The sequence below is a fragment of the Ylistrum balloti genome, unplaced genomic scaffold, assembly GCF_031769215.1.
Source record: "Ylistrum balloti isolate Yb309-2 unplaced genomic scaffold, AGI_CSIRO_Ybal_v1 Utg370518, whole genome shotgun sequence".
Taxonomy (NCBI): domain Eukaryota; kingdom Metazoa; phylum Mollusca; class Bivalvia; order Pectinida; family Pectinidae; genus Ylistrum; species Ylistrum balloti.
Genome location: NW_026782332.1, coordinates 244,674 through 316,762, shown reverse-complemented (window position 1 = coordinate 316,762; position 72,089 = coordinate 244,674). Strand labels below are relative to the sequence as shown.

General features: G+C 33.8%; 1 protein-coding gene across 1 annotated transcript; it reads left to right on the top strand.

The window, feature by feature from the left end:
* The first annotated feature begins 12,344 nt into the window (after positions 1-12,344).
* LOC132555824 (disintegrin and metalloproteinase domain-containing protein 10-like) lies at positions 12,345-71,490 on the top strand. The gene is made up of 18 exons (XM_060220184.1): positions 12,345-12,454; positions 29,464-29,602; positions 31,157-31,278; positions 37,299-37,473; positions 38,185-38,290; positions 40,331-40,513; positions 42,566-42,727; positions 43,387-43,582; positions 44,023-44,195; positions 45,842-46,037; positions 46,417-46,588; positions 47,046-47,150; positions 47,747-47,834; positions 48,352-48,472; positions 56,987-57,109; positions 59,806-59,945; positions 60,808-61,044; positions 69,109-71,490. The coding sequence occupies exons 1-18, from the start codon at positions 12,397-12,399 to the stop codon at positions 69,223-69,225; spliced, it is 2,613 nt and encodes an 870-aa protein (XP_060076167.1). The 5' UTR covers positions 12,345-12,396; the 3' UTR covers positions 69,226-71,490.
* Positions 71,491-72,089: the final 599 nt, after the last annotated feature.

The window sequence follows — 72,089 nt, the reverse complement described above, 5'->3', positions numbered from 1 at the left end:
TTTTCTCCCTCAGCCTCCAAAATTGAAATAAATGAGAGCCAAGTTACCACAGTAACCATTAATGTTACCAAGGCCTATAGTTAAAAAGGGAGGTAAATAACGCTAAACATTGTTGTATTTCAATATTTAAATTTCTTGAGAAAATTGTGCAGACTTGGTGAAGATCAGAGAGTATTTGTAGATTAGAAAATTACTGAAGGCAACCTGCTCACATTGTTGTTTGTTTCTTGTGAAAATAATTTTTTTTATTATTCATTTTTTGCTTTCTACGACAGGAACGAGCTTATCCCGGTGAAATCATGCTCAGATATTACTGTTACCAAGTACAATGTGACTTGTTTTGCCAACGATGTTTACAAATATGTAGAGTTTACATTTTGTGTTTTATATATGTATATATATTGAGATATTTAGGGTATTACCTGATAGAGTTTCTCGTTTGCTTCTAATGTTGTTGAATTGTGTAAAACATCTCCTGCTTTTCACCAAGTAGGTTTATTATTCGTGCCCTTTTCATTAATTTCATAAGATTCTGTTTTTCATAAAAGCTGAAAGAAAACATAATGTGTAAAGAGCTCCATGCAACTACATGCAATAATTTTTTGAAAAATCAATTTTCAGATATTGATGTTCAGGTGGACTGGTTTCAAACAAAGAGATTATCAAGTTTGTTCAATGAATGACCTTGACCCACTTGCCTGGCAATAGGGTAGAAATACAATAGAATTTCTAGAATAAGGGAAACAGGATCTTTGAAAAACAATTTAGAATACAACAATGTTTGACGTTGGGTACAAGACCTTTGTTTCTTGACATTTTCTAAGGGCAGCTCACTCAAAAGAGGCAGAAAATTTACAAACTATTTCACAAATTATTACCATAGCAACTGCCTCCATGTAGTAACTATGAAATTGATGGATGTTGTGCATTTTAGATCATTAAACCAATAGTTCTACCCAAATCCCTGTACCTCCTAAAAAACTAAAAAAAAAAAAAAAAAGAGAGAGAGAGAAAAATTAGCTTCCTCCCCACATGGAGAACAACAGTTAAGAAGGTTCCCTGATGATCAATCTCCAATAACCAAAAATGAAATGAATAACAATTTTTTTTAAATGAGAAACTTTCAGGGAAAGTTTTGATATTTGAATCTCTATAGTGATTCAGAAATTAAAATTTGTGTGACAAACCTAAAAATTAATTTTTTTGATGGAAAGAAAATGTCTTTAGTCTGTAATTTTTGTGAGGAGGGAGTAAGATGCTTGTTATAGTATCTAATGATGGATTATTCACTCGGTGACCAGAAAAACACCACTCATTATAAATACACCATGCAGTAGACAACTCTTGTAGTTAGATATAATGTTATCTGTTTGGTCCTATGTATCGTTTTTGTGTGATATTTTTTACTGCAATACTTTTCAATACAGGTGTTGATTTCCATAGTGTTCATGACCATATTTGGTAAATTTGATATTTACACCCAAACAATACCGTACTACCTTCAAATTGAAATCTTTTTAATTGGAACTAGAATATTTGTAACAGGTTTCCATGAAAAATTTCATTAGTGTCGAATGGCATTTTCTTTCATTTTTTTTCCCCCAGAAACATCAACAATTTTTATGAATAGTTTGGTGAATTTTACGTTGATGAATTAATTCAAACCAGATTTTCATTAACAGACCAAAATTAAAGATCGTAAATGAAGTGTTATACCAGTATATTTCATAGGTCAAGTAAAGAACTATTTCTAAGTTCCTTGCTGCACTAAGTGGATGGTTTGCCTACTAGATAGAAAAAGTGTGGCTTTATTCTTTTTTTCTTCTTTTCTACCGAACTCTATACATGAGGAAAAACGTCATAGGTTAAATGATGAACATGTTTTGTGATATTGGCATGTAAAGGTTTGATACTGGAATATTTTTCTGACAACTACCGTAGCCACAGGAACTTGCCATAATTAGGTCACACTATCTGGTTTTAATCAACATTAATGTTTATTTGTGTTTTAGATTAATCATGAGAAATTTTCCAAAACAAATTTTAACTTGAGAAAGATTTTAATTGTAATTTGGACAAAGTTTTTTAACCTTTGACCTTGTTTACAAGAAAAAGTCATCTGACAAAACTTTTTAACCTTTGACCTTGTTTACAAGGAGAGGTCATCTGACAAAACTTTTTAACCTTTGACCTTGTTTACAAGGAAATTTTGATTTTATCTATTTAGATTCTACAGAAATATTCTACTGTTGTATGAATGGTTCTTCCTTGTGGAGAAAATTAGTTTTGAATGTCGAACTGTTTCTTTAAATTACCTTTTTAGCCTGTTGGAAATAATGGCCTAACCCAGTCATTAGCCGCTATTGTGTGGATTGTTTCAAAATTATAAGGATTGGTATGAAGATCTATCAACCCTGTGGAAATTGATGGACTGATCCATTCATTATGACACAATTTGTTTGGAATGTTTCAAAATTATTTGAGAGGAATTAAAGAGTTACAATAGAGAAAATATCTAAGACAGGAAAAAGTCAGCAAAGGACAAATTAGATGTGCATTATATTGCAATGAAAATTTCAGCCATTACAAATTATCTTTACCTTCTGAATACAGCATTGTTTCCATATAACACAATTGAAAATTTTTAACAAATTTGATACTGTTTCGCAAATTCTCTGATATTTTGAAATCAAAATTTCTCAGATTTTGTCAGCGCATTTTTTAACACTCTTTCCTAAAACACCTTGGTGTATACTTGAAAATATCACTGATATTATTCATAAGGTTAGAACCTATGGGGGGGGGGGGGGTAACATGTCTGTTAATTTGGGGACGCGGACTGCCGTTCGACTGTGTGCAGCTCTTTCATATTACTGGTAACATGTATAAGGCATATTACACAAATATTTGTCATCTTTCTCTACATTGAACATTTTTTCATCGTCTAATACTTGAAAATACATCCTGTAAGTGGGTTAGCTCTAAGTTCTTGGCAAAGACTGCAGTCAGAAAAAATATTATTTTTGTTGGGGTTGGGGGGCTGGGTTTCTGCAGAAGTGGATGCATATTTCCTATGAACATTGCTGTATAAATATTGTTTAAAAAGTTCAGAAGTTTTATTGGTTCATATATTCATGATTGATTTTAATTCAAAAACTTAGAAGGAGGAGGGCATTTTCTTAAAAGAACAGTTTTGCTTTTTAAAGTTTTCTTTTTTTGATGAACCTGACCACTGCCAAAAAAATATCTTATGAAAAGATCAAACTTCTGTATGGTTTAGAAATTGTGAAATGTTAGAGCACACCTCTGTTGGTAACATTACCTGGAAATATTACTAGCTGCAGTTTTTGCCTGGCTGAGTTATCTCCCCTACTTTTTAGGATGAACGGGAATCTTGCTGTACCTGGGATAAGGTCAGGTCAACCACTACCTCAGTGTCGCCCAACTGCTCAGGCTTATACTCAGGGAGAAGTCATTGTTGTCAAGCGAGCAGATTGGGTCACATCTTTTTTTTTTTTCTTTTTTTTTTTTTTTTTTTAATTACCGAATTCCGGGTCATTTTTTCACACATGATTGAGATACACGAAATTTGACTGCTACTTTTCAAAGAAGATGTTGTGATCTGGGTTTGAAACACATGGTCAGTTTTGTTATATAAGTTTAGTAGTCCACTTGTATCATTGTTCAGGATAGATTGTTTTCATTTAAAAGTAGATATTTTTTCTAGATGAACTTGTAGCTTGTGTTGTATATTCTGTCTGAGAATTATTCAGGGAATTGAGAAAAATTGTTTAAGATTTATTAATGAGCTCTCTTTAATAATTAACGAGCTCTAATAATTTGTGGACTCTTAAAATGATTTAATGGGATCTATTAAAAATATTTAATAGACTTAGTTTAAATGATTTAATGAGATTAGTTAAAATCATTTAATAGGCTCTATAGAAATGATTTGATGAACTGAAAATCATTTAATAGACTTCGTTAATATGATTTAATTGGTTCGGTTAAAATAATTTAATAGGCTCTATTCAAATGTTTTGATAACTGAAAATCATTTAATAGATTCAGTGTAAATGATTTAAGGGGTTCAGTTAAAATCATTTAATAGGCTGTATTGAAATGATTTAATGAACTGGAAATGATTTAATGGACTCTCTTAAATAATTATGGAGTTCTTTCCTTTGCATACTCATTATTTTCTCCTGTCGTCATTGCCGTGTATTTGTATTATCATAGGTCAAGGTCACAAGCAAGCTATTTATAGAAATTCTAGATAATTGATGCTTATTGTTATGTTTTATGTAGCACATTATCCCACCTTCACCCCACATATACTCATCATGGACTGAACTTCACTTTCATCTTGTAGGACCCATTTCCCTGCAATGGGTGTACTTATTTGCCTTAATTTTGTAATGTGTAGTTATTCCAGAATTTTCTGACAAAAAACCTTATATTTCCATGAATTTTGGCTCAGTGCTTCACAGGCAAAAAAGTGAGTACTGTAAATTTAAAAGATTTTGGGCCTATGCTTTAAAAATTTTAAAAATATATTTCCATGGATTTTCGTTGTGGCTGTATGGATTGTAAAAATTGAGTGTATACGATAATCATCAGTACCCAAATCTTTTCTCCTCACTAGACCTTTACAAGGCCCACAGTCCTCCCCTCACTAGACCTTTACAAGGCCCCACAGTCCTCCTCTCACTAGACCTTTAAAAGGCCCCACAGCCCTCTCCTCACTAGACTTTTACAAGGCCCCACAGTCCTCCTCTCACTAGACCTTTACAATGCCCCACAGCCTTCCCCTCACTAGACCTTTACAAGGCCCCACAGTCCTCCTCTCACTAGACCTTTACAATGCCCCACAGCCTTCCCCTCACTAGACCTTTACAAGGCCCCACAGTCCTCCCCTCACTAGACCTTTACAAAGCCCCACAGCCCTTCCCTCACTAGACCTTTACAAGGCCCACAGCCCTTCTTCCCACTAGACCTTTAGAAGGCCCCACAGTCCTCCCCTCACTAGACCTTTACAAGGCCCCACAGTCCTCCCCTAACTAGACCTTTACAAGGCCCCACAGTCCTCCCCTCACTAGATCTTTACAAGGCCCCACAGTCCTCCCCTCACTAGACCTTTACAAGGCCCCACAGCCCTTCCCTCACTAGACCTTTACAAGGCCCACAGCCCTTCTTCTCACTAGACCTTTAGAAGGCCCCACAGTCCTCCCCTCACTAGACCTTTAGAAGGCCCCACAGTCCTCTCCTCACTAGACCTTTACAAGGCCCCACAGTCCTCCCCTTACTAGACCTTTACAAGGCCCCACAGTCTTCCCCTCACTAGACCTTTACAAGGCCCCACAGTCCATATCTTCATCTTGTATGCTTGCCATACTTTTGGCTACAAAGGGAGTTTATTCGCAGTCATAAGCATGGCCAATTTTTTATATCAATGTACGGAACAGATCTGAACCTTTATCTACCTCATTTTCACCTCAGGCAAGGAAAATTATCATACTTCTTAGATGTCAAGGGAGACACCAGCCAATATATCTATAACACTGTAAAACGGGTCCACGAACGTAGTCTGTGCAGTGAATTCACGCGACTGGTTCGATGTTAAATGCATGTGACGAATGTCAGTCACCACGGCTGTATTTCAACCAGTTATTTATTTTTTGGTTGGGGATTTTATCCTGTTATTCCACTATATATATGCTAATATTAATTATGTAAGTGTATTTTAGATCTGTGTGTCAAATACCGATTCTGTTACCTCAGATCTGTCAATGTAAGCTTATGGACAAAACATCATTTTCTGCTTGTGACCTTGACTCATCATTTATATATTATATAATACCAGTGTAATCTTTTCAGACCATATGTAGCCTCCATCTTACCTCAGGTTGAACCAAGGGAGATAAGTCTACTTGGTTTCACAGTTCATATATATTGTTTTGAGTTATCCCCCTTGACGGGCATTCATTTGTATGCATTATGATGATAGGAGGTCAGTTTGATAATCATGCATTTTACTATTATATCTGTTGTTGAGGGATGGATGAAGAATTTCATTTTTTGCATGCAAGGTATACCGGTCGAAGGGGAGGTTACTCCCGTGTGACACTTGTTATTATTATTATTAATTATTATTATTATTATATATATTATGTGATGTTAGTGACTATGGTCATGAATGATTAATGTCAGGCCATAGTATCATACATTATCCCGGTGACAATGTTTGGACGAAATCAAGTTTATATCAAAGAACAGTCGGACTTGAGTTAGATATTTTAGTAAGAGTTCACTTTCTCAGGTTGTCTCCCCTAGCATATACATACATGTACATTGTAAACGTAATTTACATTACTGTTCTTGAACCGTTTTTGTATTGGTCCTACTCGCCAAATGTTTGCATCCTATAGGGTTTCTTTGATACTGGTAAAACATTTTGGTGATTCGGACTTTTTGTATATGCTATAGTTTATGTTGCTAAAGACCTTTCAGATTTTAATTCTTTCGAAGAAATCTCTGTAGGTCATCTATAAAACTGTTTTTCGATATTTTAAGTGTGTAGATTTAAAGTACGATGCAATTTCTGCAAAACCATACATAATTTTATCTGATTGAAATTTATTTGTGATAGGTTTTTTTTTCATTTAGGAAATCTGTTGAAATTTATTTGTGATAGGTTTTTTTTTTCATTTAGGAAATCTGTTAATTATGCTGAACTGTGTAAGTAAATATCACATTTTTCTCTTTTCTTCAGTGTCAGATCTTGTAGAAGCGCCATAAATTTTATAAGAAATAGATGTATGAAGAAAAGAATGTAATATTTGTTCATACAGATGTCCAACCTATCATCTGTCAGCAAAATCTTTGTAGAAAGTTGAAAATTATTTTAAGGACATGCGCTGGTTTCTGTAAAGCATCACCACCATATTGGACTAAATTATCATAAAGGGCATTAACTCTGGATAGCATGAATTGCTGTCAACAGAAATTTCATATCAACTGGATAAAATACCTTGATATTATATCACTTTTTTTCATGTCCATTAAGGCATTATTTTAATGATATTGCAACAGAAATGTTTACATTAATGCATGTATCATTTCTGTACTCAGCCAGGAGGCCCTCAAAAGGAACACTTGGACTTGTAGATGTCAGCATTTCTGTTGAAACCACAATAAATGTGGGCATACTTATTACAAGGCATGAATTTATGTGCTGATAAATTTTGTATTTTTAGAAAGAAAGGCGTTCCCAGGTGTGGTGCTTTACAGTTGTACTATGTACCTTATGCTGTTTAAATGGTTCAATATAATCATTTTCTTCACTGGTGTACATTGATTTCTTTAACTCTTAAGTTCTTTGAAATATAATTATTTGATGATAATCTAAATATCAAATTCAAATTATCTTAAAATAAATACCTAGACTAAGCTAAACACATTGTATATAAGATATATTTATCAGTTGCTGTAAGAAATCCCAGCATCACAGAAAACAGTGCTATTTTATACCAACATATATTTGTACACTGACTAGCTGACCCATTACAGGTCAGAACAGCTGTGTAAATATATATTGTTATAGGTAATTGTCTCCAAATAAAAAGTGCTAGATCTTATTTAAGATAAAGGAGTAGAAAAGAAATGTAGATTTTTAAACTAAATCTGCATTTATTTCTCTCTCTGGTCAAACATATGGGGATCATTATTGCCAGATGTTACATTTAGTCTCCATGTCTAAACATGATGACCATCATGGTCTTGTTTTAAATAAACAATAATGATATGATAAACTTGTATTCCAATCATTTGAAAAATACAGAGAAAAAAAATATGGATGCTATCAATTTGTAAATTTAATGAAATCTTAGTTTCATTCTTGCTGAAATTGTTGATGAAAAGTGTGTGGAGTTATGACCAGTAAGAATGTTAATTTTTCTTCAATGTTACTCAATGTACACCAGTTATCTCCCCTGATTTTGATATGTACAGTGATCAAATATTGGATCTGAAAAAAAAAATAGCAGTCTTTTGTCAAATTTTTTCTGCAAAAAGATGAACTGTTTGCATTATCAATAATAGAACGCAGATTGTTGACACTAACTTCAGATTGTCATATTGTCACTGTACTGTCAAAATATTGTCTCCACATTAATTTGCAATTTCTTTGTCTTATTTTCCCTGTACTGTTCTTTGTTAATTCTCTCTTGTATATGACAGGGAGGTTCATTTGTGAAATTTATTTTTCTACTATAAATCGGTACACATTTGGTTTTTTGGACAACTTGACAAAAATGGTTTGTGTACATGCATCATTGGAGATAGTTTTGAAACATTACCTCGTAAACCATGGAGAAAATCCATGGACATCTGTCTATACTTACCAGCCATTTATGGCTTGATGTAGTCATGGAATATACCTCAGTTTTACTCGCTGGTAAGTTGGGACAGATTGTATCATTCCCTGTAATAAAAACCAATACTCACTCGATATACCGTCTTGTTGTTTTGTGTACAGTCGAATCTCGTTATCTCCAACTTGTATCGCTCCCCTGTTTAATTAAAGCATTTCATTGGTCCCTACCTAACTTTCCCCTGTTTAATTAAAGCATTTCGTTGGTCCCTACCTAACTTTCCCCTGTTTACTTCAAAGCATTTCATTGGTCCCTACCTAACTTTCCCCTGTTTAATTCAAAGCATTTCATTGGTCCCTACCTAACTTGCACAAAACATTCAGACTCGGTTAAACTGAAAACTGTCAAAGCTTTCCATGGCCTTGTCAAGTTTGAGGAACAAGGTTTGACTGCATTTTTATCCCATTATTATCAGAGGGTGGGTTTTTCAAATCGCCCTATATACCTGGTTCGTTGTCTGTTCATACGTAAACAATTCTTGTTACCGTTATTTCTTGAGAAGTGCTGGATGGATCTTTCTTATATTTCATATGGAGATTCCCCTAGATCCCTGGTGCCTATTTGATTTTGGGTCATCTTGGATTTTGATTTTGAAAGTTTGCTATCACTCTTTCTTGACAACTTAATAGATCTTTCTCAAATTTTAAGTTTGGAACTGATAAGAAAAACAAAATGGCCGACAGGCAGCCATCTTGGATTTCCCCTAGTAAAGATTGTTTTTGCCATTTCTTCAGCAGTACTGAATGGTGGGCACCAAGATCTCTCTGGAATCTCTTCTGGTTAAATTCTTTGATGTAATGGCTAAGAAGAAACTATTGACAAAATCTTAATTCTAACCAGAAATTAATGAAATGGAGACAAAAACAAGATGACATACAAAAGTCCTTACAACTTCAAGGTTAATAAGGCCAGGTGTTCCAGAAAGGTAAGTAAACGTCATCAGTTACAAATACAATATATAAATCTTGGTCAGCCCAAGTAAAAAATGTCAGGTTCTGAAATGAGAACAACGGAAACACCTGGAATCCTGACGAACATTGAATATGGCCTGCTGGTTATCACACATGGAAATGAAGTAGGTATGATAAGTCTCCTAGCTATTGGATGAAATACCGGGAATCGACAAATTCTTTTTATAACACTCGTCCTTGTATTTTCAGTATGTTGATCCACTAAGAACTGTTGTAGGACCATCGTAATCATTAGCTTGTAGTTTTCCCTTTCATTAAAATGGATTGTTCTAAAGACGCTTGTGAATATCTCTTTGCTACGAAAGGTTGTATTAAAGGTTCGCTGATGAATAAGTCTTTTCATCACAAAGGGTTGAACAAAAGGCACACTGCCATAATAATCCCTCTCCTTATGAAGATCATTGACAAGTGAGAAGCACCATTCACTTTAACCTATGATTGAAGACACAGGTTAAGAATACTTTACAGTATGAATGATTGTACGAAAGAAAAGCTTGATAACTTCGATACTTAATTGTGATTCCAAATATAAATGCATATGAAATAATAATATGTATGTTTGTAACACTATCTATGCCCACGGTAACAAGAAAATCATGATGGACAAATCTGAAAGTCCTACCTTTTATGGTTAAAAAGTTACGTTAATTTTTTTCAAATTTATGTCAAAGGTCAAGGTCAGACGTTTGGTGCCACAAGAAAGACTTGTCACAAGGATCACACATACCAAATATGAAAGCTCTACCTCTTATTGTTCTGTAGTTAAGGTTAAAGTTGACAACAGACAAAAAGCAGAATAATTATTTGTCCCTGACATTGTGATATGAGGGCATGAAAATAGCTGGTGAGGTGCACGAATCCCGTAATTTTTTTTATTTCAAAATAGCTTCATATACCTGCGTGTTGTTTCAACTGCCGCTTTCCAAATGACCTGAAACGTTGCATGAAAGTTTCGGAAAACCCCGAAATCCAAAGACCCCCAACAGAGTCTAGCACCTTCAAGTTAAAGATGTATTAGAACAAATAAAAGTAACATGGACATCTGGGAAGGTAACGAAAGGATCACAATCCAGATTTTCCAGAGAAGGTTTAGTTAAAAAGGCAAACAATTGTCAAGTTTGGGACAAAACAATGGAAACAAAGGTCAAAGAAGAAAATATTTAGCGCCATTTTTAGATTCAAATCGCTCTGCATCCATGATCCATCCGTCCATCGCTATTTCTTGAAAAGTACTGGATGGACTTTTCTCAAATTGCACATATAGGTTCCCCTTGGTCCATATTTGTGCCAATTCGATTTTGGGATTGATCAAAAATACAAAATTGCCAACAGGCAGCCATCTTTGATTTTTTTCAATGAAGTTTTGTTATCACTATTTCTTGAAAAGGAAGATATTGATTTCTTTCAAATTTCATATTTAGGATCCCCTTAGTCCCTAATTGTGCCCATGTAATTTTAGAACTGACCCGAAAGTTGGCCATCTTGTACTTTAACTTTGAAAGTTTATGTCTATTTCTTGAGAAGTACATGATAGATCTTTTGAATTGCACATGTGCCCACATGTGCTGATCAGAAGAAACAAAATGGCTTCAAGGTGGCCATTTTGGATTGAGCAGGTAAAGACTATCATCACTAGTTCTGCAAAAGAATATTCAAATGTCTTATCTTTGAGAGCAAAATCAGAGAAGAGAAAAGAAGGGGAAAGATCTAACTTTCAAAGAGAATATAAAGATCAGACAGTGATAGGCACCAAGACCCCTCTGGGATCTCTTATTCAGTCATATGATAATTTATTTTATCTTGAAAATACACTTGTCATCAACATCTCTCGACATTCTTTGTAATGATTAATAATTATACAATGTATTTCTAATACTCGAGTAAAGCCATATGATATTGTAGTTAATGTGTTTACGGAAGTTTATATCTCACAAGGAAATATGGTATACAATTTCTGATCAGAACGACAACCAAAAATATGGCATGACCCCCCTCCACCACGTCCAAAATCTAATAGGACTGCCATCTTTAAAAAAATACCACACACATTTTAAAGGTTCTCAACCATAATTTTGGGGGTGGGGAGGGGGGGGATGTATGGAAGGGAAGCTGAAAAAATTGTTGTAATTTTTTGGTATCTTCTTAAACCTGACGAATTGTAGCATGGTTGAGCAATCATGGTTTCACTAAATATATCCTATTTTAAACTTCTCTAGTTCCACCTGTAGGATTAAGCTGAAACTGAAAATGTGTTGTGTGTTTTTGTTAGTATTCAAAACAGGTATAAAAATACATTTAAAATGTAAATATATAAGTAAATATTTTTTGTTTGTTTGTGAGACAAACGTTTGCATAAATATTATCTCTTGGTATCATTATACAAAAATAAATTGATGACACTTTAAAAGTATACCCCGGTTATTACATAATAAAGAACAGTCATGTTTTCGAAATTAGATATTCAAATTTCGTTATCTAAGTCAATAGATAAATATACATATTTATGAAAATAAAATAAAAGTATATCTGAAAATATACTGATTAAAATAAATAAATAAATACATAAATAAATGTGTTTCCCTCTAATATTACTCGATGATTTATTTGGATTTTTTACAGTCGTAGATCATGTTTACACAATTTATAATGTCCTGTTGACTTAAACCGTGACACTATGAAGAAGTGAATCACGTCTCCACGGGAGTGAGGTTCACGTCAGTGTGTTCAAGGGTCGTATATATCAGCAGGTTTGTACCACGAAAACTTATTGTCATGTTTCAGGGCGATCTATTTTTAACCCGGAAGAATCATTTCTCCTGAATCTTACATGCACTGCGCATGCCCATAGAAAATTTAATCATTTCCGCGAGAAAGTGTATCTGGAAAGATGTTGTGTTGACAAATGAATTTAAGCGGATAGAGACGTTTTGGAGAAATTTGGTGGCCATTGCAGACAGAGAGGAGAGAAAACTCAGGGAAATACACAAGTAACCATGGAGAAATTAGTGATCTCCTGTGTCCTACATCTATTTTTCATTGCTATTTATACAGGTAAACACCATCCTTATTTGCTGTCAAAAAATTGTCATGTAATGTCCAATAATTTGTGTGATAAATATCACGTTGTTTGCGTTTTCATATGTTTTTGGTAACTTTAATTTTAAACAACTTTGCTTTTGCTTTTAGTAGATTTAATTTCTCTTGGAAAATATAGTTCCATTCTCACATACACCTTGTGTGAATTCTTAGTGAATAGAATTGTAATACGCCCCAAGGCTGTAGTCGGGCTGTGCTATCATATGGTCAGTGAAGGCACGAGCTTGTTTATCTAAAAGAGTGTGTATACGTGGATACAGTCATTCTATATCTGACCGGTAAATACGGGTCAATACAAATTTATTACTGATGACTGTTTATATGTCTCAATAAGTAGTGACTAATCCTACACAGTTGTTTTTTTATCTTGCTGTGTAACTGGAATGCCTTTTTCTTCAATTACTGTGAATGCGCAAAGGAAGACAGTTTTATGGTATGTACACAATGTACAATGGAACCATTGTCTTAGCATACATCGTCAAATTATGATTATGCTGATCATGATATTAATTACTGACCTTATAAAAAAAATCTTAGTTTTGTTGAGAGCCAACCTGTTAACCTTTGCTTCATCTTGGCTGTCTTTCAGAAATAGTATCTAATTTATTGTATTCATCATGTGATAAGTTAAAGAATAGCAGGCGTTTCCAGGTAACCATAAATATATACACTGACAGATACTTTATACTTCTTTAGACCAATTCTTAAAAAGATAAATAAGACTTTGAATTATTTTTTGTTTTGAAATCACTGGTATAAATTCAGCAGTTTTTTTGGATAGGTAAACACCACAAAAAAATATGGTTTTATCTAAGTATAGATTCAGAAGGTTTTTGGATAGGTAAACACCACAAAAAAAATATGGTTTTATCTAAGTATAGATTCAGAAGGTTTTTGGATAGGTAAACACCACAAAAAAATATGGTTTTATCTAAGTATAGATTCAGAAGGTTTTTGGATAGGTAAACACCACAAAAAAAAATGGTTTTATCTAAGTATAGATTCAGAAGGTTTTTGGATAGGTAAACACCGGAAAAGAATGGTGATTTTATCTTTGAATGGTTCATTATGACCATTTATTGAAGACAGTAAACAGTTAGTTGACAATGATGTCTATTAGTCAAACCACAACCACTTTTTACCATATCAGTGAAGGATTCATAATATTTGAGATATTGTATATTTCAGGGTTTGTCAAAGTGTTGATATTATTTTCATATTTTTGAGTTTTGACATTAAGAAGGAATTTTACATTACATTATGACTTAATTCTCTGTTGAATAAAAAATAAATTTACTTAACACTTAAAGCCATATATATTAGACAGGTGCAGTTTGAGTGTTGTGCCTAACAGGGACTAGCTTGCTGAATAACAACAATAACCCAGTTTGTCCATGGGAAATATTACGCTATTAAGTACGAATTAAAATACATAGTAATTTTCTTATTGGTTCATTTTTTCACTTTTGACAAGAAATTCAGAAACTGCATTTTGAAATGTACACATATCAGTTCAGACTTCCGGTTCTGGTGTGTTATCATTGAACCTAGTTCTCAGGTTGTCTGACCTGATCCAATTGGTTAAGGGGAAAGTGGCCATCGTTGTTCAAAGGGGTATGTCCATACTGTGTTAGGCCGTGTCAGATGTCACGATATGTAAATGTTCAAGTGTTGACACAAAGATAATGTTTGGATAATATGTAGATTTTTCTGTATCTTTTTCAAGCATATATCTTCACTGTTTAACGTGTGAATGTTGGTCTGTATGTTTGTATAAATTGAAAATTTACGATTTAGTGTTCAAAGAGAAAGCTAGTTGCTGAAAGAAATAGCCTTGTTTTCATCAAGTCAGAATTGGCTACTTGTTCCACAGTAATTTTTGTAGGATTTTTTATTTGGTAAGTCCATAGTGTAATATCCAAAATTTTGAGTCCAGGTTACAAAACGATATAATTGGGCTCTTAAAATTTGAGTGAGTTTTGTAGGAAAATATGAATTCAGGACTGAAATATTTGAGTCCCAAAAATCACTGGTTAAAGTATTTAAACGATGATGTTACAGCTGGTTAATGTTGAGTCAGAAATGTTTGTAGACATACCACCTCATTTAAATCTTAGTGAGTACACTGTGGTGTAGCTTTGTACTATTGTTTTAATATAAAATAATGCTGTTTTGAATGGATTGACTGAAAAAAAATATTTCAACAAGATTATGAAGTTTAGACAAAGAAATCAAGTATCTATTTGGTATTCGTGACGAATGCACAGCAAGTTGACACAGACTCTGGGAATAAAACAGGATTGTAAAAAAATTTTATGTTTACAATGTATAGTAACCTGTATGTACATTGAAGTTCTATAAATGATATGTGCACTTTCTATAGGAAACATGTTTACATTGGTCTAGTATGTGTGATTTCCATTTAAATGGTTGGCAAAGTGTCCTCACTTGTCTGTACTGTACTTCATTGATCATCTATACCACTAATACACCACCTATGCACATTTGTTAGGATCCAGTACCATACCGTCTATATTACTTACTAGATTCTATATATAGAAGATCCAGTACCAATATTGGACCATACCCTTTATATTACTTACTAGATTCTATATATAGAAGATCCAGTACCAATATCGGACCATACTCTCTATATTACTTAGTAGATTCTATATATAGAAGATCCAGTACCAATATCGGACCATACTCTCTATATTACTTTGTAGATTCTATATATAGAAGATCCAGTACCAATATCGGACCATACTCTCTATATTACTTACTAGATTCTATATATAGAAGATCCAGTACCAATATCGGACCATACTCTCTATATTACTTAGTAGATTCTATATATAGAAGATCCAGTACCAATATCGGACCATACTCTCTATATTACTTAGTAGATTCTATATATAGAAGATCCAGTACCAATATCGGACCATACTCTCTATATTACTTACTAGATTCTATATATAGAAGATCCAGTACCAATATCGGACCCTACCCTCTATATTACTTATGAGAGTTTATAAATAACAATATATCTTGATCTCCTGGCTTGTAAAATATCAATACATTTTGTATGTAGGTTGTGTTAGTACTTTCTTTGATAAACATGATTTACTGTAATTTCATGCTTAAAGAGATCGTGAGTCATTCAGTGTTGAGATTTGTAGGTTGGTAATTTAACTTGATGGAGGGCAGATATATGTACATCACAGACATTTTTGAGACTCGATTATTTGAGATTGACTCAAGTTTTTCCTGTGGAACTCACTCAAACATTGAGAACCCTCTATATCACTTTACAACTGGATTCATCAGAATTTTGGAAATGGTGCTCAGGACTTTGTATCAAATAATCTTAGAAAAATAATTATATTATTAATTCTTCTTGATAATGAAATCAGCTTCTGATCATTTCTATTTCAATGAAATGGAGGGGGGCATATAGGATTGGCCATGTCAGTCTCATCTCGATTTCTTTAAAGCACCTAGCAACTTCATTCTTCAACTTGTGAAACATTTCAGGAAGGTCAAAGGTCAATCATGAATATACTTTAAACATCATTGTGTTTCAGGGGCCCAAGGTCAAAGCCAAGGTCATCCTTGTTATATATAGACATTGTATTATTACAGGTTTCATGGTATCAAGATCAAAGTGGTTGAATAGTTTTATATATAGAATACTGAAAGTAATTTTGATGGGTGGCCGAGGAGACTTATTGCAGAGTGTTCTGTAATAAGCCCACCTACATCTATTGTAGTTTCAGGAGTAATATCAACACATGCTATATCATTGTCCTGTAATAAGCCCACCCACATCTATTGTAGTTTCAGGAGTAATACCTACACATGCTATATCATTGTCCTGTAATAAGCCCACCCACATCTATTGTAGTTTCAGGAGTAATATCAACACATACTATATCATTGTCCTTTTAATAAGCCCACCCACATCTATTGTAGTTTCAGGAGTAATATCAACACATACTATATCATTGTCCTTTTAATAAGCCCACCCACATCTATTGTAGATTCAGGAGTAATATCAACACATGCTATATCATTGTCCTGTAATAAGCCCACCCACATCTATTGTAGTTTCAGGAGTAATATCAACACATACTATATCATTGTCCTTTTAATAAGCCCACCCACATCTATTGTAGTTTCAGGAGTAATATCAACACATACTATATCATTGTCCTTTTAATAAGCCCACCCACATCTATTGTAGATTCAGGAGTAATATCAACACATGCTATATCATTGTCCTTTTAATAAGCTCACCCACATCTATTGTAGATTCAGGAGTAATATCAACACATACTATATCATTGTCCTTTTAATAAGCCCACCCACATCTATTGTAGTTTCAGGAATAATATCAACACATACTATATCATTGTCCTTTTAATAAGCCCACCCACATCTATTGTAGTTTCAGGAATAATATCAACACATGCTATATCACTGTCCTGTAATAAGCCCATCCACATCTGTTGTAGATTCAGGAGTAATATCAACACATGCTATATCACTGTCCTGTAATAAGCCCATCCACATCTGTTGTAGATTCAGGAGTAATATCAACACATGCTATATCACTGTCCTGTAATAAGCCCATCCACATCTATTGTAGTTTCAGGAGTAATATCAATACATGCTATATCATTGTCCTGTAATAAGCCCACCCACATCTATTGTAGTTTCAGGAGTAATATCAATACATGCTATATTAATGTCCTTCAGTGGATAACTTCCTCAGACTTAGGTTTTTATACAAGCTGAAATATTTGTGAAGATCATAACAGCTCAGTAAGATGACATAGACATGTCTGAATGATCATTTTATCGAAAATTGCTTGGAAATCGGTCATGCGATTATGATGTTATGGTGGGTTAAAATAGATCTTTTTAACTGTACGCCGAAATCTTAATCATAGTTCAGTGATTTCAAGTTATCATGGTTCAGCGTGTTCAGATGGTCATAGTACAGTGAGTTAAGGTAGTCATGGATCAGTGAGGCAAGGTAGTCATGGATCAGTGAGGTAAGGTAGTCATGGTTCAGTGAGTTAAGGTAGTCATGGATCAGTGAGTTAAGGTAGTCATGGATCAGTGAGGTAAGGTAGTCATGGATCAGTGAGGTAAGGTAGTCATGGTTCAGTGAGTTAAGGTAGTCATGGATCAGTGAGTTAAGGTAGCCATGGTTCAGTGAGTTAAGGTAGCCGTAGTACGGTGAGGTAAGGTAGTCATAGTACAGTGTGTTAAGGTAGCCATAGTACAGTGAGGTAAGGTAGTCATGGATCAGTGAGTTAAGGTAGCCATAGTACAGTGAGGTAAGGTAGCCATAGTACAGTGAGGTAAGGTAGTCATGGATCAGTGAGTTAAGGTAGCCATAGTACAGTGAGGTAAGGTAGTCATAGTACAGTGTGTTAAGGTAGTCATGGATCAGTGAGTTAAGGTAGCCATAGTACAGTGAGGTAAGGTAGTCATGGATCAGTGAGTTAAGGTAGTCATGGTTCAGTGAGGTAAGGTAGTCATGGATCAGTGAGTTAAGGTAGCCATAGTACAGTGAGGTAAGGTAGTCATAGTACAGTGTGTTAAGGTAGTCATGGATCAGTGAGGTAAGGTAGCCATAGTACAGTGAGGTAAGGTAGTCATGGATCAGTGAGTTAAGGTAGCCATGGATCAGTGAGTTAAGGTAGCCATGGATCAGTGAGGTAAGGTAGTCATGATTCAGTGAGGTAAGGTAGCCATAGTACAGTGAGGTAAGGTAGTCATGGATCAGTGAGTTAAGGTAGCCATGGATCAGTGAGTTAAGGTAGTCATGGATCAGTGAGGTAAGGTAGTCATGATTCAGTGAGGTAAGGTAGTCATGGATCAGTGAGTTAAGGTAGCCGTAGTACAGTGAGTTAAGGTAGTCATGGATCAGTGAGTTAAGGTAGCCGTAGTACAGTGAGTTAAGGTAGTCATGGATCAGTGAGTTAAGGTAGCCATGGATCAGTGAGGTAAGGTAGTCATGATTCAGTGAGGTAAGGTAGTCATGGATCAGTGAGTTAAGGTAGCCGTAGTACAGTGAGTTAAGGTAGTCATGGATCAGTGAGGTAAGGTAGTCATGGATCAGTGAGTTAAGGTAGCCGTAGTACAGTGAGTTAAGGTAGTCATGGATCAGTGAGTTAAGGTAGCCATGGATCAGTGAGGTAAGGTAGTCATGATTCAGTGAGGTAAGGTAGTCATGGATCAGTGAGTTAAGGTAGCCGTAGTACAGTGAGTTAAGGTAGTCATGGATCAGTGAGTTAAGGTAGTCATGGATCAGTGAGGTAAGGTAGTCATGATTCAGTGAGGTAAGGTAGTCATGGATCAGTGAGTTAAGGTAGCCGTAGTACAGTGAGTTAAGGTAGTCATGGATCAGTGAGTTAAGGTAGCCATGGATCAGTGAGTTAAGGTAGTCATGGTTCAGTGAGTTAAGGTAGTCATGGATCAGTGAGGTAAGGTAGTCATGGATCAGTGAGTTAAGGTAGTCATAGTACAGTGAGTTAAGGTAGTCATGGATCAGTGAGGTAAGGTAGCCATGGTTCAGTGAGTTAAGGTAGTCATGGATCAGTGAGTTAAGGTAGTCATAGTACAGTGAGTTAAGGTAGTCATGGATCAGTGAGGTAAGGTAGTCATGGATCAGTGAGGTAAGGTAGCCATGGTTCAGTGAGTTAAGGTAGCCATGGATCAGTGAGTTAAGGTAGTCATGGTTCAGTGAGTTAAGGTAGTCATGGATCAGTGAGGTAAGGTAGTCATGGATCAGTGAGTTAAGGTAGTCATAGTACAGTGAGTTAAGGTAGTCATGGATCAGTGAGGTAAGGTAGCCATGGTTCAGTGAGTTAAGGTAGCCGTAGTACGGTGTGTTAAGTGATGGTTAAGTGTTTGAAAGTTATATTTATGAAAAATAAAGACATTTTTTAAAATGTATCTGGTAATCCACTCAGATTATTAATCTTTGTGATACAGAAAATGTTTCCTGTCTCCATTTCCTTTATAGCCGACAACTTTCTGTACAATGTTTTTATATACACGATAAATGTTTCAATATGACGAGGTCCCAGCATTTCATCCATGACTAATGTGTTTTTATATGTACTATACAAATTTGCTAAACTAAAATCTAGAATTACCCAGGGTTCAGTTCTAATTCAACATTCCAATTTTAGCCCCCTTTTTGATAACCTTTAAACAAGTTTCCATTTAGTTAAAAAGTTAATTTTTTAGTATTAAAAAAATCAAGAACATTTTCCCAACTTTGAAGAAAATATTAATTCTTTTCTGTTTTTCCAATTGATACCTAAAATGTGGAACTGACAGTTTAATTTCAGGTGGAAGTAAAGGTATTCAAATTTCTCTTCCTGAAAGAAATATTTTGTGACAAAATTTATCCCAAATTTGAAAGGACATTTTGTAAACATTCTTACAGGAATCATTTTAAAGGTGCTATTTAGTCAAGCAACGTTTTTTCTATTCAGCTGGAAATGAAAATATATGTGTCCAGACTAATAAATCTGTACATAGTAGATTTCTCCTACATAGCCAATGTCCAGTGTGGTCAGTTTAAAATCTGGGGAAGCCCCCGATAAAAATAGCGATAATCCAAATATAGCGTGAAACGCTGTGCCCTCTGGCGGGAAGAATGTTGCATGTGATATTGAGGCATCAAGTGACGAAACAGTGAGTCTGATTTCATGTTAACTCCTTTCATAAGAAAATCATGAAAGAAATTGTGAGGTTAACCTTTGTGAAACTTATTAAAGTTACTAAAATACACAGTGAATTGTTATTTGATGGTTTAAATCTGCCAAACACGGTCTGACATACAAAAAATATCACCAGCGATGATGACTTATCACTTACCAACAGTCTAGGAGAGTCTTCACAACTTCTTCATTACTTTGGAAAAAGTTTTCTTGCTTGAACTTGTCCCACCTCTCGTACTGCTCTCATATTGTTATTCGAGGGTGCCACTGGCTTTTTCTACGTTTTGTGTGCTATGATGTGACCCGTTTTCCACGAACATGCTTTGGCTGGGAAGCCATTTTTGTTTAGTTTTTTCAGACGCGTTTGCACATGCTCACAGGTCAAAGTGTGCATAGGCAGCTTGCTCATTTGCATTTATCTGTACAGACGATTAGGATTTCCCATATAACTAATTAAAAAACCGATGGAAAACATATGCTTGTATCAATATGTTCACAAGGATAGTTCATTAGGGTTATAGAACATTTTTACGAATGATTTTGTAACTAGAAAAAAAATAAACAAATTTGACTAAGCAGCCCTTTTAAGATTCTCTAATTCTAGATATAGTGGATTATTTGTGGTGAAACATTCGAATTGTGTTGTATATTGTACATCATGTCCTGCTGTCATTTGATGATATTAGAGTATTATAGTTTAATTCTCTGTAACATTAAGGGCTACTATGTTGTACAGCACATATTTTATAAAATACGTAGTCTATAGTTTGTTTATACATACATCACTCACCTTCTACTACTGCTGTCTCAGTATAAATACATAGTCTATAGTTTGTTTATACATACATCACTCACCTTCTACTACTGCTGTCTCAGTATAAATACATAGTCTATAGTTTGTTTATACATACATCACTCACCTTCTACTACTGCTGTCTCAGTATAAATACATAGTCTATAGTTTGTTTATACATACATCACTCACCTTCTACTACTGCTGTCTCAGTATAAATACATAGTCTATAGTTTGTTTATACATACATCACTCACCTTCTACTACTGCTGTCTCAGTATAAATACATAGTCTATAGTTTGTTTATACATACATCACTCACCTTCTACTACTGCTGTCTCAGTATAAATACATAGTCTATAGTTTGTTTATACATACATCACTCACCTTCTACTACTGCTGTCTCAGTATAAATACATAGTCTATAGTTTGTTTATACATACATCACTCACCTTCTACTACTGCTGTCTCAGTATAAATACATAGCCTATAGTTTGTTTTAGTCATTATTACAGGACCCCAGGGGTCAACACATTACTTCTGACTCAAAATCAGGGGGTGGGCTTATTACAAAACTCAAAGGGTCAACACATTCATTTTTACTCAATCTGTGACTAGTCAATCAGGATAGGTATTTTATGCCCCCACCCTTACCCCCTTACCCCCTCCCCCCTTCCCCCCAGGGATGAAGTCCCTGGCTAGACACTCCGGACAATAACTGCCACAGGACCCACCCTGGGGATTTTTTAAATGAAGTCTGTTTCCATGGCAATCAGTGAAGACAATTAGATAAGCCCTATCTAGGGAGATTGGTAGGTGTATTTTTTTCATAGCTGGTTGTTAAGAGCCTTTATTTCTTACTTACTTGTCTAAGCTTTATAAAAAAAAAAGAAAACTAATTAATATTCTTTATGCAAGCAGTGTGATAGTTGTACCAAAACCGCCAAATTGATAGAAAGTTGTGAATCAATATCTGACAATTAAGATTGTAATTTATACCCGCTGTGATGAATGATATAAATTTGTTATGCATGTCAATTTTTTATTTTGATTAAATTGTAATACGGATGGTATAGCTTGCTTTATGAATTATTAACTACTTGTTAAATGATATATTTGTGAATTTTGCCCGAGGTGATCATGCTCGAAAAATATTTTAGGTTTTAGAATAAATAGCAAGTAAACTTACCAAGTGATTTTAAGACAAAATGATATGACAGATGACAATATATTACAGATGTGCTGTTATATAATTTAATGAAAATCTGTAAATCTACTTGTTGTGAATTGAAATAAAATCATCTAAATTACTAGGATAAAGAAAAGGGGCTGATGTTGAGTTTTAATAATTTTAGATATTTTAATGTACATTCTAAAATAATGAATGATTTCATGAAAATTGGATCATTATTTAAGGATTGATTGTCTATTTTGTTGCTTGCATGGACTGATGAAGTGAAGTGAACCTCGTGCAAATGAAGTGAACTGCAAAGCAAGCAACAAAATCGACAATCAATCCTTATATTTACATTTACTATTTTAAAATTCCCGCTGAAACATTATGCCTTCTACAGACACTGCACTACATGACAGTGATAGTTTGCTACATTGTTGTACTTTTCATACATTTGTGTACACATGTGGAACAGCAGTCATCAAGCTGCTCTCGTCGTCAAGACAACAACAAACATAGTTCTTGGAAGTTTTTATTTGTTTCATGTTTATACACTTAAATATATACATATCCAACATGAAATGGTCATTCATAACAAATATTAATAATGTTTTTTATAACTAAAATAGCTAACATACAAACGTGTAGACGATATAAAATTAGATCGCAAGAGTAAACAATGTATTCCTACACCGACAGAAAGTGATTTGCCGCTCAGAAAAAAAGCACATGACCCACTTCTTTCATTAGGAAATGCAACGAAGTGACATTACTAGTTTCATTGAGGCGGAGCGAAGTCAAAATGTAAATATTTTATAATGAATGCAGATGAAAACAATTACATAATATATGTAATTCATTCTACTTCAAAATCATAAATTTGTTTGAGTTTTTTTCATTTTCGTTCATTTTATAGATACTCTGAACGGTAATAAGCAGATTTATTGAGTTATTCACAAAAACAAGGAAACAATGTTTTTTGAAAAACACCAAAATTGAGCTGCCTAAAAATGCCAAATTTACAATAGTTTCACTATTAGAAACAATTTGATAAAATTTTCTATAGATGAAGGATAAGAAAAATTAGGTCATATTTTAAGAAAATGATATAATTTTGAACAAAAAAAAAATTCTTTTTTCTCAAATAGTTGAATTTATATTTCTTTAAAGATAGGCTCTGAAAAATAATCTAACATTCGTAGGAAAAGGTAAAAAAAATGAAAACTTTTTGTGTAAATTATTTAATTTTGCCATGGCGTGGTATTTGTTGTCCAGCGTCAACTATTACCTTTAAACAACTTCTTCTCAATAACTAATCGACCAGATGTTTTCATATTTCGATGGTTTGTTCCTAGTATGAAGCCCAACAAAGTTTGCGAAAAGTAATGACCTTTACATGTACCATTCAAGGTCACAGGGTCAGATTTGTTTAAAAATTTAAAAGACTCATCTCCTGAACTAAAAGGCCTAGAGGCATGATATTTGGCTGGAATGTTCCTATGTTCAAGTATGACAAATTTTATATTAAAGGTGACAGGGGTTAAAACATTTAAAAGACTTCTTCTACTGAACTATAAGGCCCAGGTACATGACACTTGGCTGGTATTCTCCTTTGATGAAAATTGACGCTGTTTTTTTAAAATACTTGTCTTTGACTTATATTCAGTGTCAAAGGGGTGATATTTGTTAAAACCTTGAAACAGCTAATTCTCATGAACTAAAAGGCCTTGAGGCATAATAATGTGCTAGTATGTTTCTAGGATGAAGTCTGTGAAAAATTGACCTTGACCTATGTTCAAGGTAACAGGTCAAATTTGTTTGAACCCTGTCCTCATGAATTGAAAGGCCTTGAGGCATGATATTTATACCAGGAAAATGCTGTAAGCCCATTGGGCTTCTTGTCTGTCAATGTAGGATGTGAAAAATTATGTGGTATGTAACATTTAAAGCAAAGGCCTGTTCTGTAAACCTGTTTTTTTTTAATTTTCAAGGTTATGTGTATTTATTTGGTTTGTGTTTTACTTATAAAATGTTTTATTTAGGTCCTAACATATAGATACACTGTTTACACTATAGATTCACACTGATAAAGGCTAAGACAATGTATTATTTAGGTTCTAAAACCTAACACATAGATACACTATAGGTTCACACTGATAAAGGCTAAGACAATGTATTATTTAGGTTCTAAAACCTAACACATAGATACACTATAGGTTCACACTGATAAAGGCTAAGACAATGCATTATTTAGGTTCTAAAACCTAACACATAGATACACTATAGGTTCACACTGAAAAAGGCTAAGACAATGTATTATTTTGAGGTAATTTATTTAACTATGTTTCTTAAGTTAAGTTCACATGTACTTCAAACTAGAACATTTAATCAAGAAAACATTTGTAATTTTGTGTAGCTGACAGCAGTTTGTTCTGTTTTCTCTTCATACAGGAGCGATCTGCAAAATTAGAACGGTGAAAAACAAACAAAAACTTAGGTGTTAATTAAATTGATTGGAAATCGTTCTTTATAAGGGTGTTATTTAAATGTGTAATTGATAAAAGAAGTGGATAATGATGTAAACACTGTAATGACAACTTTTACCTCAATTTAACTTTTGTCAGTTTTGCCAACAGTAGGAATAAAAGGATGTGTAACAGACGTCATTATTAATTCCAATGCCTTTGCTAGGAAATCGAACCTGGGACCCCTGGCTTACTAGTCTGACACTCAACTGATTGCGAGCTAAAGAGAAGTTCTCTCTAGCCAAGCGGGATTTTGCAACTAGTATTTTAGCAGAGTTACATAAGGTCTGATGTTGAAGGTAGCCAACATTTATACATTTCATGTAGGTTAAGGCTGATAGGATATAGGGCAGAATTGTTTTCTGTGAGGGAGATATAAGTCTCTTGAGAAATGTTCACTGCAATTGTCACTTTGTTTTTGTCATAAATTATTAAAGATATTTTACTGGTAGTATTTACACTCTAAATGCTGTTCAGTAGAATTTGAAATAATTTATTGATATATTTCTTGTCCTACAATAGACCCATGTTCAACTTTTGGGTTATGATTTGTATGTTGAACCAAGAAGTTGACCGTGTAGTCATAGAAACGTCACACTCTAATCTTCTACTGGTTGTGTTATAAGATGAAGGCGACCGTGTAGTCATAGAAACGTCACACTCAAATCTTCTACTGGTTGTGTTATAAGATGAAGGTGACCGTGTAGTCATAGAAACGTCACACTCTAATCTTCAAGGTGACCGTGTAGTCATAGAAACGTCACACTCTAATCTTCTACTGGTTGTGTTATAAGATGAAGGCGACCGTGTAGTCATAGAAACGTCACACTCTAATCTTCTACTGGTTGTGTTATAAGATGAAGGCGACCGTGTAGTCACAGAAACGTCACACTCTAATCTTCAAGGCGACCGTGTAGTCATAGAAACGTCATACTCTAATCTTCTACTGGTTGTGTTATAAGATGAAGGTGACCGTGTAGTCATAGAAACGTCACACTCTAATCTTCAAGGCGACCGTGTAGTCATAGAAACGTCACACTCTAATCTTCTACTTGTTGTGTTCTAAGATGAAGGCGACTGTTTAGTCATCGAAACGCCACACTCTAATCTTCTACTGGTTGTGTTATAAGATGAAGATGACCGTGTAGTCATCAAAACGTCACACTCTGATCTCGTACTGGTTGTGTTATAAGATGAAGGTGACCGTGTAGTAATAGAAACATCACAGTCTAATCTTCTACTGGTTGTGTTCTAAGATGAAGGCGATTGTTTAGTCATGGAAACGCCACACTCTAATCTTCTACTGGTTGTGTTATAAGATGAAGATGACCGTGTAGTCATCAAAACGTCACACTCTGATCTCGTACTGGTTGTGTTATAAGATGAAGATGACCGTGTAGTCATCAAAACGTGACACTCTGATCTCGTACTGGTTTTGTTTTAAGATGAAGGTGACCGTGTAGACAGATACGTCACACACTAATCTTCTACTGGTTGTGTTGTAAGATGAAGAACTTTTATTCTATTTAGTATGACCAACTTTAAAGAAATGTTCAGATATATTTACTGAAATATTTACGCCTGTTGAAATTTCCAAGGAATTTTTGCTGAATCTTGCTCTCCCCTTCCATAGATTAAATCTGTATATTAAATTTCCTTAAAGTACACAGAAGAAACAAAATTAAGGAGGATGAGAAAATATTCAAAATCAAATTAGCAGATAAAATCATTTATATGTTAATGGAATATACGCCGCGTTAGTTTAAAGAATGCCATTTGAGTTTACACAACTGGATGTCAGTCAAATTTATTTCGGATGGATTTTCCTCGTATCACTGAAATGAAAAGTTGTCTAAGTATAGACATAACCTTGTAGAGTAATGGAGTGTAGCACAGTTTTCCTTGTACGTAGATTGACAAGTGCACTGTCCATGTTCCTGAATTCGTGTATGTAATTACCTGGTATTGGTTGATTTGCCTGTACATAGATCAGTGTATACATGGATTTAATTGTACAGCTGTAGGTCTCGTCAATTTGAATATTTTGTGTAGATACTTGATAAAGAGAACTTACTAGTATCTGTTATTTATTCTGTGTTTCACCTTCAAAATCCAAATGTTTTGTTTGATCTCAAGTTTAATCTAAAAAATCCCCGAGAGATACCCCAGTAATTTGAGGACAAGCTTATGAGATACTGTTTTTTTTTATACATGCAGTTTTTTTAAAATAAGATTGTTCAAGAGTTTTAAGCGACACACAAGGATATCATTTCTACTTTAGAACTAGATACAATAAAGCCAGAATTCAAAATTTAACTCCATTATACAACTCGTTCATCCTTTTAGGAGTCTGTGGATTATGACTGACAGGTCAGAATTGTATTTCACTGTTTAGATGTCAGTCAGTCTTTACTTTGCTAAATATACCTGGATAAAGTCAGAGATAAACCTATCCTTATTTCTTTATTCTTATCTATTTTTAGATAAAGCTATTTAAATCGTGACCATAATATTCTCAAAGTATCACTGTGTTTAAAGATCAAAGTTTGAGTTTCTGTTTAAAATAGTTTCAGATTTAAACTGCTGTGTAAATATTGACAATTAAAAACAAATATTGCTTTAGTTCAATTTACAGTCAGTCAACTGAGAAAAATAAAATATTTTTCATATTGTTATTGTGAAATGTAATACGTAAGTTATGTGTCATGTATGAATGAGGTGATTACATAACTGCTCTTGCATATGTAACCATTTATATTATTATGTTTCTATAATGTAAACATCACTAGTGATATATATACAGGGAAGGTGTTTGAAGGGCGACTGATCAGTGACATAAAACAGTTCTATATGACATGGTGATCATTAGAATCTGAACTGGAAGTGAAACACATTGACGTTCATATATTATATAGTAAGTCGTTAAATTTAATAAGGTTTTAGCAAAAGAGAGAAATTTTATTTTCCAAGACAGAAGATTTACAAATTTAAAAAGAAAACTCTTTAAGTTACCATAGAATTAGATATTGTGGGGCTCAGTTTTTGTAAGACAAATCAGAATTTGTTGATTTCTTAGATGAATATCGCTCATGTTAATTATACTAATTATGGCAGTTTGTGGACATCTGTTTCCATAAAATAAACAAAATCAACAAAAAAGAATTTCCCACGGAAATAAATGATCTCAGAGGATAAGTTAGTGTAAATGGAATGGCTCTTTTTGAGTCGTTTTTTTTAATATTTTGTATAAAAAAAATAGCAGTTCTTTGTACATCAAGTTATAAAATAAAAATTTGATGAAAGTAAACAAGCAACAAAGACTTTTTAATATTGGGCCACCATTTGTTCTTAGATCTAGAGGTTTGGCCAATAGGTACCTACAGGCACGGCAGACCTTTTGTTTTGTCGGCTTAGAAGAAGTCTCAAGTGACCTATTGAGATTGCCTGTCATCCAGTGTTCGTCGTAAACAATTTACATTTTCGACTTCTTTTCAATAACCAAAAGGCACAGGGTCATGGTATTGGGCCAGAAGCATGCTGGGAAAAAGGGTTACCAAGGTTACAGGTCAAATACACTAAACTATGACAACAGACAGTGTTATCAGTTCCATTAAATTGAAAATTCAACTTTCAAACTTAGAAATAAGAAAAGCTTAGTAAGTATGCATATAACAGATCTGTTATCTGTTTGTCCTAAAGCTTGGACAGAGGAACAGGTTCTAAAACTTTTGTTGGTATAAGGTTCAATCCATTGGTTGGTCAAAAGTTCTGCCTGACAGGCGCAATCTTGGATTTTGACTTTGAAAGTTTGTTATTGCTGTTTTTTTACAGGCCCTGTGGACCTTTATCAGTGATTATAATGTTTCTCCCTTTTACAGAATTGTCCTCCCCAAGATTTGTATGTGAGCTATGTATATTGTAACTAATACTGTTGACCACACCCAGATAAATAGACTATACAGTCTCCGCCCTTGTAACGTTGTCTGTCTACACATCTATAACATGTACTGGCAGTGTACACTACCTAGCTGTAATGGTGTTAGATAGAAGGATTCCTGAGATATAGAAATTCACTCACAATCAAGTGTAATTATTTGTTTTGTGTTTATTTATATCTACATTTAAATTTTATTGATAATATACAGCAAAATGTGTCTATTCTAACCCCTGAGTAATATGACATTCTGTCTAATTTGAACCCTGAGTATTCTGATATTCTGTCAAATTTGAACCCTGGGTATTCTGACATTCTGTCAAATTTGAACCCTGGGTATTCTGACATTCTGTCTAATTTGAACCCTAGGTATCTTGACATTCTTTCTAATTTGAACCCTGGGTATTCTGACACACTGTCTAATTTGAACCCTAGGTATCCTGACATTCTGTCTAATTTGAACCCTAGGTATCCTGACATTCTGTCTAATTTGAACCCTGGGTATCCTGACATTCTGTCTAATTTGAACCCTAGGTATCCTGACATTCTGTCTAATGTGAACCCGAGGTATCCTGACATTCTGTCTAATTTGAACCCTAGGTATCTTGACATTCTGTCTAATTTCAACCCTGGGTATTCTGACACTCTGTCTAATTTGAACCCTAGGTATCCTGACATTCTGTCTAATTTGAACCCTAGGCATCCTGACATCCTTTCTCATCCAACAAATTTTGATTTGTTGTATCTTTATAAATGAAATATCTAAATATTCAATTTATTTTTTTATTTTCAGATGCTAACCGCCTAGATGATTATATACACCATTATGAAGAGCTAAACTACAGTCCGGAAACTCTACACAAGCGCCATCTACGGGCCAAACGCTCTGTCAGTGACCCATCATTGGTGCTACGATTCAAAGCTTATGGCAAGTAAGTGTTGATTATGACCGACATTGATATTGTGTACCATTTATTGTGATGAAGGCCTTTTGAAACCACAACAGACACTAATAGACTAATGTGTGTAATTCTGCTTTCTACCCTTGAAGAAGGCTTTATTGATGTTTGTTTGTTAGGATTACCAGTCAGCGGACTTACCGTGTGCTTCCGCCTAAAAAAATAGTGCGCTGGATAAAAGAATGCACATCAAAAATATTCAAAGTACTAACAAAGTTTAATACACGTGAACAAATGAATAATACATATTTCAATATTTAATTCAATTGTCATGTACAAAAGGTAATATTATTAATTCGTTTCCATTACTGTTGATTTTGTACGCCAGTTGTCAGTTATGAAGTGATATTGTGCAACTACAGTTGTTAGGGTTATATAGTGGAAATACCATGGAGTGGTAAATATTTGAAGATGAGGTCTCCTTATAGTAGCTGGTGACAACCTCACTGAACAACATACAGGAGGCCCATCACATTACATCCTGAGCAATAAGCTTAGTGTTTTGTTAAAGCTAATCCAGCACTGACTGGCCTGTCTCTCTGCTTGTTGCTCAACCTGCAACGGGTATGGAATGTCAAACTACCCACCTGAAGTCTTTACCCGATGTTACGTAGACTGTTGCTTTAAAGGACTGAGGTATTGCAGTCCCTTTTAAGTAGATTATCAAATTGATGTGGTTTTAAATGAGACGACAAGACATCTTGAGCAGTCACCATTACAGATAAACACATATGAAGTCAGTTGACATCTGTCTGTTGGGTGAAATGTGAATAAAGACATGTAAAATTAAAACCAAATTCTATCTAAACAGTGTGATGATAGACATACTTGTGTACATGTCCACAATCTACAGTAAGTCACTTCTTTTTTCTATTGACTTCATGATCATGTCCATACGCAGTATTAGTCAGTCATGAATTCAAAATCCTCACAAATATTATAATAGTTATTCATGGATTTAAAAGTCATTTCTAGATCAATGTTCGCTAAATCATGTATTTGTCTGAAGAGGGAAGTTTGTGCTAAATCTAAGTCATCATTATCATCATCATCATTATATTAATCATCATCATCATCATCATCATCATCATCATCATCATCATCATCATCATCATCATCATCATCATCATCATCATCATCAAATCATCATCATCATTATATTCATCAATTACAATATACATCAGGTTGATATATAAAAATGTATTTCATTCATCTGTGTCCAGGATAGATAATTGGTTTTAAATGTAAATTAGATGTAATTTTCAAAAACTGACACAAATACCATTGAACTAAACATAATTCTTTATTTTCATAATTTGTTTATAACCATGGAAACAACAAAGGTTTCTCTCTGTCACATGTTTTGTGTTATGCAGTAAATTAATACATAGATATTGTTTAACTTTGCCTAGGTTTGATTCCTTTTCTAAGTATTATATATATTATTAAGTCTTATATGTTCAAAGTGATTAAGTTTTCTTTGGAATATTACTTACTATAAAGGTATAATCATTTTTTATTTTTCAGAAATTTTGATCTTCAGTTAGAAAGAGCAAAGAGCATATTTTCTCCTGACTTTAAACTCCAGCACAGAAATGGCAGCAAAATGGCTGTCGACACGTCATTTATATACGAGGGTAGAGTTTCAGGTAGGTAACTATGATGGTAAAGTTTCAGGTAGGTAAATATGAGGGTAGAGTTTCAGGTAGGTAAATATGAGGGTAAAGTTTCAGGTAGGTAAATATGACGGTAAACTTTCAGGTAGGTAAATATGAGGGTAAAGTTTCAGGTAGGTAAATATGAGGGTAGAGTATCAGGTAGGTAAATATGAGGGTAAAGTTTCCGGTAGGTAAATATGAGGGTAAAGTTTCCGATAGGTAAAAATGATGGAAGAGTTTCAGGTAGGTAAATAAGATGGTAAAGTTTCAGGTAGGTAAATATGAGGGGAGTAAAAATGGCTGGCGATACTTAATTTAAATATGAGGTGGAGTTTTGGGTACAGTATATACTTCTTGCAGTTTTGTCTTGAAACTTGAAGAACCAGGAATAACAACAATTCCTGAATTTCAACATTTTATTTGCTGGTGTTTGGAGTATGGTTCAGAGGTGTGTAGTGGTATGTTGATTATTGGATAACAGGAACCACTTGATAATCAATTAAATTTTGCTGACAGTTATATAATTGGTGAAAGTTTTGATTTGATATAAAAGTTGTTTATTGGGTGTTTGTATGATTTCTTAAAAAGTAAAATTCTGCTGTTTTCACTTACATGTTGACACTCAGAGTAACGTTTGTCGCCTTGAACAGTAACAGTTAGTGAAGCTATTTGGGTTAACTTCGGCTTACGCCCAGGACCCACGAGTCGACAAGGACCGCACTTAAAACTTAAGTGGCAATATCCATGATATAATGCCTTAAGAGGAAGAGACCATTCAGATATCAACTTCACTTTGAAATTGTTGAGATTTTTCTGATTACAATACATTATTGTTGTTGACGTAAAAAACAAGAGAAAAAATATTTGATAAATTTTAAAAATTAACACAATATATGTATCTATCTGTCCATATCAATATTCCATATATAAATATAAACAAGAAGATGGTATTTAATTCTGTATTACATCTGATGTTATATTTACTTCCGATTCAAAAATTATCGTTTAAACATTTTGTTTATTGAAGAAACAAAACTGATGAAAAATCAGTTATTTAGACGAACAGGATATTCTGATTTCTTTAACAGCTGATTGCTGTTCCAGCCAGGTGCAGGAACCAAAACTTACTTATGAGCTTAGTAGAATGCTTATTCTTTGAGAATTTCTCCCAGCGGAGATATTTCTCGTTTGATAAATATAAGGAACTTGTTGTAAAGTGACTGTCAGTGAGGCTTGTTGTAAAGTGACTGTCAGTGAGGCTTGTTGTAAAGTGATGTTGTAAAGTGACTGTCAGTGAGGCTCGTTGTAAAGTGACTGTCAGTGAGGCTTGTTGTAAAGTGACTGTCAGTGAAGCTTGTTGTAAAGTGACTGTCAGTGAGGCTTGTTGTAAAGTGACTGTCAGTGAAGCTTGTTGTAAAGTGACTGTCAGTGAGGCTTGTTGTAAAGTGACTGTCAGTGAGGCTCGTTGTAAAGTGACTGTCAGTGAAGCTTGTTGTAAAGTGACTGTCAGTGAGGCTCGTTGTAAAGTGACTGTCAGTGAGGCTTGTTGTAAAGTGATGTTGTAAAGTGACTGTCAGTGAGGCTTGTTGTAAAGTGATGTTGTAAAGTGACTGTCAGTGAGGCTTGTTGTAAAGTGATGTTGTAAAGTGACTGTCAGTGAGGCTTGTTGTAAAGTGACTGTCAGTGAGGCTTGTTGTAAAGTGACTGTCAGTGAGGCTTGTTGTAAAGTGATTGTCAGTGAGGCTTGTTGTAAAGTGACTGTCAGTGAGGCTTGTTGTAAAGTGACTGTCAGTGAGGCTTGTTGTAAAGTGACTGTCAGTGAGGCTTGTTGTAAAGTGACGTTGTAAAGTGACTGTCAGTGAGGCTTGTTGTAAAGTGACTGTCAGTGAGGCTTGTTGTAAAGTGACTGTCAGTGAGGCTTGTTGTAAAGTGACTGTCAGTGAGGCTTGTTGTAAAGTGACTGTCAGTGAGGCTCGTTGTAAAGTGATGTTGTAAAGTGACTGTCAGTGAGGCTTGTTGTAAAGTGACTGTCAGTGAGGCTTGTTGTAAAGTGACTGTCAGTGAGGCTTGTTGTAAAGTGACTGTCAGTGAGGCTTGTTGTAAAGTGACTGTCAGTGAGGCTCGTTGTAAAGTGATGTTGTAAAGTGACTGTCAGTGAGGCTTGTTGTAAAGTGACTGTCAGTGAGGCTTGTTGTAAAGTGACGTTGTAAAGTGACTGTCAGTGAGGCTTGTTGTAAAGTGACTGTCAGTGAGGCTTGTTGTAAAGTGACGTTGTAAAGTGACTGTCAGTGAGGCTTGTTGTAAAGTGACTGTCAGTGAGGCTTGTTGTAAAGTGACGTTGTAAAGTGACTGTCAGTGAGGCTTGTTGTAAAGTGACTGTCAGTGAAGCTTGTTGTAAAGTGATTGTCAGTGAGGCTTGTTGTAAAGTGACTGTCAGTGAGGCTCGTTGTAAAGTGATGTTGTAAAGTGACTGTCAGTGAGGCTTGTTGTAAAGTGATTGTCAGTGAGGCTTGTTGTAAAGTGACTGTCAGTGAGGCTTGTTGTAAAGTGACTGTCAGTGAGGCTTGTTGTAAAGTGACTGTCAGTGAGGCTCGTTGTAAAGTGATGTTGTAAAGTGACTGTCAGTGAGGCTTGTTGTAAAGTGACTGTCAGTGAAGCTTGTTGTAAAGTGACTGTCAGTGAGGCTTGTTGTAAAGTGACTGTCAGTGAAGCTTGTTGTAAAGTGACTGTCAGTGAGGCTTGTTGTAAAGTGACTGTCAGTGAGGCTCGTTGTAAAGTGACTGTCAGTGAGGCTTGTTGTAAAGTGACTGTCAGTGAGGCTCGTTGTAAAGTGACTGTCAGTGAGGCTCGTTTTAAAGTGACTGTCAGTGAGGCTCGTTGTAAAGTGACTGTCAGTGAGGCTCGTTGTAAAGTGACTGTCAGTGAGGCTTGTTGTAAAGTGACTGTCAGTGAGGCTCGTTGTAAAGTGACTGTCAGTGAGGCTCGTTGTAAAGTGACTGTCAGTGAGGCTCGTTGTAAAGTGACTGTCAGTGAGGCTCGTTGTAAAGTGACTGTCAGTGAGGCTCGTTGTAAAGTGACTGTCAGTGAGGCTTGTTGTAAAGTGACTGTCAGTGAGGCTCGTTGTAAAGTGACTGTCAGTGAGGCTCGTTGTAAAGTGACTGTCAGTGAGGCTCGTTGTAAAGTGACTGTCAGTGAGGCTTGTTGTAAAGTGACTGTCAGTGAGGCTCGTTGTAAAGTGACTGTCAGTGAGGCTCGTTGTAAAGTGACTGTCAGTGAGGCTTGTTGTAAAGTGACTGTCAGTGAGGCTCGTTGTAAAGTGACTGTCAGTGAGGCTTGTTGTAAAGTGATGTTGTAAAGTGACTGTCAGTGAGGCTTGTTGTAAAGTGACTGTCAGTGAGGCTTGTTGTAAAGTGACTGTCAGTGAGGCTTGTTGTAAAGTGACTGTCAGTGAGGCTCATTGTAAAGTGACTGTCAGTGAGGCTTGTTGTAAAGTGACTGTCAGTGAGGCTATTTGTAAAGTGATGTTGTAAAGTGACTGTCAGTGAGGCTCGTTGTAAAGTGACTGTCAGTGAGGCTTGTTGTAAAGTGACTGTCAGTGAGGCTCGTTGTAAAGTGACTGTCAGTGAGGCTTGTTGTAAAGTGACTGTCAGTGAGGCTTGTTGTAAAGTGACTGTCAGTGAGGCTTGTTGTAAAGTGACTGTCAGTGAGGCTCGTTGTAAAGTGATTGTCAGTGAGGCTTGTTGTAAAGTGACTGTCAGTGAGGCTCGTTGTAAAGTGATTGTCAGTGAGGCTTGTTGTAAAGTGATTGTCAGTGAGGCTTGTTGTAAAGTGACTGTCAGTGAGGCTCGTTGTAAAGTGACTGTCAGTGAGGCTTGTTGTAAAGTGACTGTCAGTGAGGCTCGTTGTAAAGTGACTGTCAGTGAGGCTCGTTGTAAAGTGACTGTCAGTGAGGCTCGTTGTAAAGTGACTGTCAGTGAGGCTTGTTGTAAAGTGACTGTCAGTGAGGCTTGTTGTAAAGTGACTGTCAGTGAGGCTATTTGTAAAGTGATGTTGTAAAGTGACTGTCAGTGAGGCTTGTTGTAAAGTGATTGTCAGTGAGGCTTGTTGTAAAGTGATTGTCAGTGAGGCTTGTTGTAAAGTGACTGTCAGTGAGGCTCGTTGTAAAGTGATTGTCAGTGAGGCTTGTTGTAAAGTGATTGTCAGTGAGGCTTGTTGTAAAGTGACTGTCAGTGAGGCTTGTTGTAAAGTGATTGTCAGTGAGGCTTGTTGTAAAGTGACTGTCAGTGAGGCTTGTTGTAAAGTGACGTTGTAAAGTGACTGTCAGTGAGGCTTGTTGTAAAGTGATTGTCAGTGAGGCTTGTTGTAAAGTGATTGTCAGTGAGGCTTGTTGTAAAGTGACTGTCAGTGAGGCTTGTTGTAAAGTGATTGTCAGTGAGGCTTGTTGTAAAGTGACTGTCAGTGAGGCTCGTTGTAAAGTGACTGTCAGTGAGGCTTGTTGTAAAGTGACTGTCAGTGAGGCTCGTTGTAAAGTGACTGTCAGTGAGGCTTGTTGTAAAGTGACTGTCAGTGAGGCTTTTGTAAAGTGACTGTCAGTGAGGCTTGTTGTAAAGTGACTGTCAGTGAGGCTTGTTGTAAAGTGACTGTCAGTGAGGCTATTTGTAAAGTGACTGTCAGTGAGGCTTGTTGTAAAGTGACTGTCAGTGAGGCTTGTTGTAAAGTGACTGTCAGTGAGGCTTGTTGTAAAGTGACTGTCAGTGAAGCTTGTTGTAAAGTGATGTTGTAAAGTGACTGTCAGTGAGGCTTGTTGTAAAGTGACTGTCAGTGAAGCTTGTTGTAAAGTGATGTTGTAAAGTGACTGTCAGTGAGGCTTGTTGTAAAGTGATGTTGTAAAGTGACTGTCAGTGAGGCTTGTTGTAAAGTGATGTTGTAAAGTGACTGTCAGTGAGGCTTGTTGTAAAGTGACTGTCAGTGAAGCTTGTTGTAAAGTGACTGTCAGTGAGGCTTGTTGTAAAGTGACTGTCAGTGAGGCTTGTTGTAAAGTGACTGTCAGTGAGGCTTGTTGTAAAGTGACTGTCAGTGAGGCTTGTTGTAAAGTGACTGTCAGTGAGGCTTGTTGTAAAGTGATGTTGTAAAGTGACTGTCAGTGAGGCTCGTTGTAAAGTGATGTTGTAAAGTGACTGTCAGTGAGGCTTGTTGTAAAGTGACTGTCAGTTGTAAAGTGACTGTCAGTGAGGCTTGTTGTAAAGTGACTGTCAGTGAGGCTCGTTGTAAAGTGACTGTCAGTGAAGCTTGTTGTAAAGTGACTGTCAGTGAGGCTCGTTGTAAAGTGACTGTCAGTGAGGCTTGTTGTAAAGTGACTGTCAGTGAGGCTTGTTGTAAAGTGACTGTCAGTGAGGCTTGTTGTAAAGTGACTGTCAGTGAGGCTTGTTGTAAAGTGACTGTCAGTGAGGCTCGTTGTAAAGTGACTGTCAGTGAGGCTTGTTGTAAAGTGACTGTCAGTGAGGCTTGTTGTAAAGTGACTGTCAGTGAGGCTCGTTGTAAAGTGACTGTCAGTGAGGCTCATTGTAAAGTGACTGTCAGTGAGGCTCGTTGTAAAGTGACTGTCAGTGAGGCAAAGGAATTAAACATTGTGTATGATAATTAATAAGTAAACATTGTGGCAATTTCACAAATGAGATCAGACACAAATAAAAAAAAAACATACAGTTTTTTCCTGTAAAATGTAAAATTTGGAAATTTACTGTGTCAGAGTTTTACTGTCTGTCAGGGTGAATCAGTGCAGCATAAACGTATAATCAAATCCAGACTTGTTCATGAATCAGAAAAATCAGAATTTATGATGGACTGCAATACCTCAAGCTAAAATCTGAGGTATGTATTTTAAGCCTTCCCCTCAAAGTGACAAGTTGTTGACAGGATAAGAAAACCAGCAGTCAACCAAAAATTTTCAACAGTTGAAGATAAAAAATACTGATTCAACAGCTGATAGTGTAATTCTTGTGTCGTTTCAGGAATTCCAGGAAGTTATGTCCATGGAGCTATCGTGGAGGGAGTGTTCCGAGGATTCGTGGTCGTCCCCGGAGACACAACCTACCACATAGAGCATTCCCGGAGATTCTTCTCAGATGAAAAACCATTCCATTCTGTTATATATAGCGAAAAACACATGAATATGGATCCATATAAGTAAGGAAGAAATGTTGCATTATGGGAAAATAATTATTTTTCATCATCAAACTTTATGCTCTTTATATTTTGATATATGTATCTAAATTTGTCTGTCCAAACCATAAGTACTGCAGGTTATTTTAAACTTATAACTTAATCTTTTGGCTTTAAAAACATTACCTTTCACTTTTCTACCTTCATATATAAAAGAGTAAATAAATAAGAAGTGCAATTTCTATTTATCTCAAACATACCGGATAAAACAGCATAAATTGACCTCATTTCTTTGCCACTCAAAAACTTTAAATTGTTCTTCATCATCTTGCATCCAGGTATCAAACAGAATTTGAAGTGCATCTGTCTTTTCTATCTTCAGTCATAAAAGAGTATAAATTGACCCTTAGTTTTTACCTCCAGACACAAAAGAGTCTACATTGCAATTAATTTTCTTACTATTAAACTTTGTTATTAAAACGCCCTTGGCAATCATTCTACCACACATGATTACAATTTGTGCTTTTGTTTCTTACCTTTAAGAAAACAGTTATCAATCACATTTTGTGTTCTTAATTCCAGCTATAAAACAGCTTTAATTGACATATATTACTCTCTTCAGATTTGTAGAAGTTGCACTTTATGTTCTCATCGTCAGACAATAAAGAACAGAAGTTATCTCCCTTTCTTACTCTGGTTAAGTCAGTAAAATGAATTTGACTTTTTTATTTCCAGACACAAAAGACCAGAAGGAGCTGGTACATGTGCACTTGACTTATATCAAGACAAGATGGAGGAAATGGCCAATATACCATTGGATAAGCATGAACATAACATAAAGGTAAATTTTAAGTCCCACTAAGTTTGAGGTGGAGGGGATGTATGGTGTTACCCATGTCCGTCTGTCGCGTCATGTCACATCAGGTCACGTCAAGTCACCTGGGTCACATCATGTCACATTGGGTCATGTCAAGTCACCTGGGTCGCATCATGTCACATTCTCACTCAGTGTCATACCTTCAGAACTACCCAACAGGTCTCACATTTAACCCATACTATCACAACATCTAGTCTTTTATTTTGTCATATTTAGGTTGTCATTGGTCAAGAGTAGAGGGTCAAAGGTCACATTTGACAGCTTCAGCAAATTCATTCATGTTTTCACTTGAATATTGTTTTCTTGATGGAAAAATTTATTCATAATTATTGGGGAAAATATAAATCTTGTGGAATATTTTCCTTTTCTAGGAGTAAGTTTAGATAAATCCTTGTTAGAGAAGATGAATACTTTATTTGATATACTGTTGTAAAATTGAGTGGTGTAAATGAGTTATCATGTTTGTATAACTACACAGTCATGCAGACCTGGAACAACAGGTAAAGTGATTGTATTACAACACTGCCACGCAGACCTGGAACGACAGGTAAAGTGATTGTATAACTACATTGTCACACAGACCTGGAACGACAGGTAAAGTGATTGTACAACTACACTGTCACGCAGACCTGGAACGACAGGTACAGTGATTGTATAACTACACTGTCACGCAGACCTGGAACGACAGGTAAAGTGATTGTACAACTACACTGTCACGCAGACCTGGAACGACAGGTAAAGTGATTGTACAACTACACTGTCACGCAGACCTGGAACGACAGGTAAAGTGATTGTACAACTACGCTGTCATGCAGACCTGGAACGACAGGTAAAGTGATTGTATACACTGTCACACAGACCTGGAACGACTGGTAAAGTGATTGTACAACTACACTGTCACGCAGACCTGGAACGACAGGTAAAGTGATTGTACAACTACACTGTCACGCAGACCTGGAACGACAGGTAAATATGATTGTATACACTGTCACGCAGACCTGGAACAACAGGTAAATGTGATTGTATACACTATCACGCAGACCTGGAATGACAGGTAAATGTGATTGTATAACTACACTGTCACGCAGACCTGGAACGACAGGTAAAGTGATTGTACAACTACACTGTCACGCAGACCTGGAACGACAGGTAAAGTGATTGTATACACTGTCACACAGACCTACACTAAAGTCAACTACACTGCAGAGACCTGGAACGACAGGTAAAGTGATTGTACATCTACACTGTCACGCAGACCTGGAACAACAGGTAAATGTGATTGAATACACTGTCACGCAGACCTGGAACGACAGGTAAATGTGGTTGTATACACTGTCACGCAGACCTGGAACGACACGTAAAGTGATTGTATACACTGTCACACAGACCTGGAACGACAGGTAAAGTGATTGTACAACTACACTGTCACGCAGACCTGGAACGACAGGTAAAGTGATTGTATACACTGTCACACAGACCTGGAACGACAGGTAAAGTGATTGTACAACTACACTGTCATGCAGACCTGGAACGACAGGTACAGTGATTGTACATCTACACTGTCACGCAGACCTGGAACAACAGGTAAATGTGATTGAATACACTGTCACGCAGACCTGGAACGACAGGTAAATGTGATTGTATACACTGTCACGCAGACCTGGAACGACAGGTAAATGTGGTTGTATACACTGTCACGCAGACCTGGAACGACACGTAAAGTGATTGTATACACTGTCACGCAGACCTGGAACAGCAGGTAAATGTGATTATATCGCTGTGGGATTTCTTGATAACTCAATGTTAAGACTTAGGTACAGGATTGATACGAGGCTTTCTGAATGATAGCTGTCCCGAATCCTTGGAGCTTTATGTAAACTACCATGTGTTCCGCATCAGTGGTTCTAATTCTTTAGATAAGTTGAATGGTCACTTGAGAAATGCCTGTATTTCTGGTTCTTGTCATGTATTATTAATCGTTTGGTGAATTTTGTTTATCTCCAGGCCACGCTACATAAACAAGAAATGGAACATTATCGTAATATGTATACCAAAGAAGAGAATACAGTTCACCAAGAAGCAGCACACAGACGACAGAAACGTAACACACTCGGCCCTCAGAACACCTGTTATATGTATCTACGATCGGATCCAATTTTATGGGATTTATACAAGAATAAGGGTGTAGTAAGTGACATGTAACTTCGTGTGGTTAAATAATGTCAAGGTCGTATGCAAATTATCCTTCTTAAATAGTTATAATAAAAAAGATATATGCTTCACAATCCAGGAAGAATTGAAACTGAATACTGTAAAATTGTTTATTTTTATTGATTTTTTAGCACTCTTCGTCCACAAATATATATCTTTTTGTTGAATCCTTTAAATGTTCAAATTAGAATTGGTGTTTTCTATCTATGAAATTAATTGTTGACAAGTATTCCTGTGAAAATCCACAAAATTTAAGCTTCATGAAAAAATCTTGATGTCTCCGTTATGTGTTTTAGGATGAATGAACTCCCAACTTGAGATGTAATTTTATGACTGATATCAATATCCCCCCAGTTGTAATTTTATGACTGATATCAATATCCCCCAGTTGTAATTTTATGACTGATATCAATATCCCCCAGTTGTAATTTTATGACTGATATCAATATCCCCCAGTTGTAATTTTATGACTGATATCAATATCCCCCAGTTGTAATTTTATGACTGATATCAATATCCCCCAGTTGTAATTTTATGACTGATATCAATATCCCCCAGTTGTATTTTTATGACTGATATCAATATCCCCCAGTTGTATTTTTATGACTGATATCAATATCCCCCAGTTGTAATTTTATGACTGATATCAATATCCCCCCATTATAATTTTCAGAGTGATATCAATATCCCCCAGTTGTAATTTTATGACTGATATCAATATCCCCCCAGTTGTAATTTTATGACTGATATCAATATCCCCCAGTTGTAATTTTATGACTGATATCAATATCCCCCAGTTGTAATTTTATGACTGATATCAATATCCCCCAGTTGTAATTTTATGACTGATATCAATATCCCCCAATTATAATTTTCAGAGTGATATCAATATCCCCCTGTTATAATTTTATGACTGATATCAATATCCCCCAGTTGTAATTTTATGACTGATATCAATATCCCCCCAGTTGTAATTTTATGACTGATATCAATATCCCCCAATTATAATTTTCAGAGTGATATCAATATCCCCCCAGTTGTAATTATATGACTGATATCAATATCCCCCAGTTGTAATTTTATGACTGATATCAATATCCCCCCATTGTAATTTTATGACTGATATCAATATCCCCCAGTTGTATTTTTATGACTGATATCAATATCCCCCCAGTTGTAATTTTATGACTGATATCAATATCCCCCAGTTGTAATTTTATGACTGATATCAATATCCCCCAATTATAATTTTCAGAGTGATATCAATATCCCCCCAGTTGTAATTATATGACTGATATCAATATCCCCCCTGTTATAATTTTATGACTGATATCAATATCCCCCCTGTTATAATTTTATGACTGATATCAATATCCCCCCTGTTATAATTTTATGACTGATATCAATATCCCCCAGTTGTAATTTTATGACTGATATCAATATCCCCCAGTTGTAATTTTATGACTGATATCAATATCCCCCCATTATAATTTTCAGAGTGATATCAATATCCCCCCAGTTGTAATTTTATGACTGATATCAATATCCCCCCAGTTATAATATCCCCCCAGTTATAATTTTATGACTGATATCAATATCCCCCCATTATAATTTTCAGAGTGATATCAATATCCCCCCTGTTATAATTTTATGACTGATATCAATATCCCCCCTGTTATAATTTTATGACTGATATCAATATCCCCCAGTTGTAATTTTATGACTGATAGCAATATCCCCCCAGTTGTAATTTTATGACTGATATCAATATCCCCCCTGTTATAATTTTATGACTGATATCAATATCCCCCAGTTGTAATTTTATGACTGATATCAATATCCCCCAGTTGTAATTTTATGACTGATATCAATATCCCCATTATAATTTTCAGAGTGATATCAATATCTCCCTGTTATAATTTTATGACTGATATCAATATCCCCCCTGTTATAATTTTATGACTGGTATCAATATCCCCCCTGTTATAATTTTATGACTGATATCAATATCCCCATTATAATTTTCAGAGTGATATCGTGGCCAGAGATGAAATTCTGGCTTTATTTGCTGCGCATGTTGCAGCCATCAACAAAATTTACTCCGACACAAAATTTTCAACATATGAAAAAGATGCTAGTAGAGGAGGCTTCAGTTACGAGGGTGTTCACTTCCAGGTTCAGAGAACATCTGTGAGTATCTCCCCAGCTATCTCCAAATATCTCCATTTCTCAGATGTCTCTAAATATGTGTTACTGTTTCTCAGATATGTCTTAATATTTTCTCCATCTCCATTGTATGATATATTTTTATTTCTGTCACTTTCATCAAACGAATGACCAGATAGTGAGGACAATGATGTAAAAACTGGTGATGAAATCACATGACTTTTAGGCTGTTGTATAATTGCATGGTGATAAAACTCTAACAATAGACTGGCCCATGGAAGTGGAATTGGCTACACTTTGAAGGGGTAATTTCAAGGATGCACTTTGTTTAAAACCTGATGAAAGTTTTATCAGTTAAAAATTCTCTTTTAAGGTTACAAAGAATTTTTAATACTTTTGAGAAAAATAATCCCCAACCTCCACCTGTTATGGCAGCAAGGACAATGAAGTTGAAGATTAGGGGCTTAATCTGTGAAGAAGAAGAATTCTATCAAAGCTTCAATAACACGAAAAGAAAGATGTATTTTTCACTAAAGTTTTTAAACTGTTGTTTTCTTTCTGAAATTCATTTTCTCAGAATTTAAAAAAAAAAAAGAAGAAAAAGAAAATGCTTCCATTTAAAATCACAACCCTTTCAGTGCTGAACATTTCTGTTAAATTCCTTGTATTTTTCACATCCACAGATAATGACCAAGGAATCCGAGAAATGTGACAGTATCTTAGGGGCAACATCATATTGTAACCCAAACATTGATGTCAGCAACTTTCTCAATCTCAACTCTTTAGAGAATCACAACGAATTCTGTCTGGCATACGTCTTCACAGCCCGTGATTTTACCCAGGGTACACTGGGGCTGGCCTGGGTTGGATCTTACAAAAGTAGGTGATATTTTGTTTTGAATTCTCAAAATTGATAGAGTTTTGATTAGTTGTAAAGTTCTAGAATATTGATGAAATGTTTTAAAAAGAATTATTTTTGTCATTTTTTTTTAATTTCTGTAAAATCTTTAGTTCATGATAAAAGTTCCAAAATTATTTTTAAAGAAAAGAAAAAAAAAATAAAGAAAGCATTAGACAGGTATAGACTAGATTTCATAAATGTACATATTAGTCAGATATATTACGCTTCCGTTTTTTTTTAATCATAATCAGTTCAGAGAAGGACAAGGAACGAGAAAATTGACACCCCCAGAGATTTAGCTTAAGTAACATGAATATTAAAGAAACTGTTAAAAACGTAAAACTGCAGGTGTTGAATGTTGAAAAAAAAAGAAAAACAGAAAATTGTATTGAAAAGATGTTCACCTACCTTGTTTCAGATGCTGCAGGTGGTATCTGTGAGAAATATAAAGAGTTCCCTGAAGGGACAGCCAGGGTTCTCAAGTCTCTGAACACTGGTATCATCACCCTTATGAATTATGGGAGAGAAGTGGCTCCCCGTGTCTCCCATCTCACGTTTGCCCACGAAGTTGGTCACAACTTCGGGTCTCCTGTAAGTTTCACAGGGAAAAGAGTGTCTTTGTTTGGAGGGTATACTCTCTTAAGATTTTCTTATCATAATTATTTGGCAATAAGCCGATGCATGATAAGCCTGATCTCATCAGTAAAATTATTACCGAATAATGCTGTTTTATTAGCCCACCATCATCAGATGGTGGGGTATTCAAATCGCCCTGCCGTCCTTGGTCCGTCGTCCATCCGTCCGTCCGTAAACAATTCTTGTTACCGCTATTTCTGGAAAAGTACTGGATGGATCTTTCTCAAATTTCATATGCAGGTTCCCCTTTGTCCCTAGTTATGCATTGTACTTTTTTTGGACTGATTCGAATTCAAGATGGCCGACAGGCAGCCATCTTGGATTTTGGAAGTAAAAGTTTGATACTGCTATTTCTTGGAAAGTACTGGATGGATCTTTCTCAAATTTCATATGCAGTTTCAGCTTTGTCCCTAGTTGTGCATTGTACCTTTTTTGGACTGATTCGAATTCAAGATGGCCGACAGGTGGCCATCTTGGATTTTGGAAGTAAAAGTTTGTTTCCACTATTTCTGGAAAAGTACTGGATGGATCTTTCTCAAATTTCATATGCAGTTTCAGCTTGGTCCCTAGTTGTGCATTGAACCTTTTTTGGACTGATTCGAATTCAAGATGGCCGACAGGTGGCCATCTTGGATTTTGGATGTAAAAGTTTGTTACCGCTATTTCTTGGAAAGTACTGGATGGATCTTTCTCAAATTTCATATGCAGGTTCCCTTTGGTTCCAAGTTGTGCATTATACCTTTTTGGACTGATCTGAAATCAAGATGGCTGACAGGCAGCCATCTTGGATTTTGAGAGTAAAATCTTGTTACTGCTATATCTGAGGAAGTACTGGATGGATCCTTCTGATATTTCATAGATATTGGTTTCCCTTGGTCCCTAGTTGTGCATTGTACCTTTTTTGGACTGATTTGAAATCAAGGTGGCCCACAGGCAGCCATCTTGGATGTCGACAGTAATACAATACAAGCATATTGTCCATTATCCACCTGTAACTGACTGCTATCTAATAATACTTTGGAATCTTTTTCAAATGATATTTGCTAAAAGGTGCTTAATAAAAATTTCTTGTGCCATCATTGAGTACATTCAATGAAGACCAGTTCATGAACATTTACAACACCTGTAACAAACAAAAAAAAATAAACAAATCTTCAAGAACTGAAAACAGATCCTCAAATGGTGGACGCCAAGATCCCTCTGGGATCTCTTGTCTTCCTGTTCCAGCCAATAAGTCCTGCATTGATATTGAATGTATTACACCCATAGGTTTATTGGAAGACCAGGGAAATCCAGGATATAAGTGCCTTTTTAAGGGAAGATAACTCTCGCATGTCAATTTGAATAGTACATATTTTTTGCCATGATACAGAAACATATTTGATGTAACTATGGCCAGTGTTTAGGGGGAGATAACTCTTGTGAGTCGACTAGAAGTAGCTTGTTCAGCAAGATAAGAAGAAATAAGTCTTAATTGTCAGTTAAAAGCAGCAAGTAAGCTCGGACTTTGTGACCTTAGATCAGTGTTTTGTACAGCTGTCAGAAGGACACCGATTAATCATCAATATATTGTAATCCTCTCATGTATTCTCTATACACAGCATGACAGCGGTGATCATTGTGCACCGTTCGGGACGAGATCTCCTGACGCTGTCAGTGGTAACTACATCATGTATGCTAGTGCTACGCAAGGCGACCTTTCCAACAATAACAAATTCTCTGACTGTAGTAAAGACAACATTTCTCGTGTCATCAGATCCATTATAAATGAGACCAACAAGAAGAATTGTTTCAAACGTAAGTTTGACCAAGGGGATTTAATTTATCATTGTAATTAATGAAAGGGTGAAGAATTACGTTGTTCTCTGTGAGTTCAACTACAGACTTCAGAATTTCTTGTTTGCAGACTTCCTTGAAGATTAAATATTATAATATATTTGGCTTGTGGAGACGTTCACGTGTGTTATCGACTATTTTCTCCTGTATATATGTTATTGTCTATATTCACATGGATATTAATTATTATAGGTCATTTTTTCTGTAAATATTTTTTCACTAGTTTTCTTCAGTAGACAATTTATTGCCTACATTTTCTTGCAATGAGTGATTTGTTCTTGTAATAATAATATCACCATCTATTGTTATTTATGGAATTATCGCTTACTTTCTCCTGCAGAGTCTGGTGTGGCATTCTGTGGTAACGGCCTAGTAGAAGGAGACGAGGAATGTGACTGTGGATATTTAGATGACTGTCAGGATATGTGTTGTCATGCAAAAAAATCTGGAGAAACAACACCAGATGATTGTAAACTACGTAGAGACAATTCAGGTGTAAAATATGCCTGTAGGTAGGTGAAAAAAATCACTGTTAAGGCGTGAAATATGCCTGTAGGTAGGTGAAAAAATCACTTTTAAGGTGTGAAATATGCCTGTAGGTAGGTGAAAAAATCACTGTTTAGGTGTGAAATATGCCTGTAGGTAGGTGAAAAAATCACTGTTTAGGTGTGAAATATGCCTGTAGGTAGGTGAAAAAATCACTGTTTAGGTGTGAAATATGTCTATGTAATTGTGATTTCACTGTTTAGGTGTGAAATATGTCTATGTAATTGTGATTTCACTGTTCAGGTGTGAAATATATATTTTATCAAAAGTTTTTTTGATGATGGACATCACTTGAAATAATGTGAGGCTACCCATGGGGAACTCACTTTTGTAATAATGTATGCATAGCGAAATATATAATATTAATCTCTTCCACAAGACAATGCTGATCTTTAGAGTGACTGTCTGATTTTATGTTTACAGTCCAACGCAAGGTCCCTGCTGTACTCCAACCTGTAGCTTTGTTCAACAATCCGCCAACCAGACATGTCGTGTAGGAACAGAGTGTGTCAAACGTGCCATTTGCTCATATCCTTTGATTACCTCCCCTTAATAAATAGGTGGATTGATCACCTGTAACTTAGGTTGATTATTTGCCTTCATGTCTGACATGGATTATCTTCTCTATATGATCTAAATGGATTGGCTCTGTATATCACTTTAGTGAATTGTCTCCCCTTCATGACAGAAGTAGATTATCTCCCGTTCATGTTTTAGAGGAATTATCTCCAATACATGGATTACACAGTGGTTTATCTCACCTCCGTGACTAAGATGAATTATCTCCCTTGCATATCTGACATTGATTATCTCCCCTACATGATCTAGATGAATTAACTCCCTACATAATTTTAGTTTGTTATCTCCCCTTAATGACTGGTGGATTATCTCCCCTACATAATATTTCTGTGTAAAACATTCCTAAATTTACAATACATTATGTATGCTGGTTGAAGATTTCTCTATATGGAATTACAATTCAAATTGATCTTTTTTTTGATGTTTTGATAGTGTTTCTGAAATGAAAGTTTTTGGTTGATTGTAACTTTTCTCTTCGTAAATTTTCAACTTTGTATCAATATGTACACAAACAACTTATTATTACAAGTCCTTGACATGAACACTGGGGCCTCAGCTAATTGTCCTGCAGCAAACAACTATGCTGATATCATCACATTCTGTAACAGTAAATCTCGTGTTTGTAAAGCAGGGGTAAGTTCACCTACAATTATCATAGACAAAAATTCAACACTTTAAAATTTCAGCAATTGTCTTGATAATTCCTGAATTTGTTTTTTTACATCTCCATGGAATCCCCAAGCAATAGTGTGGTAAATGTGGATTATTTGCAACCTAAAACTTCACAGATATATTGGTTATCTCCCTTAGACATAGAAATTTGAACTAGAAATCATTTATCTCAACTCATAAGCTGAAAAAAAACTGTCCTTGAAAGGTAATTACTGAAGTTGTTGAAGGTGTATATGAACCATGAATTCTATGCTGGATGTTTTATTATGAATGGAAAGATATATAAATAGATAAATATATACTTTGTGAATAAAAACCTTTCTCCTCAAAGCATATGTGACTTCCGTGATCATAAATGTTATAAAATTTAGTATTTGCAAACTTTACAGAGAATAAAGAGAATTAGGAAGAAAATTATGTGATTTAAGTCAAATATCTATTAATATATCTAATTGTATTTCATGATTTAATTCTACAGGTTTGTTCAGAATCTTTGTGTAAAAGAATTGGATATAAATCGCGCAATTTTTCTGAGTATGAGGAATGTTTTGGTAGTTCTGGTATTGACAATAAGGAACAGATGTGTTACCTGTCATGCCGTAAGTAGCTATTTGTCATGTGTTAAATTGTTACTGTTGTGTCATATGTGTTTCATGCTGTAAGTAGCTATTTGTCATGTGTTAAATCGTTGCTGTCGTGTCATATGTGTTTCCTGTCATGCCGTAAGTAGCTATTTGTCATCTAGTAAATTGTTACTGTGGTGTCATATGTGTTACCTGTCATGTCATTAGTAGCTATTTGTCATGTGTTAAATCGTTACTGTCATGTCATGTGTTACCTGTCATGTCATTAGTAGCTATTTGTCATGTGTTAAATTGTTACTGTCGTGTCATATGTGTTTCCTGTCATGCCGTAACTAGCTATTTGTCATCTAGTAAATTGTTACTGTGGTGTCATATGTGTTACCTGTCATGTCATTAGTAGCTATTTGTCATGTGTTAAATCGTTACTGTCGTGTCATATGTGTTACCTGTCATGTCATTAGTAGCTATTTGTCATGTGTTAAATCGTTACTGTCATGTCATGTGTTACCTGTCATGTCATTAGTAGCTATTTGTCATGTGTTAAATCATTACTGTCGTGTCATATGTGTTACCTGTCATGTCACAAGTACTTAACCAGTCATGTTGTAAGTTGTTACTGGTCATATTGGAAATCATAGATACACACACATAAAGAAATGAAATTGATAATACACACATAAAGATATGAAATTGATAATACACACATACACACATAAAGATATGAAATTGATAATACACACATAAAGATATGAAATTGATAATACACACATACACACATAAAGAAATGAAATTGATAATACACACATAAAGATATGAAATTAATAATACACACATAGAGATATGAAATTAATAATACACACATAAAGAAATGAAATTGATAATACACACATATAGAAATTGATAATACACACATATAGAAATGAAATTGATAATACACACATACACACATAGAGAATGAAATTGATAATACACACATAGAGATATGAAATTGATAATACACACATACACACATAAAATATTGATAATACACACATACACAGAAATTGATAATACACACATACACACATAAAGATATGAAATTGATAATACACACATACACACATATACACATAGAATGAAATTGATAATACACACATATAGATATGAAATTGATAATACACACATACACACAGAGAAATGAAATTGATAATACACACATAAAGATATGAAATTGATAATGCACACATACACACATAAAGATATGAAATTGATAATACACACATATAGAAATGAAATCGATAATACACACATCAAGATATGAAATTGATAATACACACATAAAGATATGAAATTGATAATACACACATAAAGATTGAAATTGAATACACACATACACACATAAAGATATGAAATTGATAATACACACATACACACATAAAGAAATGAGATTGATAATACACACATATAGAAATGAAATTGATAATACACACATAAAGATATGAAATTGATAATGATATGATTGATAATACACACATACACACATAAAGATATGAAATTGATAATACATACACACATATAGAAATGAAATTGATAATACACACATACACACATAAAAATTTGATAATACACACATATAGAAATGAAATTGATAATACACACATACAGATATGAAATTGATAATACACACATACACACATAACACACATATGAAATTTGATAATACACACATACACACATATAAATACACACATACACACATAAATTGATAATACACACATACAGAAATGAAATTGATAATACACACATATAAATTGATAATACACACATACACACATAGAAATGAAATTGATAATACACACATACACACATAAAGATATGAAATTGATAATACACACATACACAGAAATGAAATTGATAATACACCCATACACACATATAGAAATGAAATTGATAATACACCCATACACACATATAGAAATGAAATATGATAATACACCCATACACACATATAGAAATGAAATTGATAATACACACATATAGAAATGAAATTGATACACATACACACATATAGAAATGAAATTGATAATACACACATACACATACACACATATAGAAATGAAATTGATAATACACACATACACACATAAAGATGAAATTGATAATACACACATACACACACATATAGAAATGAAATTGATAATACACACATACACACATATAGAAATGAAATTGATAATACACACATACACACATAGAAATGAAATTGATAATACACACATACATAAATTGATAATACACACATACACACATAAAGAAATTTGATAATACACACATATAGAAATGAAATTGATACACACATACACACATATAGAAATGAAATTGATAATACACACATATAGAAATGAAATTGATAATACACACATACACATACACAGAAATGAAATTGATAATACACACATATAGATATGAAATTGATAATACACACATACACACATAGAAATGAAATTGATAATACACACATACACACATATAAATTACACACATAATACACACATACACACATATAGAAATATAATACACACATACATAGAAATGAAATTGATAATACACACATATAGAAATGAAATTGACACACATAAATTGACACATACACACATAAATAAATTGATAATACACACATTGAATACACACATACACACATACACACATAAAATTGAAATACACACATATAGAAATGAAATTGATAATACACACATACACACATATAATGAAATTGATAATACACACATACACACACATATAGAAATGAAATTGATAATACACACATACACACATAGAAATGAAATTGATAATACACACATACACACATAAAGATAATGAAATTGATAATACACACATACACACATACACACACACTCATATACACTATAGAAATAAAATTGACAATACACACATATAGAAATGAAATTGATAATACACACATACACACATACACACATAAAGAAATGAAATTGATAATACACACATATCGAAATAAAATTGATAATACACACATATAGAAATGAAATTGATAATACACACATACACACATATAAACATTGAAACATAAACATTGATAATACACACATACACACACATATATGAAATTGATAATACACACATACACACATATAGAAATGAAATTGATAATACACACATACAGAAAAATTGATACACACATACACACATATAGAAATGAAATTGATAATACACACATATAGACACATAAAAATTGATAATACATACACACATAAAGATAAAATTGATAATACACACATACACACATAAAGATAATGAAATTGATAATACACACATACACACATATAGAAATGAAATTGATAATACACACATACACACATATAGAAATGAAATTGATAATACACACATACACACAATAGAAATGAAATTGATAATACACACATACACACATAAGAAATAAAATTGATAATACACACATACACACATAGAAATGAAATTGATAATACACACATATAGAAATGAAATTGATAATACACACATAAAGAAATGAAATTGATAATACACACATAGAGATATGAAATTGATAATACACACATATGGAAATGAAATTGATAATACACACATATAGAAATAAAATTGATAATACACACATATAGAAATAAAATTGATAATACACACATACACACATATAGAAATAAAATAGATAATACACACATACACACATATATAAATTGATAATACACACATACACACATATAGAAATAAAACACATTGATAATACACACACACACACACATATAGAATAAATTGATAATACACACATACACACATATAGAAATGAAAATTGATAATACACACATATAGAAATGAAATTGATAATACACACATACACACATAGAAATGAAATTGATAATACACACATACACACATATAGAAATGAAATTGAACATACACACATATAGATAAATTGATAATACACACACATATAGAAATGAAATTGATAATACACACATATGATATGAAATTGACACACATATAGAAATGAAATTGATAATACACACATATAGAAATGAAATTGATAATACACACATAAAGATATGAAATTGATAATACACACATACACACATAAATAAATTGATAATACACACATACACACATATGAAATAATACACACATATAGAAATGAAATTGATAATATAGAAATGAAATTGATAATACACACATACACACATATAGAAATGAAATTGATAATACACACATACACATATAAAAAATTAATAAATACACACATATGAAATAAATTGATACACACATATAGAAATGAAATTGATAATACACACATACACACATATAGAAATTGATAATACACACATATAGAAATAAAATTGATAATACACACATATAGAAATGAAATTGATAATACACACATATAGAAATGAAATTGATAATACACACATATAGAAATAAACACAATTGAAATTGATAATACACACATATAGAAATGAAATTGATAATACACACATACACACATATAGAAATAAATTGATAATACACACATATAGAAATGAAATTGATAATACACACATATAGACAATGAAATTGAAATTGATAATACACACATACACACATATAGAAATAAAATTGATAATACACACATATAGAAATGAAATTGATAATACACACATACACATAGAAATGAAATTGATAATACACACATATAGAAATAAAATACACACATAATGATAATACACACATATAGAAATAAAATTGATAATACACACATACACACATATAGAAATAAAATTGATAATACACACATATAGAAATAAAATTGATAATACACACATATAGAAATGAAATTGATAATACACACATACACACATATAGAAATAAAATTGATAATACACACATACACACATATAGAAATAAAATTGATAATACACACATACACACATAGAAATAAAATTGATAATACACACATATAGAAATGAAATTGATAATACACACATATAGAAATGAAATTGATAATACACACATACACACATAGAGATATGAAATTAATAATACACACATACACACATATAGAAATGAAATTGATAATACACACATACACACATATAGAAATAAAATTGATAATACACACATATAGAAATAAAATTGATAATACACACATATGGAAATGAAATTGATAATACACACATACACAGAAATGAAATTGATAATACACACATATGGAAATGAAATTGATAATACACACATATAGAAATAAAATACACACATACACACATATAGAAATAAAATTGATAATACACACATACACACATATAGATATAAAATTGATAATACACACATATAGAAATAAAATTGATAATACACACATACACACATATAGAAATAAAATTGATAATACACACATATAGAAATAAAATTGATAATACACACATACACACATATAGAAATGAAATTGATAATACACCCATACACACATATAGAAATGAAATTGATAATACACACATATAGAAATGAAATTGATAATACACACATACACACATATAGAAATAAAATTGATAATACACACATATAGAAATAAAATTGATAATACACACATACACACATATAGAAATGAAATTGATAATACACACATACACACATACACACATATAGAAATACACACAAATTGATAATACACACATATAGAAATGAAATTGATAATACACACATATAGAAATAAATTGATAATACACACATACACACATAGATAAAATTGATAATACACACATATAGAAATGAAATTGATAATACACACATACACACATATAGAAATAAAATTGATAATACACACATACACACATATAGATATAAAATTGATAATACACACATATAGAAATAAAATTGATAATACACACATACACACATAAAGAAATGAAATTGATAATACACACATAGAGGTATGATATTGATAATACACACATATAGAAATAAAATTGATAATACACACATATAGAAATGAAATTGATAATACACACATACACACATGAAATAAATTGACACACATACACACATATAGAAATAAAATTGATAATACACACATATAGAAATGAAATTGATAATACACACATACACACATATAGAAATAAAATTGATAATACACACATATAGACATATAGAAATTGATAATACACACATACACACATATAGAAATAAAATTGATAATACACACATACACACATATAGATATAAAATTGATAATACACACATATAGAAATAAAATTGATAATACACACATATAGAAATAAAATTGATAATACACACATACACACATATAGATATAAAATTGATAATACACACATACACACATATAGAAATAAAATTGATAATACACACATACACACATATAGAAATGAAATTGATAATACACACATATAGAAATAAAATTGATAATACACACATATAGAAATAAAATTGATAATACACACATATGGAAATGAAATTGATAATACACACATACACACATATAGAAATAAAAGATATGATAATACACACATATAGAAATAAAATTGATAATACACACATATACAAATAAAATTGATAATACACACATACACACAATAGAAATTGATAATACACACATATACACATATAAATTGATAATACACACATACACATATAAAATTGATAATACACACATAAAGAAATGAAATTGATAATACACACATATAGAAATGAAATTGATAATACACACATATAGAAATGAAATTGATACACATACACACATATAGAAATGAAATTGATAATACACACATATAGACACATATAGAAATTGATAATACACACATATAGAAATGAAATTGATAATACACACATACACACATATAAATGAAATTGATAATACACACATATAGAAATGAAATTGATACACACATACACACATGATAAAATTGATAATACACACATATAGAAATAAAATAATACACACATACACACATATAGAAATGAAATTGATAATACACACATACACATATAGAAATAAATTGATAATACACACATATAGAAATGAAATTGATAATACACACATACACACATATACACACATATGATAAAATGAAAATTGACACATACACACATATAGAAATGAAATTGATAATACACACATATAGAAATGAAATTGATAATACACACATACACACATATAGAAATTTGATAATACACACATACACACATATAGAAATTGATAATACACACATATAGAAATGAAATTGATAATACACACATACACACATATAGAAATGAAATTGATAATACACACATAACACATATAGAAATGAAATTGATAATACACACATAAAGAAATGAAATTGATAATACACACATATAGAAATGAAATTGATAATACACACATACACACATAGAAATTGAAATTGACAATACACACATATAGATATGAAATTGATAATACACACACATATAGAAATACAATTGATAATACACACATACACAATACACACATATAAAATAAAAATTGATAATACACACATACACACATACAGAAATGAAATTGATAATACACACATACACACATATAGAAATGAAATTGATAATACACACATACACACATAAAGAAATAAATTGATAATACACACATAAAGAAATAAATTGATAATACACACATACACACACACACATATAGAAATGAAATTGATAATACACACATACACACAAATTGATAATACACACATACACACATAAAGAAATGAAATTGATAATACACACATAAAGATAAATTGATAATACACACATACAGAGATAATGAACATTGATAAATACACACATACAACATATGAAATTACACACACATAAAGATATGAAATTGATAATACACACATAAAGATATGAAATTGATAATACACACATAAAGATATGATATTGATAATACACACATAGAGATATGAAATTGATAATACAGACATACACACGGAGAAATGAAATTGATAATACACACATAAAGAAATGAAATTGATAATACACACATAGAGATATGAAATTGATAATACACACATAAAGATATGAAATTGATAATACACACATAAAGATATGAAATTGATAATACACACATAAAGATATGAAATTGATAATACACACATAGAGATATGAAATTGATAATACACACATAAAGATATGAAATTGATAATACACACATAAAGATATGAAATTGATAATACACACATAAAGATATGAAATTGATAATACACACATAAAGATATGAAATTGATAATACACACATAAAGATATGAAATTGATAATACACACATAAAGATATGAAATTGATAATACACACATAAAGATATGAAAATGATAGGATGAAACATATACAGTAATTGATAGGATGAAACATATACAGTAAAAAGAAAGCTCAGCCATTAACAGCTTCTCTGAAATCTACATTCATGTTAAATCCTGAATCTGTTTGAACCATGAAGTTTAATCCATTATAAATTAACACTGATTGATTTTTTTTTGTTTTTTTTGTTTCAGAGAAAAGAAACACTACCAACTGTATAAGCTCAGCACAGATTAACGCTGATTCACCTTATACAGATTTCAAAGCTTTACTTAATGATGTTAATGGCGAGTTAACAAAAATTAAATTACAAGCAGGTAAGTCTTCTCTATTCCCAAACCGATGTCACCAAGGCTTTGAGTCCGGTAAAGATTTTTTATGGTGGCCTACGCCAATGATATATACTTACTGCCATTGTGTTTGTTTTCAATCCAAAGAAAATTATATACGATATATTATATATATGTTATATAAGCTGTTGACTTTTTAAAATCAGACAACATCTTATTACATTTGATTTTTAATTCTTTAACAGAATCCTGCATGTTAAACTTCTGGATTAACGGGAAAGAAAAGAAATATAAAAGGTTCCAAAATCAATACTCATTCAAAATTTTTAGGTCGCCATTTTATCCGCCATCGGCGTCATAAACTTTTAACATTTTAGACTTCTGGAAAACTCCTGAACCCATTTCAACGAAATGGCTAAAGGCACACTTAAGTTTTAAATTATATGGTCTCCAAACCCCGATGGGGAATGGCCAAAAAGAGTCAAATTGATTGAAACTTCAAAAATATTCTCCTCAAATACCAGGTATGATAGAATCAAATACTCTGTATTGATGGAAAGGCCTTCAGAGGCATAACAAAATTGGCAAATTCATGACCCCAGGATCTCACCTTTCCACCTGGGGAGGGGGTAAAGTTTCCCATAGTTTATATAGGAAAATTACATTTTTGAACATAATTTGTTTATTTTCAATTGGAAAAAGTTCAGAATTGCTTAGAATTATCATTATAGGATGACAGTTTAAAGAAATGCACTTATTGACATCAACTGACTCCCAGTGGCTGATGGGCTGGCCCAAAAATGGGTCAAATTGACTGGCATTTCAAAAATTCCTCTTCTCAATACCTAAATAATGCAGGACCAAATACTCTTAGGGATGGAGGTGTCTTACGAAGCATTACTAAAATTGTAAATTTCATGACCCTAGGGTCTCACCTTTCCCCTTGAAAAGGGGGTAAAGTTTACTATAGTTTCATGACCCTAGGGTCTCACCTTTCCCCTTGAAAAGGGGGTAAAGTTTACTATAGTTTCATGACCCTAGGGTCTCACCTTTCCCCTTGAGGAGTGGATAAAGTTTACTATAGTTTCATGACCCTAGGGTCTCACCTTTCCCCTTGAAAAGGGGGTAAAGTTTACTATAGTTTCATGACCCTAGGGTCTCACCTTTCCCCTTGAAAAGGGGGTAAAGTTTACTATAGTTTCATGACACTAGGGTCTCACCTTTCCCCTTGAGGAGTGGATAAAGTTTACTTTAGTTACATGACCCTAGGGTCTCACCTTTCCCCTTGAGGAATGGATAAAGTTTACTTTAGTTACATGACCCTAGGGTCTCACCTTTCCCCTTGAAAAGGGGGTAAAGTTTACTTTAGTTACATGACCCTAGGGTCTCACCTTTCCCCTTAAGGAGTGGATAAAGTTTACTTTAGTTACCTGACCCTAGGGTCTCACCTTTCCCCTTGAAAAGGGGGTAAAGTTTACTTTAGTTTCATGACCCTAGGGTCTCACCTTTCCCCTTGAAAAGGGGATAAAGTTTACTATAGTTACATGACCCTAGGGTCTCACCTTTCCCCTTGAGGAGTGGATAAAGTTTACTTTAGTTACATGACCCTAGGGTCTCACCTTTCCCCTTGAGGAATGGATAAAGTTTACTTTAGTTACATGACCCTAGGGTCTCACCTTTCCCCTTGAAAAGGGGGTAAAGTTTACTATAGTTTCATGACCCTAGGGTCTCACCTTTCCCCTTGAAAAGGGGGTAAAGTTTACTTTAGTTACATGACCCTAGGGTCTCACCTTTCCCCTTGAGGAATGGATAAAGTTTACTTTAGTTACATGACCCTAGGGTCTCACCTTTCCCCTTGAAAAGGGGGTAAAGTTTACTTTAGTTACATGACCCTAGGGTCTCACCTTTCCCTTTGAGGAGGGGATAAAGTTTACTATAGTTACATGACCCTAGGGTCTCACCTTTCCCTTTGAGGAGGGGGTAAAGTTTACTATAGTTACATGACCCTAGGGTCTCACCTTTCCCTTTGAGGAGGGGGTAAAGTTTACTATAGTTACATGACCCTAGGGTCTCACCTTTCCCTTTGAGGAGGGGGTAAAGTTTACTATAGTTACATGACCCTAGGGTCTCACCTTTCCCTTTGAGGAGGGGGTAAAGTTTACTATAGTTACATGACCCTAGGGTCTCACCTTTCCCTTTGAGGAGGGGGTAAAGTTTACTATAGTTACATGACCCTAGGGTCTCACCTTTCCCTTTGAGGAGGGGGTAAAGTTTACTTTAGTTTATGTTGGAAAATTTCATTTTGAGCGTAATTTGTTTATGTTTTTAGTAGAAGATAACATTTTGATGAGATGTACATATTGACCTCAGCTAACCCCCAGGGGTTGATGGGCCCAAAAATTAGTCAAGTTGACTGAAATTTTCGAAGATGTTCTGTTCTTCATGGCGGAAGATTTTATATAGGAAAAATTTTTGAGTTTAATTTCTTTTAGTTAAAACTTGGTTAGAAGCCTTAATATGAGACATCAGTTGAATCTATGCACAGTTTAAATTTGTATTATGTGTACAATGTAGTTAAAGTTATCTTATACTTTTTTAACAAAATCATTTCTGTGGCATGTTACTAGAAACATTGTAACTCAGGTGATCATTAAGGCCCCTGAGGCCTCTTGTTGACTATCTGATCTAGAACAATAAATTTATTGATGTTCATATATTTCCAGGGTCACCGTGTGATAATTATCGAGGTTACTGTGACGTGTTCCATAAATGTCGCGGAATAGATAACGATGGTCCGCTCGCTCGTCTTAAAAATCTCATTTTTAATGAGAAAACATTACAAAAGATTAAAACTTGGATTGTGGTGAGTACAAAAGATTAAAACTTGGATTGTGGTGAGTACAAGAGATTAAAACTTGGATTGTGGTGAGTACAAAAGATTAAAACATGGATTGTGGTGGGTACAAAGATTAAAACTTGGATTGTGGTGGGTACAAGAGATTAAAACTTGGATTGTGGTGAGTACAAGAGATTAAAACTTGGATTGTGGTGGGTACAAAGATTAAAACTTGGATTGTGGTGGGTACAAGAGATTAAAACTTGGATTGTGGTGGGTACAAGAGATTAAAACTTGGATTGTGGTGAGTACAAGAGATTAAAACTTGGATTGTGGTGAGTACAAGAGATTAAAACTTGGATTGTGGTGGGTACAAAGATTAAAACTTGGATTGTGGTGGGTACAAAGATTAAAACTTGGATTGTGGTGAGTACAAGAGATTAAAACTTGGATTGTGGTGAGTACAAGAGATTAAAACTTGGATTGTGGTGAGTACAAGAGATTAAAACTTGGATTGTGGTGAGTACAAGAGATTAAAACTTGGATTGTGGTGGGTACAAAGATTAAAACTTGGATTGTGGTGGGTACAAAGATTAAAACTTTTATTGTGGTGGGTACAAGAGATTAAAACTTGGATTGTGGTGAGTACAAGAGATTAAAACTTGGATTGTGGTGAGTACAAAGATTAAAACTTGGATTGTGGTGAGTACAAAGATTAAAACTTGGATTACAGCTTTACTACAAATATTGTAATTTATAAAAAAATTTCCAGAAATATCGGTGGGTTGTTATGATGATGGCAGTCTGTCTTGTTGTCCTGATGTGTTAGTTGATACAGATTTGCACGGTTCACACAACCAGTTATATAATTCATGCAATTTTGTTCCAGGAATATTGGTGGGCGGTTATGATGATGGCACTCTGTCTTGTTGTCTTGATGGGTTTGTTTATAAAGATCTGTGCTGTACACACACCCAGTAGTAATCCAAAGGCAAAACCAGCTTTACGTATCACAGACACACTCCGGCGCCGACGTCGTCCTCCACCGCAGCAGACATACGCCCCGAGCTCACAGCCTCTACAGTCCTACCAGCAGCAGCAGTCTGTACCAGCTGGTTATATAAATGTAAGTGTGCTTTTATTTAGGAAAGTTATACCTAGAAAGTCGTGTGTTTGGTTTTAGTGAAGATCGTCATAATAAAACACGAAATAGTTGATATGTGTAACAAATACATAAGTGTTGCTTTACGTTTATTTATCCAGGCATACATAAAAATCTAATGTTCAATATTTTGGTACAAACAATATTTACATGGCTGATATTTCACAATCGTTGCAGTTACGACTAGTTTTAGGCGATTTTCTATCAGTCTTTTATTAGCAGCTGGGTATTTTAGCTTTGCATCATTGTTAATCACAGGGAAGGAAGCTTTAATCCACCATGTATAAAGAAATTTCCAAAACCGATTTAAAGACTAAAGGATGACATTATTACACACAAGTTTTATTGTTTTCTGTAGAGATTCTTTGTGAAAAGATTTAGGAATGTAAGTTTTTCCCAAACATATCTTATACATGTTTATATATGAAAATAAATATCAAACGAATGACTAGCTTCTAAATCATAATCCATAGTGAATGTAAATTTATTAAACTTTAGTAAAGTATAGTGCATTTTAGTACAATATAGAACCTATTTTGTGTACACAATCAACAATAGTCTTATCTATATATCACTTTAATTATATCCAACCATTTTTCTTAATTTTACATTCTGTTTAGAAGTATATAGCTGTTAGAAATACATATACTTACCAATTTCTTACTGTAAATTACTGAAGGTGTATGTATAACATCATATCAAGGTTAATGCGTTAGGAGCAAATTCATTAGGAGTTAATTCTTATTTCATAAACAAAAATGTAAGTGTTTGATCAGTTTCATTTTGATGTTTCTGCTAAAAAAAACAGGAAATAATTATAAAAAACATTATTTATTTCAAATAATGAAAACCTGATAAATATACATGTATATATTTTCCATTGTAATTATAACGAGGAAATATGAATAGTTTAATATTTGTTTCATCGTATTAGACCAGATTATTTCTCATTCTTTATTTTCTTGTCCTCACCATTTTAAGGGGAGGAGGACACTCATAAAGTATTACTCATGTTCATCCGTCAGTCCATCTGTCTGGTTGCATCCAGTCACATGACATCTGTACACATCAATTTCAACTCCAGTGTAATATCTTTAGAACTTCATGACTGATTTGGTTCATGTAGCCCTGGTAAAATACTAGCTGTAATATACCACTCGGCTAGAGAGAACTTCTCTTTAGCTCTGTAACCCTGGTAAAATACTAGCTGTAATATACCACTCGGCTAGAGAGAACTTCTCTTTAGCTCTGTAACCCTGGTAAAATACTAGCTGTAATATACCACTCGGCTAGAGAGAACTTCTCTTTAGCTCGGTAGATACTAGAATATACCACTCGGCTCTTCTCTTTAGCTCTGTAACCCTGGTAAAATACTAGCTGTAATATACCACTCGGCTAGAGAGAACTTCTCTTTAGCTCTGTAACCCTGGTAAAATACTAGCTGTAATATACCACTCGGCTAGAGAGAACTTCTCTTTAGCTCTGTAACCCTGGTAAAATACTAGCTGTAATATACCACTCGGCTAGAGAGAACTTCTCTTTAGCTCTGTAACCCTGGTAAAATACTAGCTGTAATATACCACTCGGCTAGAGAGAACTTCTCTTTAGAGAGAACTTCTCTTCTGTAACCCTGGTAAAATACTAGCTGTAATATACCACTCGGCTAGAGAGAACTTCTCTTTATTTCTGTAGCCCTGGTAAAATACTAGCTGTAATATACCACTCGGCTAGAGAGAACTTCTCTTTAGCTTGGTAAAATACTAGCTGTAATATACCACTCGGCTAGAGAGAACTTCTCTTTAGCTCTGTAACCCTGGTAAAATACTAGCTGTAATATACCACTCGGCTAGAGAGAACTTCTCTTTATTTCTGTAGCCCTGGTAAAATACTAGCTGTAATATACCACTCGGCTAGAGAGAACTTCTCTTTAGCTCTGTAACCCTGGTAAAATACTAGCTGTAATATACCACTCGGCTAGAGAGAACTTCTCTTTAGCTCTGTAACCCTGGTAAAATACTAGCTGTAATATACCACTCGGCTAGAGAGAACTTCTCTTTAGCTCTGTAACCCTGGTAAAATACTAGCTGTAATATACCACTCGGCTAGAGAGAACTTCTCTGTAACCCTGGTAAAATACTAGCTGTAATATACTCGGCTAGAGAGAACTTCTCTTTAGGTAAAAAATACTAGCTGTAATATACCACTCGGCTAGAGAGAACTTCTCTTTAGCTCTGTAACCCGGGTAAAATACTAGCTGTAATATACCACTCGGCTAGAGAGAACTTCTCTTTAGCTCTGTAACCCTGGTAAAATACTAGCTGTAATATACCACTCGGCTAGAGAGAACTTCTCTTTAGCTCGATTGGTTGAGCATCAGACTAGTAAGCCAGGGGTCCCAGGTTTGATTCCTAGCAGAGGCATTGAAATAAATAATGAATTCCGTTACAGTCCTATTTATTTTAGTATCATAACATCAATTTGTACAAATACTGATAAAAGGGTTGTGGAGGTTAAAGGTCAAAAGGTCACTTCAAACAAATTAAGATAATTCATCAGACAAAGATATTTATTGATGTAGGACCACTCATGTCTTGATGACATTTGCTGGTTTTTCATTAATTTTGAATGGATGTAACAGAAATAATTATTCTAGGTTTAATATCAAAATACTGTAGAATTTGAAAAGAAAGATAAATTGTATGAGCACATCACAGAAGTTGGACATCAGACAAAGTTTCCTTATTTGGGCCTGTGTTCTTGTTTTCTGAATCTTGTGACTTTTGTGCCTGCAAACTTTTGTTGTTTTTTTATTGGAGTTTGGAGTATGCTGTTATTTATGTTAAAATCTCTCTTTGATATCATTAGTTGCTTCGACTGATTTTGATATTTTTTTTATTAAAACAGAAAAAGTCTTGTCATCATTCCTGCATGTTTGTGTTGAGATTTACAACAAAATACTATCTTAAAATAACAACAAACAAATTGCATGTCTCACAAATTTCTCATAATAACAGTTTGTGAAGTATTGTAATATAAGCTTCATAATATGATATAGATTATAGAATGTAGAATGAGAAACAAACATTTTATTTGGATTTATCTGTGTAATTTCAAAAAAACAGGAGAGGCTTAATGTAAAGTAATAAGTAAGTTTTTAATTTAGGACACTTGGATCATTAAACGAGGTTATTTATAAATAACGGGATCATTATAATGAGATTATTTATAGATAATAGAATCATTATAACAAGGTTAATTATAAATAATAACATCATTATAACGAGGTTATTTATAGATAATACGATCATTATAACGAGATTATTTATAGATAATAGAATCATTATAACGAGGTTATTTATAGATAATAGGATCATTATAACGAGGTTATTTATAGATAATAGAATCATTATAACGAGGTTATTTATAGATAATACGATCATTATAACAAGATTATTTATAGATAATAGGATCATTATAACGAGGTTATTTATAGATAATAGAATCATTATAACGAGATTATTTATAGATAATAGAATCATTATAACGAGGTTATTTATAGATAATACGATCATTATAACAAGATTATTTATAGATAATAGAATCATTATAACGAGGTTATTTATAGATAATAGAATCATTATAACGAGGTTATTTATAGATAATAACTCAAGGAAACCTGATGATTTTGTAATCATTTTCAGAATGCGATGAAAACAGACCAATTATAGATATTGTAAGCATGTATATAATTTATAAATTATTTTCCATGCATGCCAGTCTCTGTTCTGTCCCTTTGGATCTCTGTGCCTTTTTCCCTCCCACATCAGTTTATGCTTTTTAACCAAATCTTGATATCCTAGTTTTCATAGCATGTTTAAAGTTATTTCTTTGTAAATTGCTAGGTTGAAGCTCTGTTTTTCCTTCATGTGTAAAATATCAACCATTTCATAAAAAAAAGGATGTTTTCCAGTCATTTTTAGGCTGAACATAACATAGTAGCTCTGTTTTTCCTTCATGTGTAAAATATCAACCATTTCATAAAAAAAAGGATGTTTTCCAGTCATTTTTAGGCTGAACATAACATAGTTACCATTTCAGCCTGTATAACTTCTAGAACTAGCCATTACAACAATCCTAGCCTTCTCATTGGTGGAAATTTTCCAGCTGATCATCCATCACTCGTCACACCTGGTGGCAGTCATATGCCATCTTTCAAAGTGATGTCATGCATGCATACTCTCGTTAAGAGGTTTGATAATAAAAACATTTATACAGGATGGGACAAAGAAATTCCTTTTTAATCTTCGTATGAAAAGTCTACCTCTGTAATTTAACAGTGCTGTCCATCTGTATATCTGTCCTTGTGGCCGTCCACTCATCTGGTTTTTCACGTCATATTGAAGCCTAATCCTGACCAGAAGATATCACTCAACCCAAACCTCACTCCTGTGGATTAGAAGGATTTTTATACTTTGTTAGAATTTGTATTTTCTGTATTTTTCATATTTTTATACAAAAATTAAATTTACTTTATTTGAGTACTTGACTGAAACTGTGGATGTCCTAGTTAAAAAAAATCAGCTATATGTAGTGACTGGGTAAGATCAGGTGACCAGAATCATACTGTGAGTACAAAAGAATGCCCCCCTCCCCGGGAGTGATTAGAACCATGCCATGTATGTATAAATGGTTTGCCCATTGGTCAGACTGGAGTCATCAGAATGCAGGCCGAGTGAAATAAAGAAATTACAGTCTAACCTGTCATAACGGCTACCTTAGTTAGATGACCACCTGCTTACAACGGCCATTTTCAAACCCTCCCAATCATTTTTGCTCATTAATGATACCTAATTTAACGGCCACCTGTCTAATGCGGCCAGCGGCCACCCTTTTCGTCCCCAAACTTGCGATCGAACCTCGTTTAAATGGCCGTTTTGACCACAAATTATTTTATAAGCTTTCTTGACTGCGAGTCACGTTTTCTCGCCACGTGAACATTCCTACAAAGAAAACAGCTGATGGCAAGTAAACACAATTCACCATGCATTTTATATTGAGTTTGATTTCATTTACGTCACTGGTATACACAATACTATCACTATTGTGGCAAATAACTTCGAAATATGAGCAGCAAACGAAAAACTTTAACTCTTGAAGATAGGGCTCCGTACCGGCACTCGATATGTATCGAAAACCGGTATTTTACGTTTGATAGATACATCAGATTGAAAGTTTCTGTATCGAACAAAAAATATTGATCATTAAGAGAGAATAAATGTACTGTCGAAAAATACCACATTTAGTTAGTTTTTGTCGATCAAATTTCATTGCAAATGTTTTCACCTCATAAAATCATCATTTCGCTAGAATAGAGAGCAGCTACCCGTGACCTGAGGTCATGAATATTAATGAGGAGTAGAGTAAAACCCAGAAACATTCCTGTCAACAGGTAACTAGGATGAGAAATTTTATAAAGAAATATTTTAATGGATAGAAAGCAAAAACAACGCAGGGGTTCGTTTTCGAAGGTTGTAAGAACAATAAATACAAAACTAGAGCGCTTTCGCTCTGCCACCATTTTCGTGCGACGTTATTATAAAGTTCCCGCCCACTCTAGATACTAGTCTTTACTGGATGTCGTTTAGACATGGTATCGAGTGTGTGATTGAAAATGCAGGCAGATTAAAAATGAATAATTTATGTTTACGTTTTCTTGGTCGTAAATGTAATATATTCAAACAAATATTAACAATTATTGGGAATAATGTTGCATTAACAAACTAAACCATGAAGAAAATGTTTTGACTTGAATCATCTGCGAAATTACAGGTAGAACATTACGGTTGTTCGATTAACTTGGGTACAAAAATAAGGAACCTCAATTAAGAGGCCACCTCTCTATAAAGGCCACTTTCATAATTTCCCATCAGTGGCCGTTTAATACAGGTTAGACTGTAGTCTTTTATTGATTTTATTTATCAAGACAAGAAGTCAAGTTAAAATGACACGAATTCAGGGAATATTTGTGGTTCCTACATCACTTTTTACAATGCATGTGCATGTCTAGACTTTGTAAAATGTAGGTGTTTATTTTCCATCTTTGAATATCATCCTCTTCCTGAATATAAGGATAAGACTTTATTTAATTTTGATATTTACTGAAAAAATAAACACACATAACCTCAACAGGAACAAAACTTTTTTGAGGGATTTTTGTCTGTAGAAATTTAGATTCTGCTTTAACAACATATGATGCATCTAAAATTTATTGAAAACATTTGTTTTGTCAGGCTCTGCATTCACAATTTACTGCCATTTTCTGCAAATGTTAGCTTTTCTTAATAGAGCAAATTTTTGCTTTTAACTCTTACATTGTAATTAACAGCTTCAATGATTAATTTAATTATAAAAGAAATATTTTTATTGATTGATCAATTTGAATATTGATTTGTAATGTTAAAATCAATTTTTTATGTTTTTAATCAGAAATATGCAATTAACATTTATCTTAATAATATTTTTTGAAGAATAAAATTGAAAAGATTGAACAATTCTGTAGCATGCAGATACTACATATGGAGGATGCAGACTATTCAGTAATCATAATGAATAAAAGTTCATGATAATGAATATTCATAAAATGACATGAAAATTAATATTTGTGAGAAATAAAGAAAAAGCATATTCATTAATGATGATGAATATAATCAATATTCATTAAGGAATATTCATGTAGCATAGAAAAAATGTCTTTTTCTTGAAAATACCAAATTATTCATAAATATAAATTTAGGATATCAATTCAAATTTACACCACAAATGATCATGCATGTTGCTACCCAGATGAAGTCAGTGCATGTCTTTAGATTTTAGGACTACATTTGGTTAGCATAAACCAATGATACCAACAGATATTTAGTATGACCAAAGACAGCATGACTGTGGCTTGTTGTCTTTTTTATTCAAATCGCCTTGCGTCCGTGGTCCGTGATCCGTCCGTCCGTCCATCCGTAAACAATTCTTGTTACCGCTATTTCTGGTTCCCCTTAGTCCCTAGTTGTGCATTGTACCTTTTTTGAACTGATTCGCATTCAAGATGGCCGACAGGTGGCCATCTTGGATTTTGGAAGTAAAAGTTTGTTACCGCTATTTCTGGAAAAGTACTGGATGGATATTTCTCAAATTTCATATGCAGGTTCCCCTTGGTCCCTAGTTGTGCATTGTACCTTTTTTGGACTGATTCGAATTCAAGATGGCCGACAGGTGGTCATCTTGGATTTTGGAAGTAAAAGTTTGTTACCGCTATTTCTGAGAAAGTACTCAATGGATCTTCCTCAAATTTCATATGCAGTTTGCATTTTACCTTTTTTGGACTTGGATGGCCGACAGGCAACCATCTTGGATTTTGGAAGTAAAAGTTTGTTACTGCTATTTCTTGGAAAGTACTTTTTTCTCAAATTTCATATGCAGTTTCCCCTTAGTCCCTAGTTGTGCATTGTACCTTTTTTGGACTGATTCAAATTCAAGATGGCCGACAGGTGGCCATCTTTGATTTTGGATGTAAAAGTTTGTTACTGCTATTTCTTGGAAAGTGCTGGATGGATCTTTCTCAAATTCCATATGCAGTTTCCCCTTGGTCCCTAGTTGTGCATTGTTCTTTTTTTGGACAGATTCGAATTCAAGATGGCGGACAAGTGGCCATCTTGGATTTTGGATGTAAAAGTTTGTTACCGCTATTTCTTGGAAAGTACTGGATGGATCTTTCTCAAATTTCATATGCAGGTTCCCCTTGGTCCCTAGTTGTGCACTGTACCTTTTTTTTTAATTTCTATCATAATTCCTAAATACAGATACAATTACTAGTTATGGTACATTTGATTTATTTTGACAGTCATGTGAGAATCCACAACTCCACTAGGTTTTTAAATGGATCCAAAATACAAAAAAAAGCGAAATCTTGATGTTTCCTTTCTTGAAGTTTTTAGAATTTATATCTGTTTTAATAGATATCTGTTTTCCTCTTGACAGGCCCCCCAGGGACCCCCTCCACCATACTCAGCAACAGGGGGTGGTCCAAAGAGGGGACATCGACCAGAGGAAAAGAAAAACCAAAAAAAGGGCAAAACCACAGAGAGAAAAGTGTGACCTTCATGATAACCATAACAACCATTCTTAGAAGACTTACCATTGGCTAATTTAGAAACTTGTAACAGTATTTCTCAATTGCTGATTGACTGCAGAGATATGTGACATTGATTTTGATTGGTTGATGAAGAATTTTTAACTTAACATTTTCATTGGCTGAAATTGAAATGAAAAACATGGTTTTGATTGGCAGAGACCATTCAAAGCAGTGATTGTGATTGGTTGATGAAGAAGTTTGTAACAAGTTTTTTCATTGGTTGATGAAGAAAACTTGTTCTTTGTATTTAAGATGTAACATGTAATTTGATTCACTGATGTCAAAGATGGTATCATCATTTGGGATATTTTTATGAGATGGTTGTGTCTGATAAAGTAAATAAATCTGAAAACAATTTCTTGATAAATATGCCTTTATAATCTTGTTAAGATGTCATTCTAAGAACCAATTTTATCTGATAATTAGCCCATGTCTCATGATAAACCCACTCAATTCTATTGAAGTTTTATAAAGATTCAAACAAATGTTTCACAATTGTCCTATGATAAGCCCGCCCCTTAAGAGTTTATATGTTAGGAGATTGCAGGATGAATAATTTTGGCAGACAGGTCAAAAATAGCATTAATTTTACTTTCTATTTTATATGCAATGCAAGAACCATTAAATTTTCTGTTTGTACAGAAATTAAGATTGAATAAAAAGTCAATTATCTTGATTTTGCATTTAAAATATTTAGATTGTGACCATACAAAAATATCTCAAATGATGGTACAGTGTATTTTTTGAGGAACATTTAAGATGGATGTGACATGATTATTTTGAGAGAGTGACTGGGTAGTAATTTTACAAAGACTTTTAGCTTAAGGTGTTTTGCTACCTTACTTTAACAAGTACATCATTACAGAAGAGTTCCATAAACTTGTGAAATAAAATTTTTAAATGTTGAATATTATTACAATTATCGTCATTTTGATCCATTTAACCACAACAAATTGCAATCTTCAAAGGAGAGCATAAACACAAATGACTTGCAAAATGTGTAAGGTAGCATACATCCTTAATACGCATCAACAAACTTTGATTTCAGCATTAAATTGATGTTAAGTTGAAAATTAATCAGAAAAGTTTTGCCAAGTGTATTTTTCCTTTCTACTGTAAGGTGAGAAAAAAGTGTAACTGCATATGTGTTTGTTTTCATCAAAAGAAATGTATGAGAAAGTGAGAAATATTTGATAAGGAATGAATGCACTATTTTTACTGGATTGAATATTTCTATAGTAAACTAAACAATTTATCCTCGGATACTCATTTATTCCAATTAAATATAACGATTGGAATGATATATCAGATTTTAAACAAATTGTAACTTACTCTAATAGATAACCACACAGTTTACATGTCTGTGTGTGGAATGTCTCTCAATGTATTTAACACTTAACCCCAAAATCTGAACAATATTCCAGTCCCTATAGTTAGTCATCAATTCCTTCATCCCAGATTCCTGACAGGGAAAGGTTTCTTGAATATAAGAGGGAATGAAAATTAATTGCATATAATTTTACTGTATACGTGTGTTTATAAATTCATTTATTTTTTTGTTTTTGTGAGATTTAATCATCATTCTTTTGAGTTTCCTTTCACTATATTCTTTTAAAGAAAACATGATTTGTTATCATACAAACAAGGGGAGACAATTTTGCATTGTAATGATTGGACAACAGAAACCAATCTTTGAACAACAGGAGCCAGAAAATGTCTGTATTCACTCATTACACAGATAACCAGGGGTGGACAACTTTGGTTAAAAAAAAATATATTCATGTATCAGTTTGCTGGATCTGTGTCTCATATTAATATAAATATCAAAAGTCCAAGGGAAATATTTTCTTCATCCTAAAGATGGAGTTGTATTCTTTTGAAATTTGCAATATCATGATCATAATGGTTTTTGTTTACATTTTGGTGTGTTTCTTTTATATATATATATCAGATATATATCTGAATTATGATTAAAATCTAGTCATGGATAATGTTTTGCTTCAATGAAAGAAATCTAATATAAATATGTGTAGGCAAAAGTTAATTGTTGTTAAGTCCAATATTTTTGAGGTTTTCAAATTTCATGGTTTTCCAAAAATATGAGTTTTAATTCGCATTGATTTCATAAATGAACCATGCTCACAAAATCAATTAAAATTATTGTCTGTTTTTCATTTTCACTAACATAATTATTCATGAATTTAGAGTACTAACGAATTCAAAGAAAAGAAATTCCTCATCAAAAATTAATTATTTGCATTAAATTACAATTTATAAAAAAAATAAACAATAACAATGTTTATCAAAACATTTTGATTGAATGTTTTTGTGAATAGTGGAAGAGGCCATTTTTAGAATAGGAAGCTGATGTTTAGCATCGATGTAAATATAACCTTAAACCCCTTCAAATGTAAATGAAACCATCTTAAAATTCCTTGACTGTTAAGATTTCAAATAATAATTTTGAGTTAAGTAATATCAGAGAAGGGCATTTATAATGTATATCAGGGGACATTTGATACTGACAAAGGGAGGTAATCAGAGATTAATTTTATTAGAAAAGGGCATTTGTTGAGGGCTTAAAGAGCAATCATAGGGATCTGAAAGAGGAAGTAATCTTGATAAAAAAGTGAGGAAATCTTCATCAGAAAGTGCAGGAAATCCAAATCTGTACTCCAAATCTAAAAGGGGAGACAATCTTATCTAAGTTCTTAAAGAGGAGATAATTTTGGTTTTTTTTATTTTTGAAATATGTCCAATATGGTAAGGAAGTAAACACTATGATGGTTATAAGAATTCATATAGTTATGTAAGATTTTATGAGAAA

Excerpts from the sequence above, each read along its gene's own strand:
- LOC132555824 (XM_060220184.1), top strand. The coding sequence starts at position 12,397 with ATGGAGAAATTAGTGATCTCCTGTGTCCTACATCTATTTTTCATTGCT. Across the intron at positions 43,583-44,022 it reads CTGGGTTGGATCTTACAAAA|ATGCTGCAGGTGGTATCTGT; the intron begins GTAGGTGATATT and ends ACCTTGTTTCAG. Across the intron at positions 61,045-69,108 it reads TACCAGCTGGTTATATAAAT|GCCCCCCAGGGACCCCCTCC; the intron begins GTAAGTGTGCTT and ends TCCTCTTGACAG.